The following is a 72,089-nucleotide window of genomic DNA, read 5'->3' as shown; positions in this document are numbered from 1 at the left end:
CTGCCCGATTTTGCTCGTTTTGCACGATGGTACAATGCTTATTTCAGCTCTATTTTTGTATAAAATCCAATTTTCTCTTTTATCACATGTTTTTATGTTTGTAATAAATACATATCTACTTACTTTCATTGGTTTCCCAGACTTATAATACCATAGAAAATGTTAGAGGCTCAGACCACCTACAGAGAACACGGTGCCAGGTGTGACCAAGGCATACCTGTTTAAGGCAATTATGGACCCCGGGGAACAATTTCTTTGTGACTGACCATTGTTTCTGACCAAAAGCGAAAGTTTTAGTAAAAAAAATTTGGGTCCAAAAATGGTCGGGATTGGGGGGTACCATTGGTGAAAAAGTGGTCGGGACGGGGCGGGTTAAAATCAAAAACATCTGAATCACTCTCCCAATTTCAAATTGCTAGAAATCATGCAAAAGCTGTATTAAATCTATCTAAATCAAACTTTCTTCAAAAGCAAGCATCAAAACTACTTAACAACCCTAATGACAATAGAATATTCTGGTCAACTCATTCTTTCAAATAATAACTTTAACAAGTCATCTTCCATTCCCCCACTAAAATCTTCAGATGGCAATATTACAAATCATCCACGTGGGAAAGCAGATATCTTTGCTAGTACCTTTCCCAGAAATTCTACCATAGATGATACCAGCCAGAATGTCTCAGTACTGGAACTTGACTCTCCCGAAATTGCCCCACTTAAAATACAGACAAGATACGTAAAATCCATCCTAGACAATTTACCTACCAACAAAGTTCCAAGCCCAGATGGAATTCCGCCAATTGTTTTGAAAAAGTGTTCCCCTGAACTTGCCTCTGTCCTAGCTAAATTATTGAGACTATGCATACGTATTTCTTTATTCCCAAATTCATGGAAAGAAGCCAATATCCACCCAGTTCCGAAGAAAGGGAGTTCGTCTGACCCCTCCAATTACAGACCAATAGCTGTCACATCTTCTCTTGGTAATGTATTTGAAATTTTAATTAATAAGCATATTGTTAAACATCTTGAATCCAACAACTTAATTAGTGATAGACAATACGGTTTTCGCCACGAAAGATCCACCATTGACATACTCAATCTCTTAACTCATACCATCCATCAATCAATTGATCTTTTTGGTGAAACTCATGCTGTAGCTCTTGATATCTCTAAAGCTTTCGACAGAGTATGGCACCGTTCCCTGCTGTTCAAACTCCCTTGCTATGGACTAACGTCTTTTGTCCCTTTGATTTCTTCTTATCTTAATGACAGGAAAATAAGAGTAAAAGTAGATGATGTATATTCGAATTTCCACTCAATTAACGCCGGTGTGCCGCAGGGATCAGTTCTGGCGCCAACCCTATTTCTGGTTCATATTAGTGATCTCTTATCTGTCACTCACAATCCCATTCACTCATATGCAGATGACTCAACACTACATAGTTCATTCACACTCAGACATCCATTTACAAAGTCTAATATCTCTACCTCTCAACTCAGTACAGCCATCTCCATAAATCAAGATCTATCTACAATCAGTGAATGGGGACAAAACAACCTTGTCTCTTTTAATGCTAGTAAAACTAAATATATACAGTTTACTAATAGACAGATATTGCCAGATTCGTACATTACCTTCAGTGCTACTAATATTCCCATCTCCAAAAGTATTGAAATTCTTGGTGTCTCACTTAACAGTGCCCTCAGCTGGACCTCTCATGTCAGATCACTTGCTAAAACCGCCTCAAAGAAACTTGGATTATTGTATAGAGTCCGTAACTTCTTCGCCGATGAGCAGTTGGCTATAATTTATAAGAGTCATGTGCGCTCTCAGCTTGAATATTGCTCACCCTTGTGGAATGGTTGTGGAGAGGTTGCATTAAGACAACTAGACAAAATTCAGAATAAAGCTGTTAGAATCATTAACAACCCTGCCATTACATATAAACTACCTCCCCTGCAAGTAAGAAGGAATGTTGCCTCCCTTGCATTATTTTACAGATATTTTTTTGGCAAATGCTCAGACGAAGTTGCGTTCATGGTGCCACCTCTCCATGCCTTCCCTCGTGCTATGCGGGCATCTGGTAGCGCTCATGCCTGGAATGTCACTCAACCATATTGCAGAACTTCTGCCTATCAGAAATCTTTCATTCCCCGAACTGCATCTCTCTGGAACTCGCTTCCCCAGAGTTGTTTTCCTCCAAATTTCAACCCACAACTATTCAAGTCTAACTGTTACAGATATTTTAAGAACAGAGGACACCAGTAATCTGGTGTATGGATAATTTTTTTTTACCCATTTGCTTTTCCTTCCTCCGTTCTGTTATTTATTTAAAAAAAAAAAAAAAAAAAAAAATTACATGCTAAAATCGCTTAAAAAACTTGAGTCAGTGTACAGACTCTAGTTCCTTCCCTGAACAGCACTTAGCTGTAAGTTACAAGAGTCATGTTGGCTAACCCTTGTGGAGAGGATGTGAAGAGGTTGCAATTAAAGAACTGAACATTATATAGAAGAAAGCCATAGGACTAATTACTAACCCAACAATTACAAATGAACCACCTCCCTCGCAATTGAGACAGAATGTTGCCTCCCTTGTATTATTTTAGATGCTCTGATGGCAAATGCTCAGACGAAGTTGCATCCATTGTATGACCACTTCACGCCTTCCCCTGTGCTTCACGGGCACGTGGTAGCGCACATGACTACCGTCACACCTTCATATTGCCTACTGGAACTCCTTTATTTCCCGAACCGTTTCTCTTTGGAATTCGCATCTCCAGATTAGTTTCCCCTCAAACTTCAGTCCACTGCAGTTCAAGTCAAACTATTACAAACGTTTTGTGCATAGAGGACGGCCATAGTCTGTTGCTGTGTATGGATTTTTTCTTTCATGTTTGATTTGTTTGTCCTTCTTGTGTTCGTCTTCTGTAAAAAATAAAAAAAAATCTCCACCATATCACCACATACGGCACTACGGAGAAAAATGCAAAGTTTGCCACGATGTCAAACACCATAACTCTGGTGCCAATAAAAAATAACGGAATTAATAGAGCAATATAATATAATTCTCAAGGTGCAGCAGACACAGATAATAAGGAATTACTGGAAATTATGTTGTTTGCAGCAAACAAACAAACTACAGTGTTCGCTTTGCTGAACAAGTGACAACTTCAAAGGCTAAAGTTTTTTTTTTTTTACATGAAGAAGAATAGTGGCGTTAAATAAAAAAGATTATGGTCTAAAATTACGGGCAGCTTAGAGAAAAGCAAATAAAATGTCATTTTCATTACTGTCTAGATCCCTAAGCTTAAGTTTTTAAATGGAATTTTCTTGTTGAGGGATAAGTGTTTTGTGTAAGGAAAATACATAGTAAAACACACCAGCAACAGTTTATTTATAAACAGAAAATCACTTGTTCATCAGTTCCAGTGATGTTATTACAAGAGTACACCATTACAAGTATCAGCTATGTAATGAGTTCAGGATATTTGTGCAGTAGTCCAATCATGTTATGACGCATCAAAAGTACTCGAAAAAAAAAAATTCACCCATAAAAATTGTACATTTTGATACTGATTTGTAGATTGTCTACCGAGTTTTTCAGATAGCAACATATACAATGTACAATAATTGCAGTGGTCATGTTAGCCCATGTTTGGCAGCTTCTGGTAAGAGAATGGCTGGATTATGAGAATAAGACGGATATAAAAGACAAAAGATTTCGAAAGCATTGACATGGAAACCTCAGCTTTGACCAGGGTGGCACTTGAGTTCCATTCTTATATCGCGACTTTACTGTTCATGCCAAAAAAGTGTTACATAAAATGTGATGCCACGTGAATTACTTTCATAATAACAATTCTTGACACATTTCAGTAACTCACCACATCTTAAAACACCCACCACCCTCGGTACATTAGTTGTACATGGCATGTAATAAAATTTCTTATACATCAACTATGTAGTAGTTTCAATCCCTTCCTTCAAGGGACAGGGAGGGAAACGAGGGATGTTTCCATGAGCAGACAGAGGAGTTGCCCAGTTACATCAGTGTTGCCGTATGAATGTGTCCCTCTGCAACACCACGCCAGCAGTATATAGCAAGTAGTGATCATTACTATTAGATATATACATGCACTGTGTGTTAATTGTAATTGTGCTTAGTAGTAGTAGTTGTTGTTGCCACAGGTTCAACTGAAATGTGAACCCAGTGAACTGCAAGCGAAAGTTGGCCTTTTCCGGCAGTCCACCATCCACCTTCCGGGGGACAGGGAGGTTGTTGTGTTGTTGTTTAGATTTACCTTCCTTGGGAGGACCGGGCCAAAGGGCCTGCCAGAGCAAATCTTGACAATTAAGGGAGCTCAATGAGAGCTGCTGGTTGGTGGAGAGGATTCTTCCACCTATGAAGTTAGACGGGGAGGGATTTTGAGGATGTTTGTAAAGACAGCCAACACACCTGCCGGGCTATATAGGTACCACCGCAAGAAGGCGTCCTTCTCCAGCACCTATTTGTGCTTAACGCTGTGAAAAGATGCATATGTTGCCACAGCAAAAAAGAAATTAACAATAACACAAGGAAAAGAAAGCTGTCTGCTCTGAAAAACAATAATATATATAGGGTGGTATATATTGTCACGGGGTTTTTATAATATCACTGTGTTTTTAAAATAAATGCTTAAATATTATTTGATTGATAATAATATTCAATAATATTGAAGAGCAGAGACAATGATTGTCTTACTACATCAAGCAACAATTACTTTATGCTGACTTGCTACGATTCTCTAAGAACGAGAATTTATAACTTTCTCAACAGTACACAGCAGAGACTAATTACTCACAATTGCTGAATTACTGTACTGTTAGCCTCTGGAGAAAGTTACTTCACCCCTGACAATAAATAACTAATCCTAATAATAATAATCAGGTCCTTGCTGATGCTTTAACTCCTAAGGCACAACGGATTTTAAGTTAATACAACAAGACTGGTCTAAGTACCAGTTATGAATAGTAAACGTTTATGCAAGCTAGGAGCTATATGGAAAATAAGCTTAATTTGGAGAAATGAAACAAGATTTTACTTTACATTGAGCTCAAGAAAAAGAACTGTTAAATTTATTGATTACAAAAAAATAAATTTTACGTTACATTTCAAATCAAATCAATGAGACGCACTCACTCACTCACACAAAAGCTAAATACTTACGCCTAGGAAAAAAAACACCTAAATTAAACTCTTATGACTAGGGAAATACAAGAAGGAAATACTATAGTCGATGAATGCTGCGTATCACCCAAGCTGAACTAAGGATGGAAGTACTGAAGAACTGTAAAGTGGAGTTTGGGTACTAGCTGACCTCTCACACTGCTGGCACAGGACCTCTCTCCGTCGCAGCAACAACTGGACTGAATTCAAATAATGTATAGGCAGGACGCACAAGCCACCAGAAGAAGGCGTGGCTAACGGTTGAGGGAAGCAGAGGCGAACAATAAAGAACAATAGTATCGCTCAGTACAGCACTTAGTGAAGTGCATTAAATCGGTCACTTTTGAAAACAGTGACGAATGTTTTGGAAAGTATACCCCGAAATGGAGGGAGAAACGGTTAGCTGAGCGATGCACAGTGAGTTTTCCACTAATAGTTCGTGGCTTCTCACAAAAGGGAAATGTCGCGAATTGATTCGTGACATATATATTACACAAGCCAGTTCTTATGCATTACAAGGAAGGCTCAGTCAGAGTTACCAGAGTCTGCCTTGCATTGTTTTCTGCTTCACTTAACCCTTTTGTACTTTATACTGGATATTAGTTTACAATCGTTGATTCCTTGCTCGATTACTAATTTCACAAAGCAGCCAGTATGGTGCTGGAGAGGGACGCCTTCACATGGTGGCACCAATAAAACTTGGCAGCTCCACTTCCCAGTTATACTCGTACGAATGTCTCATACGACCTCTCTGTTCCCGGGAAGGGGGTTGGTGGACTGCAATCGGATAACTTCAGCCTGCAATCCACTGGGTTCACATTTCAGAAGACTGTGGGCTACAACAACTACTGCTACTATAAAACAACCGAAATGTCTTTGCATCTCACAAAAGCAGACTGAACACTCCCTGCAACACTCAAGATTGGAGAGCACAATGAACTGACCACCTTATAGCAAGAATGTGTAGAGCACAGATGTTGATAAGTTAACCTTTGAACCACTATCTGTGATGCTGGAGAGGAGCACCTTCGTGTGGTGGCACCGATAAAACTGGAAGGCTCAACTGCTAGGTTACACAAACGTCACTCAACTACTTCCATATCCCCTGAAAGGAGGAGAGTGTACTGTGGGATAAGGACAACTTCAGCCTGCAGTCCACTGGGTTCATATTGCAGATGAACCTGGGGCTACAACAACAACTCTGACTAAAGCTTAGCTGTTTTGGTTCGTCACCGGATACTTTATTCTTTTCGCCATAGCCTGGCCTAGATATTTCTTTTTGTAGTTAACTTCACGTCTCTGAATGGCAAAATTAAACATTACTACCGCTTTACGTCCTTCCCATAGTACCGTACTTCCTCGTGATTAGCATTATATTTTAGTGTTATTACTCCGTTGTTACAACTCAACATTCAAGATGGACATGCGAATTTTAGGCCAAGGTAAGGTGAAAAGAGTATAGATGCTATTCCAGGATGTACCGTCTTGGACAGTATACTCGATCCACTTTTTAAATCATTTATGAATCTCTTACATTGTTAGCTGAAAAGTCTGTCCGAATATGTCATCACATCAGTGAGTGTCAAATATAACTCCCCAGTGTCCCAAATTTATCCTAGTAGTAGTAGTTGCAACCCCACGTCCATCTGAGTATGAACCCAGTTAACTGCAGACTGAGAAGTTGCCCCTCTCCAGCAGTCTACCATCCTCCTTTCGGGAGTAATAGGGAGGGAGCTGAGGGACGTTTATATAGCTGGGTAGCTCCACCACATGAAGGCGTCCTTCTCCAGCACCTCTGTATGTGTCGTAATGCAGTGGATCGAAATTTATGTCCGCAACTGATCTGAAACCGGTATCAGTGTTATCACTATAGTGCGTTTGCTCTAATCTAACAAATATCCCTAACCCCTTTTACTTCATTTTCTGGGGCAAGTGTAGTCAGACTGAAAGGTGAGTTTGACTTGTAACCTTCTCAGTAAGACTCATCGAATTTCATGCAGCCACGACCTAGAATTCAATCTGTGAGCTTGGTTAATTTTCAGGAAAAAATACAACCAAAACCTTTTCAGTCTGATGCCATTCTTGTTTTACTCATTCCACCACCAGACGCTTTTATTCAGCTTAGAGGAGACATCTTCCAGTGAAGGGTTTAATAAAAGTAATAACTAACACATCCAGTAGCAAAGATTTATCCTCAGAAGAGTAATACAGACTGACGATAGCAAGACCGAAATGATGATGATGATTTTATTATTATTATTATTGTTATTATTATTATTATTATTAATCCATCATCCAATCCTACATTACCCCATGAGGAACGTAGGAGCCCGGGATTAGAAAAGTTGGTCCTGATATTTAAGATGGGAGTGACCAGCTTCACTCATCCCTGAGCGGAATTACGAGGGCAATAAACCCCAACCATCCCTTGGACATAAACCTATACAGGCTCAATCCGATTGGAGCGCCTTAATTATATACCCACCAAACTACCAGGCACCGTACTTTGGTCACATAGTTACCACCCAGCGTAGTACATGGTTTCCTCGTGGACAGGAAGTCATTTGACTTGTCACTCACTGTAAAGTCACCTGCAGGCAGAAAGGAAGAGGATAGTGAAGGAAAGAAAGAATAGGACGGAAGGAAGAGAGGAAAGGGCAGACACCCAAAGCTGCACTACATCGAATGAGTGGATGGTGAGCGCCACCACCTAGCACCTCTACCATTATGATTATAATTCTTATTCCTATTCTTATTCTTGTTATTATTATTCTTATTATTATCATCAACTGCCTTTAGGTAGTTTGATATTGCCAGATTCGTATATTTCCTTCAATGCTACTAATATTCCCATCTCCAAAAATATTGAAATTCTCGGTGTTTCAGTTAACAATGCCCGCAGCTGGACCTCTCATGTCAGATCACTTGCTAAAACCGCCTCAAAGAAACTTGGATTATTGTACAGAGTCCGTAACTTCTTCACTGACGAGCAGTTAGCTATAATTTATAAGAGTCATGTTCTCACTCATATTGAATATTGCTCACCCTTTTAGAATGGATGTGGAGAGGTTGCACTAAAACAGCTAGACAAAATTCAGAACGATGCTGTCTGAATTATTAATAACAATGCTATTATAAATAAACTACCTCGCCTACAAGTAAGAAGAAATATTGCCTCCCTTGATATTATCTTACAGGTATTTTTATGGCAAATGCTCAGACGAAGTTGCATCCATTGTGGCACCTCTCCATGCCTTCCCTCGTGCTACACGAGCATATGGTTGCGCTCATGACTGGAATTTCACAAAGCCATATTGCAGAACTTCTGCCTATCAGAGTTCTTGTATTCCTCGAATTGCATCTCACTGGAACTCGCTTCCCCAGAGTTCTTTCCCCCAAAACATCAACCAATAGCTGTTCAAGTCCAACTGTTACAGGTATTTTATCACTGGAGGACGCCAGTAATCTGGTGTATGGATTATTATTTTTTTTTTAATTCATTGGTTCTTCCTTCCTCTATTCTGTAATTTAAAAAAAAAGGTGAGGTGATATAGTTTTTGATGGTGTGTGTGTGTGTGTGTGTGTGTGTGTGTGTGTGTGTGTGTTATTGTTATTGTTAATGTTATTCTTATTCTTATTCTTAGTATTCTCATTATTCTTATTCTTAGTATTCTCATTATTCTTATTCTTATTATTATCAACAGCCTTTTGCAAGGTGAGGTAATATAGTTTGTGTGTGTGTGTGTGTGTGTGTGTGTGTGTGTGTGTGTGTGTGTGTGTGTGTGTCTGTGTGTGTCTGTGTGTCTGTGTATGTGTGTGTCTGTGTTATAATAATAATGATGATAATGATAATAATAATAATAATAATAAAAAATAATAATAATTATAATTATAATTATAATAATTATTATTATTAATATCACAGCCTTTAGCGAGCTAGGGTGGTATAGTTTTTATCGGTGTGTGTGTGTGTGTGTGTGTGTGTGTGTGTGTGTGTGTGTGTGTTGATATAATATCTCGAAAAGTAGAAGACAAATTTTCACTAAACCTTCAAGAAACAACAAATATGTGAATGTGCAGAAGCCTATTGCTTTTTGTGAGGATTTGATCAAAGACGACCGAATGCTAACCATCATATATTTAGTAATATGGATTACTTTTTGTGAAATACAGTACCTGAATTCCGTAGAGTTTTGTGAATTCTCTTCAGATTTTGTTTGCAGTCACTTAGCATTCGGCTCATGAATGCTTTGCCTAAATATTATTATTACTGTTATTACTACTACTACTACTATTATTATTATTATTATTATTATTGTTACTGCCTGCCTAGCGAGCCGATTATGCAATTACATACATCTGTGTGTGTGTGTGTGTGTGTGTGTGTGTGTGTGTGTGTGTGTGTGTGTATTCCCAAATATGTCAAAATCAAGTGGGTAAATTGTATCCATACAGTGGCCAATTATCCTGGAATAAATTGCTTGATTGACTCATTTCATGCTAAAACATAATTTTTGGTGAATATTTTTGTCCAGAATTGCCTAATCAGCATCCCTTCAGACTAACACTGAGAAGTGCGTCATAGTGCTTCCTTGGTTCCTCCTCAGACAAACACCATTTTGACTCATTTTGAGTCATCGTGCATGAAGGAGTTAAGAGCATAGTGAAGTGAAAGTACAGTACCTATCACCTTAACTTTCCAGTGCCGCACTTGACCTCAAGTCATGTGGAATGCTTGTCAACTTTATAGTTGTATTCCTTTATGTATCCTTTAGCATACAAATACATTATCTATACTGTGGCTTTACACTGGGTGATGAGCCAAATGGTTTCCTGTGAGCCAGGAGACCATTTGCATTGCTGAGTGGTAACCATATAACCAAACCATACGTGCCCCCTACGTGTCAACAAATGGATTGGTTGTGGGTTAGTGCCCCTCCCCGTAAAACAAGTAGCTCTAAATCAAATGGCCACCCCATACAGGATTATGGCATCTGGCAATAGATAGATTGATAGATAGATAGATAAATTAATAGTTTTTGCAAAGCTGTGATGATTTGCTTTCGATTGCCAGAGGATTTTGCAAGAAAAAATACCATTTAACTTTTTCATTTAGCTTGCCACTATTCACCATTGCCTGTCATACCCTCAATGAAAAGAGCAGCTATTAACCCCTACACCGCGGGCATGTTTACCAATGTTTTGCGTGTCCCGCGGGGTTATTCGGGCTCCGACAGACTGTCAAAAAATATTTGCCAAAAATCAGTTATTGGTCCTAGAGTAATAAAATTACATATGCTTATGGCACATGCCTTCAGCTTTCTCCTGGAATGTTTGTTGAGCCTTCGTCGGTTACCACCTTACACTTCCCAACAACCCGTAATATGATTACCACAGCCAGATATAAACACTATTCTATAATTTTCAAGTAGTTTGGGATCCATACTCCAAAAAAAAAAAAAACTGCAAAAGCAATGGAAATTACGAGCCCATCTGATCGTCGCACTTGCGCTAGTTTGCTCTTGGTACTCTGTCATTTATTATTCATAAAACCCGTCACACTTTATATTTCTATTACTATATCACACTTATATATATCTGGAGTCTTTCTCCATAAGTTTCCTTCAGTCTTATTGGTTTATTGTCACTGAAGTCATTAAATTTTTCATTCAGTAAAATACGTAGAGAGCCACGGATTCACTTTCACTGTTATAACATAAATTATTTGTACTCATATTCTTATATTACTAATTACTTACATTACTATTTACATTTTCTATTCTATTTTCAATATTTACCCTTCCATTTTACTTACACTATGTTATTCACTGTCACTTTCAGTAAGATAAAACTATAATACACTGTTCAATCGTATGTACTGAACATCCATTGCTTTCACCTGCTATTTACACATTGTTTACACATTATTTACACATTATTTCCAAATCGTTCTGCTTCCACACTTGCACTGTTAGAACTGCTTCTGGCTGTGGTAATCGAAAAAGCAGGTAACACAGAGGGGAACCTGGCACTCAGTGCACTGCCAAGAGGTGCGTTTGTGCTCAGGTGTGCGGCGGGTGGTATGCACACATACCTGACACCTGCGAATCGCAGCCTTCCTTTTCCCTGTGGCAGGCATAAGCTCAAGTCTGTGCCGATCCATATACGCCCTCTGCTCAAGTCTGTTGGGAAGTGTTACTGGATGGCGCCTTGGAGATGCTGCTGTCACCCTACCATATCTTTCCAGCAGCTGCTGGACACAAGTCCTGGCGAACAATCTCAGGGAGAAGGACTTGGGTGGCTTGACCTTCATCTTGTACAGGATGAAGGCGTTCAGCATCATCATATCTATCAGATGCAGAAAAACTTTCCTGTACCACCTGGTATTCTTCCTGAGGCAGTCGATCTCACCAATCATCATGTTGGACTTGTCCACCAGCCGCATGTTGATATTATAGTCCAACACAGCATCAGGTTTCATCACAGGTTCACCTGTCCTACGGTCAACCTTCCCACTGTCTCTCATCTCCCCCTTATGTACGGTGGTGAGCATGTGCACGACCCTCTTCTCATGCCACCGTATTGCCAGCATCTTCTCAGACTTGCATAGGTGCACGTCTCCTCGCTGCGAGGTTCCCGCCTCTGGGAATTTGGGAAAGTGGGCACGATTACTTTTCACAGTGCCGCAGGAGCCAATGCTGTGCTCAGAAAGGTATTTGGCAAGTTTCGGTGCTGTATAGTAGTTGTCTGTATACAGCACATGATTCCCACCAAAATACTTTTCTAGGAGCACTTTCACTACACAGCCTGAGAAGCCAAAGGGGTTTTTTTTTATCCAGTTCGACAGGCTGGCTGAATATATGACGAAGTCAAGGATGTACCCCATCTTACAGTCGCACAGTACAAAGAACTTAATTCCAAAGCGATGGCATTTGCTTGGAATGTACTGAACAAACCGAAGACGTCCTCTGAACAAAACCAAGGATTCGTCAATGACAACCTTCTGAAAGGGGTGGAAGAATGACATAAACTTATCCTTCATTCTGCTCAGAATCTCCCGGATCTTCCAGAGTGGGTCGGTTTGGGAAGGTACATCGTTGTTGGCAAAGTGCAGGTTTCCCATGATGTTCCGGAAGCGATCTCTGGCCATGTACTTATTGAAGGTCGGTGAGGGTAATAAGGGGTCCATGGACCAGTATTCTTCCAACTCATGCTTCTTGGAGTGTGGCATGAGAAGCATGAGGGCAAAGAACACATACAGCTCCTGCACTCAAGCATGGACCACTGTTGCATCTTGGCTGCACCTGTACAACTTTCAGCACGTTGTGATTCATACCTGTTGGTCCCATCACAATGTGCGGCATGACTTCGTCATCTAGGAAGACCAAAAGGTAGTCGACACACTCAGCATTTTCGTCCATAGTGAAGGCAGGCTGAACTCCTGAGGAGCTCTCATCAAAAACTAAATTTTCTGGCACAAAATCTGACCCTTCCGTCCACGCGAAGGCGTCCAGGATTCCCTGTCGTGGCGGTGTAGGGCGAGTGGTGGTGGTGGTGGTGGAGGTTGGCTGTGGGGCAGATTTATCTCAGTCAAGGTCACTCACACTGACCCTAGGTTGCCATACAGCACTAGCAGCCCTTACCCTACTAGCTACACTACTTTCCACTCTCCTTGATTTACCTCTACCTCTATGGCCTGCCTTCACTGTTGATGCTGATGGTTACCCCGATGACGAAGACTCCGGAGATAACTCAGCCGACGATGATGAAGAAATGAGTGAAGTGGGGCTTGGGGAACTGGGAGGTGAATGCACTCGTGACTCATGGCGGGCTGGGTCACGTGGGGGCATTGTTCTGGGGCTAACACGCCGCCTTTTCACTCCCTTCCCAAATTCCTGTCCTTGCTGCACTAAAGGCTCCTTTCCCTTGGAGCTAGACACTAATTCAGACACTGTAGCACTCGTTGTTACTGTTTCTGGCACGATAACCTCACCTGGCTCATCACAAGATTCACCCGAATCGTCAAAGTCACTGTCCATCATAATCATGGACAATTCTGCCAGTTCACGTGCCACTGCAGAGTCACTAAGGCCTTTCCTGCTTGCCTCACTACTTTTCTTAGGAGTAGAGGTCACAGGGCCCTTTGCAATGGGCACAGAAGCGGCAGGAATGGCGGGGCGCGAGTGCGACATCGTTTCTCTACAGCGGAGGACAAGGAACTAAATCTATCTATCTATCTATATACCTAGGCTGCTTCCCCCAAGGAAAGGGAGGTAGCCGAGACAGGACGACACACTCGCCATTTACTCATCCATTTAAACACATTCATTCGCATCTTAGCCCCAAAGGGGAGAACGGACAGATCCTCACCGCACCACACCACACAAGGGTCAACTCCGCAATGAAATCAGTGACATCCGCAGCAGGGCCCGACAGCAGAACTGGTTTACCCCTGCCACATCATAACAGACCCATCCCCTTACCCGCACCTGACCTGACTAGCTGATCAGACCAAATGCGGAAGAATATCCCCTCAGGGCTGCGACATCATTTATTCATTCACAATTTCTCTCCATTTATTTCTGTCACACACAGCCACTCTTCCTTGCTCAACATACATCCCTCTCGCATCCAGCGCTCTCTTCACACTGTCCATCCATCCTATTCGTGGTCTTCCTCTCAGCCTTACACCTCTCACATCAGATCTAGTTATCTTTTTCACCAATCGCTCATTATCCATTCTCTCCATATGCCCAAACCATCGCAACACCCTCTGCTCAACTCTACCAGCCATCTCCCGAACAACTCCAGTTCTCCTTCGCACTTCATCATTTCGCACTCGATCCATACGCGTCACTCCACGCATACTCCTCAGACACCTCATCTCCATTACATTCAAGCTTTTCCTCTCTGTTACACCCATATTCCATGTTTCAGCCCCATATAATGCAGTCGGTACACAACACCCTCATACAGCCTTCTCTTTACATCCATTCTAAGCGAACGACATCTAAATACTTTTTTCATTCCTCCCAGCACCTTTCCTACTTCATTTATTCTAAACTTCACTTCTGCATCTATTCTTCCATCCACAGCAACATGTGACCCGAGATATTTAAAACACTCTACCTCCTCAAGCAACTCGCCATTCAAAACTATATTCATCCCCCTACCATCTACCAACCTCGTACACTTCATCACTTTACTCTTATTCTCATTTACTTTCAATTTCCTCCTTTAACACACCCTTCCAAACTCCTCTACCAACTGTCTCAATCTCTCCTCTGAATCAGCCACCAGTGCGGTATCATCTGCAAACAGCAGCTGCTTCAGATTCCACTCTCCACCATCAACATTCACCAGACTCAGACCTCCACCTAAAACTCTTGCATTCACCTCCCTTACAACACCATCCATGTAAATATTAAACAACCAAGGCGACGTCACACATCCCTGTCGCAACCCCACTCTCACGGGAAACCAATCACTCACAGCATTTCCCACTCTTACACATGCTCTACTATTTACATAAAAACTTTTCACCCCTTTTAGTAACCTACCATCAAGTCCATACAAACTTAAAACAGTCCACAAAGCCTCCCTATCAATTCTATCATATGCTTTCTCTAAATCCATAAACGCCCAAAACACATCCTTACCTTTCGCTAAATACTTTTCACATACTTTTCTCACAGCAAACATCTGATCCAAGCATCCCCTTCCTCTCCTAAAGCCACACTGCTCCTCACCAATCACTCCCTCTGTACCCTCTCTAACTCTCATAATTAACACTCTACCATACACCTTACCTACAACACTTAACAGACTTATTCCCCTAAAGCTAGTACATTCATACTTATCACCCTTGCCTTTATACAACGGGACCACACAAGCACTTGCCCAGTCAACTGGCACCATACCTTTCACAAAGCACACATTCAACAATCTTACTAACCAGTCAACAATAGTCACTCCACCACCCTTCAGGCATTCCACAGCACACCCATCCATACCTGCAGCTTTCCCTGCTTTCATCTCCTTTACTGCCTTCTCCACTTCCTCCTTTGTGATCAAAGAATCATTCAACTCTCCCAACACATTTATTGCTTGCACCCTTCCATCCGCCACAATCTCAGCTACCCTTTCCTCCTCTACATTTAACAATCTTTCAAAATACTCTGCCCATCTCTTCCTTACTGGATCCATCTCCGTCAGTTAACATCCTTCCATCCTCTGCTTTTACTCGCTCTTCCTTCCCAGACTCTCCCTTTCGCCCCCTTTTCACCTCCTTCCAAAACATTTTCTTATTCTGTTGAAAATTCTCTGTCAGCTGCCTACCCCACCTCTCATCTGCTGCCACTTTAGCATCACACACAACCCGAATCGTCAAAGTCACTGTCCATCATAATCATGGACATTTCTGCCAGTTCACGTGCCACTGCAGAGTCACTAAGGCCTTTCCTGCTTGCCTCACTACTTTCTTAGGAGTAGAGGTCACAGGGCCCTTTGCAATGGGCACAGAAGCGGCAGGAATGGCGGGGCGCGAGAGCGACATCGTTTCTCTACAGCGGAGGACAAGGAACTAAATGCTGCAGCTTATCTGAGAAGGGAAGGTTTGACAATGACACTTTAGGCTGACTGCTGCCAACTTACATGCTAATTTTTTATAGGTAGAAAATCTCGGCAATACAAAAAGAAATAGGTAGTTCCAGGTGAATGTAAATGTCAATTAGGATTCTCCCTTCCTTTCTGATATATATTTTTATTACAGACATTGATTACAAGGCATAATTAAAAGGGGAAATTACCGTGGTAATGTAGCGAATGAATGCACTTGAGGTTTTGTCAGGTGATAATTAACCAGTTTCTGGTGTATAGCACTATCACTTACCTGTTTTTTTTCTTTTTGGTATATATTATTTTGTATAAGTATAGGGCATAGGGCTTATTTCAATGGATGAAATCTGTGGAAAAATCCGGGGGAAATTTGCGTAGCGCAGCGCGGCGTGGGAGGTGAGAGGACAGAGTAATGGAGGGCAGGTAGGGAGGGGAGTCATGAAGGGGGTAAAATCGCTAAATTGTCAACAATGGATGGGAGTACAGATGAGATTTGGAGTGCTGACTAGTGTTGGACATTGGCAGTACTGATAGATGATACAAGCCACCACTTGAGAGCACGGGATAATTCAAAATAACACAGAATCACAAAAGTGACGCCCCGCGGTATGATCCATTGTGGCCGAGCGTCACAAAAGTGATGCCCCGCGGTTAAGGGGTTAAAAGGGAACGTAACAGAAATTCCTCAATGACCTCTTATAATCAATGACTTTCACCACATAACACCCTTGACTTCAGGCTTCTGAATGCCAATGTGATATTTAACTTTGTAGAAGTTAACAGCAAAGTCCTTTTTCAATGTTGGTGAAGCTGCACTGGTATGCCTCCGATTGCCAGGGGATTACTGACCAAGATTTTAGTGATGGCAGGTGATACGCATTCATGGGCAACTGCTTTGGCTTTTATTGTTGCTGTTGTTGTTATCATCATCATTACCATCCTCATCATTATTATCGTCTGCTTAGTGAGGTGATAATGTAATTGCCTGCATCTGTGTGTGTGTGTGTGTGTGTGTGTGTGTGTGTGTGTGTGTGTGTGTGTGTGTGTGTGTGTGTGTGTGTGTGTGTGTGTGTGTGTGTGTGTGTGTGTGTGATCTTTAAATATCTCAAAATCAAGGGGGTAAACTGTATTCAAACTTTGTGGGCAGTATCCCAGGATATGTGGTTGTTTGTTAATCATTTTGGTGAAGCTATGATGATATGCCTCCAACTGCAGAGAATCTTGAAAGAAAAAAATACCCTCTCACTACTTCCATTTAACTTGCCATTAGTCACCATTTTCTATCTTACCCACAATTATGGATAGTAAGGTAACTATTAGTAATTTTTCAAAGGCCTGTTATACTCAAAAGACCTTCGCCAGTGTAACACCCTGTTTTCAGGCTTATGAATGCTAGCTTGATGTTGAACTTAAGAGTAAATGGCGAAATCCTAAGATTTCTTTTTCGATTTTGGTGAAGCTGCAATGATTTGCCTCCGACAGCCAGACAGTTACGATCAAGTTGTTTAGTGATGGCAGCTGGGTGATGCACTTCCATGGGCAAATAATTTGGCTTTAATTTCTTATTATTATTATCATTATTATTATAGTCTTAGTAGTATTATTTATATGATCATTGTTACCTTTATTATTGTTATTATTATTATTATTATTATTATTATTATTATTATTATTATCATCATCAATCCTGTGAAGCAGAATTGTATCGTTTTCGGCAATGCATCCAATACTATAGCGATATTCTCAGGCTTTGTGTGTGTGTGTGTGTGTGTGTGTGTGTGTGTGTGTGTGTGTGTGTGTGTGTGTGAACTCCTTGGCTATTTCTTGCATCTGAATGAAACTTTCCAGGTGAGTTTGTTGGGTTCCTGGAAAGGTCATGCACTATATATAAAATTACACCCATGAATTTTAAGAGGTTTATCCCCACTAGCCAAATTTGTAATTCTCAGAAATAATGAATGGAAGACAGACATGGCTCTGATATCGTAGTTCATCCTGTACAATGGACTCTTATCCATAATGCAATATTTGGGGAGCAAGACCTCCCTCCCCCCCCCCCAGTGATTCTTGGAGAGTTATCCCCCTCTACTCAAAACTAGATTATCAGATAAAAGGGAAAATGTGCAGATGAAAAAAAAAAAAAAAATCTTATGTGTGTCTGTCGAGTCCCTGGAAAGGTCTTCCACAATATAAAATTTTCTAACCACGATTTTAGGGGGGTAAACCCCACCAGTTGAATAAAAAATTCACAAAATAGTCAAATAAAAATTCAGAGAAATAATGGAAGGAGGCCAGAGATGGCTTTGGTATCATAGGATAAGTTGTACAAAGGACTCTTACCCGAAATGTGATATTTGGGGAGCGTGACTCCCCTTATCATTCCTGACGGATAAGCCCCGCCCCCCAAAATAAAAACGATCAGATATAAGGGAAAGTGTGCAGATGGATTTCAACAAAACATCTCTGGTTAGTTTGCCTGGTTACTTAATAATGAGCTCCATTACATAAAAACTTCCACTACTATTTTTTTGGGGTCAGCCCCTCTCCAAAACATATAAAGGTTACAAAAGGAAGGTTACAAAGGAAGCTAGATATGACTTTCATATATTGGTACACATTACACAGTGAATTCTCATCCGCGATGGAATATTCGGGAAGTGTAATCCCACCTTCAATGACCCTCAAGGGTCAGCCCCTTTCCCAAAACAAAAATGATCAGAAATGGGAGAAATACTTGAATGAAGCTTTCTAGGTGAGTTCGTTCAGTTACTGGGAAGGTTGTCCACTACATACATTTTTCTAGTCTGAACTTTCAAGGGGTTCAGGCTCTCCTCACCTGATTAAAATTTCTAAGAAACAGTGAAAGAGGGGCAGATATGGCTTTGACTTCTTAGTATATGTTGTACAAAGGACTCCCTCTAGTAATGCGATAATTTGAGAGCGTGAATCCTCATTGATTTTCAGAGGAATCAGCCCCCTCCCGAAAATAAAAGCGCTCAGAAATAGAAGAAAATGAGCATATGGATTTAAACGAAATCGCCATACATATCACAGGACTGGGTATGCAGTTTCCATGTTTTCACTGAATGCACAGGAAAAAATGCAAATCTGTTTTATTATCAATCCTATGAAGCAGGATGGTATCATTTTTAGCACACAGTGTATACCACAGCACTATACTCAGGCTGCCTGTGTGTGTGTGTGTGTGTGTGTGTGTGTGTGTGTGTGTGTGTGTGTGTGTGTGTGTGTGTGTGTGTGTGTGTGTGTGTGTGTGTGTGTGTGTGTGTGTGTGTGTGTGTGTGTGTGTGCTTTAACTCCACCTGATTTAAATGAAATTCCCAGGTGACTTCGTTGGGTTCCTGGAAAGGTGTTCCACTATATACAATTTTACGATCATGAATTTTACGCGGGTCAGCCCCCCCCCCTAGCCAAATTAAATATTCTGGAAAACAATGAAAGGAAGGCAGATATGGCACTGATATCATAATATGTGTTGTACTTTTATCCATAATGCAATATTTCGGGAGCGTACCCCCCCCCCCGGCGACTCTTGAGGGATCAGCCCCCTCCCCTTCCTCCAAGAAAAATGACCAGAAATAACGGAAATTGAGTAGATGGATATCAGTGAAACTTCTCAAGTGAGTTCGTTGGGTTTCCAGAAAGGTTTTCCACACTATATAGTTTTCCAACCGTGATTGTTTGGGGGGTCAGCCCCCATAACCAAATAAAAAATTCCCAGAATAATGAAAGGAAGGTAGATATGGCATTGATATCGTGGTTTTATGTTACACAATGGACTCTTAGTAATACGATATTCGGAGAGCGTGACCCACTAATTATTCTTGGGGAGTAAGCCTTCTCCCAAAGATAAAATGATCAGAAATAGGGGAAGTAAGCAGATGGATTTCAACGAAACATCTCAGGTAGGCTCGATTGGTTACTTGATAATGTCCTCCTAATCCAGTCCCTGCTGTAGAGATCCATACACATCTTCCTAGGAAGAGACTTTGACTGGTGATTTGAGTAAAGGATACCGCCAGCTTCAAAAATGTACTGTGTGGAATTGCTAGAATCATAAGTGAGAAAATGGCAGTTTTCAAAATGGCCAACACTGGGTTCTTTCAGGACTATAAAGGCTCACAATTTCTAATAGATATATAGCACCTGGAAGACTATTATGGGGTCCTCAGGCACGGCCGACAAGATGGTACCTATAGGAAATCAATATGACCTTGCATAGTACCCGAAATCTAATATGGTTGCCATCCGGACCCTCTGCAAACAAGAAAGTCGTGTATCGTTTGGAACATCGTGACTGGACGATTTTTATGTTAAATATGAGGTTTTCAGGACTGCCGACACTATAGTACCTTTATTGATTCAATATCACAACATTTGATACTCAAAATTTGGGCCTTCAGCCCAAACCCGTAGCTAACAAGAAAGTTGTCACATTTTCGATATAGCTGGAATATAGCAGTACTCTCTGGATATTACGATTTCTGATTTTTTGTAAATATCTGCTTGAACTCAGTTTTCGAAGGAAGTCATTACCTACGTTCCTTCCATGGAATCATGATGGTCTCAGATCTTCTCAACTCCTTGGCATGGGAAGCATTCTGGGAGTGGTTGGTGCAGAATGATCGCATTATCAATGACGAATTCATAGGACGTGCACACGAAGTACAGAGAGCTCTATATGCAAAGGAAAGACCCTTTGGGAGGTTCACAGAACTATATGACCAGTCATCGAATCTCCATGAAGAATTTGAGTGTTTTCTGGAAGAATGCTGCGCAAAATCTGAGTTGTGCCAGTATTTGCAAGTGTTTCAACAGATGGCTGGTACTATCAGCATGTGGTTGGATCAGATCGAGAAGGACATTTCCTCCTATGCATGGCTTCCATGGAAGCTTCTCTGCCAATCTTCTGAGAGAGCGACTGTATCAAATACTTTCGCTATGGCATGTTCTACCTTAAATCTACGAAAGCCTTAGAAGCAACTCATCTGGATGTATTGCAGCAGTTCATGTGTGCTCAGTTTATCGTGAAGGATCGAGTTGATGGCTACTTCATCTCTGTTGCACCGGATATGAAGCTAGAACAATCCATTCTGAGGGCACCAAAAAGTGCTGGTGGCATTGTTGGCCAAACAAGAAGTATGAGGGTCGTGGTTGCATGACAACTCATTTTCCATGAAATTCTCCTCATCTCAAACAACTTCAGGGATATTATGAATGATGCGTTGATGAATCATAGTGAATTGGTGAGGGTTCATTGTGAACTTACTGGACGCAAAGCTCATCAGCTGAATGAAAATGTTTCAAAGCTCCCAGACTGTGCGAGACCAGGTAACCCTTATATCATCAAGGCTCATGCCATTAAACTGCACAGTCTAATCACTAAGCAACTAGCGTTGGATGAACTGGCTGTTCGGCTGCTCCAAGTCCAGGTGAATAGGGATTAACTGGTACGAGAATTCCGGAGAGAGAGGTTTGTTGACAAGACCAATAAATTCTCTACCACTATATAGAAGAGGAAATGACCTCAGCTTGACAGCACACCATCCACTGATGTGAGTACAACTTCTGCTGTGAAGTAAAAAATGATAGCAGAGGCTCAGTGCAACATCGAAATTGTGAATGAGCTAGGCATGGAACTTGAATCTACTATGCCCATGATATCCTGCCTGTTTCATCTCTATTTGAAGGCGATCTTCCTTCCAAGCCTGACAAATGTGTGTTCATCACAGACTTGGACAAGAGCTTCACAGGCGGTGAGTTCAGCTTTCCTGCTGGAGATGCATCCATTATAATGGACTTCACGTCGAAAAGACGTTCCTTTCCAAACTTGGGTTCATTTGGAATATTAGAAAGTGCAATCAGTTGTGAGCTACCAGCAGGCCACTCTATTTGTTCCAGGTCCAGCCTCCATATCGTGCCTGAGAGCTACTTAGAGTCATCTGTTAAGGGTGGAGAAAGGCTACGTCATATTGGTAGAGATGAATCCCGTAACCTCACTGAGTTCACTGGGGGGGTGTCAATACCCCAACAAATGAACAAGTTCTGGACCTCCTCAGTCAATAAAACTATGCTACAGCATCTCGTTTATGCTCTCGTCTCGAATCCTGAGCTGGTAAAGTTGGATGTTGTGCTTGGTGGATGCATCACAGATGATGGTCTTGTATCAGCAGTGTTACAACACTCTGGAAGGCCATCCACCCAACCACCTTCTGAAACTGCAGATCCTATTGGCGTTCTGACTTGTGATTTGGAGGAAGCTGATGATCACATAGTAATGCGCTGTGCATGGGAGGTGGATCGGGGAAGTAGCCGGCTGCTAGTAGTCTCCAGTGACACAGACACAGTAGCATGTCTACTTCATTATATTCAACATTTTCAAAAACGAGGCTTCCAAGAATTGTGGGTAGAGTTCGGTGTCATATTACCACTACACACTTTGGCAGATAAGCTTGGAGAAGGACTATCTGAAGTCATCGTGAAGGCACATGTATTGACTGGAGATGATGCAGTGAGTAAGATAGGTACCAAACATGCGTCTCTGTCATGTGATCCAGAGCATTACTTGGCTGATTTTGCAGCGTCTGACACTCACACTGACGAGAGCTTGATGAAATCTGTGAAGTATCTCATTATAGTGTGGGCTGAGAACTTAATGAAAGCTGAGGAGTATCTCATTCGGGTGTGGGCTGAGATCTTGATGAAAGCTGAGGAGTATCTCATTCGGGTGTGGGCTGGTGCAAAGAGCAAACTTGAATCACGAACATTCGACCAGCTCTGCGACCTATGGCACAAAAGTCGTTGGAAGCCTTGCCACCAACTTCAAGCGCAACTCGTGACATCAGGAAAGCATTTAAATCTGTCCTTAAAGTTTTATGTCTTCTTGGTGTAATCCATCCTGACACAGACCCAACCAAATATGGATAGGTGAAAGACAACGACACACTACTACCTGAAAAATGCCTGACTCCATTACCCCAGCGAATGCTAGTAGTTTGTAAGTGCATGGGCAAGTGTGGCTGGATGCGATGTCTGTGCAAAAAGGCGGGTGTAAAATGTGTAATTTTTTGTCATAAACAAGAATCAGTTTGTCAAAATAAGTGAATATGCCATCTTTCAGTCATGATTAAGTCTTACATTCGTGAAATGAGCTTCACATGGTATTGATATCTGTATGACTGGGAAATGTCTTTGAATAAATACTTTTTTATACTTATGTTATTGTTACTTATTTGTGGCCATCTTGAATTTTGGGTACAATTGTGTCGGCAGTGCCTGAAAACGTCATAATTAACATAAAAATTGTCCAGTCACGATGTCTATTTCAAAAGATACGTGACTTTCTTGTTCGGGGAGGGTCCAGATGGCGGCCATCTTTGATTTCGGGTACTACACAAGGTCATATTGATTTTCTATTGGCGCCATCGTGTCGGCCGTGCCTGAAAACCCCATAACAGTCTTCCAGGTACTTATATTTCTATTAGATATTGTAAGCCTTTATAGTCCTGAAAGACCCCGGTGGTGGCCATTTTGAAAACTGTCATTTTCTCATTTATGTTATGATTCTAGCAATTCCAGTTAGTACTGTTTTGAAGCTGGCAGTATCCAGTCAAAGTCTCTGCCCAAGAAGTTGTGTATGGGTCTCTACAGCAGGGACAGGATTACTATATAAAATTTTTCACCATATTTTTTGGGGGGTCAGCTTCCCTCCAAAACATTTCATCATCATCATCAGCCATTACAAATCCACTGCTGAATAAAGGCCTTCCCCAACCTTCTCCACAAATTGCTTGACTGCGCTACTTTCTGCCACGTTTTCCCTGCAAATTTCTCTATCCCATCTCTTCACCTCCTGTCTGGCCTTTTTCTGCTACGCTTATAATCTCTTGGTGTCCATTCAGTCAGCCTCTTGCTCCATCGGTTATCCCTTGTTCTTGCTACATGGCTTGCCCACCCCCATTTCTTTTCTTTTATAACTCCTATAATGTCTTTGACTTTAGTCTGCTCTCTCACCCAAGTTGATCTTTTCCTGTTTCAACACTGGCCTTTCCATTGCTACCTGAGAATGGATTAGTTTATTTCCATTGCTTTTGTTAGTTTCGAGGTCTCACAACCGTATGTCATACCTGGAATTATACATCCGTTATATACTTTTCGTTTCATAAATATTGGCAAGGTACACTCATGAGTATTAATCTCTGACCAGGGAAGCGTGGCGGGCAGTGTTATGACCACACACGAGCCACGCATTCGAACACAGCCTCCGCGTCCCCGTAAGGTCGCCGCCGATACGGTCCCCGTACGATGGTCAGTGTTTTGCTATGTACTAACATTTCACCCACCATCGTACGGTGACCGTAAGGCTAAGGGCGGGGAAAAACTAGCAGTGTTTGGGGGAATTTTTCCCCGCTCAGCTGATGGTCGCATTGGCCAATCACAACGCAGGATGCTTCTCTGGCTGGACACTTCAGCCAATCATCGTGTTTGGTGACACTGACTCTCAGCTGACAAGAACTCAAAAACAATACAGAGGACAGGCTCGGATGAAATATATGAAGTGTTTGTCAGTTTGGAAAGTGCAGTGAGCAGAAAGTGTAATTCACACTATTACCAGCATAACTACTGCTGCATGTTGTGCAGCAGTACTGTACATTACTATTATACAATAATGTACAAGTATATTACCTTCAGTATACTGTACAGACTTAATTGCTGTTATATTTAACATTTCAGCTGTACAGCACTATGATAACATTAATGTGTGTTGTGCAAAACTAAACTGACACTGCTGTACATTGTACAGTACTGTACCTGATATTTTATGTCAAACAAAGCACTCTAGAAAAAGCACCCTGGGAAAAAATCTCCAGCAGATAAAACTGTATTTTTTTTTTCGCTTAACAGTAACCTATCCTGACCTAACAACCTAAAGTAAGCTGACCTAAGGTAACTGAACAGCCTAAGCTAAGCCAACCAGCCTAATCTAACCAAACCTTAACCAAACAACTTGACCTTACCCAACCTAACCATACCATACCTAACCATACCTAACTAAATAACCTAACCTAACAAAACTAAGCTGAACAAACATAAGAGCCACATAAACAAGCTAACCTAAGCCAGCAAAAAAAAAAAATAATTTTAACCTGACCTAACAAGCTAAGTTTATCTAACCTTAACCTTGGTCAGAGATTCACATATATACTGTTCTCAGTCATTCCTCACTTTTGCCAGAAAATACTAAATAGTTCCTTTCTGACTCCCAAGAGGGGATTCCATCCCTCCTTGGAAGTTTTGAATAAATATATACTCGAGTTAATCTTATATTTTTATGGCATGGAATTTAGTGGTTTTAGGGAAATTTTTGGTATATTCTGGAAATATTAAGATTTAGTACTTTTATGTGGGCATAACAATTACTGTATATGAGGATCCAAATTTTGTCCTTACTCTTAGAAGGCACAAATCAAAAGCCAAAAACCATCAAATCTAACCAACATAACGTCATAACATGCTTTTATGACCGTTTTGGCTTTTTTTTTTTTTTTTATATAATTAATTGCCCCCTTGAAATGTCACAATTCCCCTGGCCCTCTTCAGCCAACTATCATATGCTAACTCAACATAACCCTAAACTTAAATTAGCCCAGCCTAATAAATTAAGCCAATTAACTCACCCCATTCCCGTAATAAACTATCCTAACTTAAATAACCTAAATTTAAAATAATCAAGTCTAAGCTATAAGTAACCAAAGCTTAACCTAATTCTTAAACTAACCTAATCTTACCTAACACTCACCTAACCTTATATTAGCCTAACCTAAGTTTAACAAAGCTAGCCTTACCATTACTCAGTCCAAAAATAAACAAACCTTACCTAACAAAAATAAAAACTAACCTAACCTTACCTAATTCTTAAACTAACCTAACCCAGTACTAACCTAACCTTAAATGAGCCCAAATTAAACTAACCTTACAATGATCCAATCCACACATAAAAAAACCTAACCTAACCAAAACTAACCTAATCACACATAACCTAACCTTGATTTTAAATTAACCTAACCTAACCTAACCTATCTTGAAACTACATTAGAAAGGGGATTTTGTTCTAAGGGCTTGACCTATTAAACATTGCTGTACAATACTATAGACTACATTAAAGCACACTATAATTTTCTACCAACCTAAAGCATACGTTAATACTTAAAACACTAATTTATAGTACTACACAACACTGATGAGCATATAATACAGTAGAACACTAATACTGAAACCACTAATTTACACTAATGTACAGTTCAGCGCACTGTATATTGTTGTACAGCACCTCTATAAACTACTCATTACAGTGAAATACTTCGTTTACACGAGAGAATGATAAAATCAGTTTATTTTCTGGTGGCTGAAAGATACGGGAGACGTTAAGGGTGGTCGGGCCCACCCTTAGCGGCGATCGTAACTCCGGCTCCCGTAAGGTCTCCGAAAGTGTTTAGTGCATGCCAACATCCGACGCCGCTCCCTTTTTCCCCGCCCGTAGCCAGCTACGGGACCGTAACTGCGTTAGTGCATCCGCACGTGATCTGAAGCGTACTACTCATATAATTAATATGACCATATTCTTATGATTTCTCCTCCATAATATAATAATCTGTGTTTATTGACAGGGGCCGACATTTCTTCAATCAGTCTGCAATTTAGCAATTTCCAAGAAGTAAAAAAACATGTGCCACTATATGTGGGTACTGGCATCATATATACCGTAATAATTATTTATGAATTAGCGGCATTAACTGGCACACATTTTGACCAGAAGGGGCATGCAGCTAACACGTCGCGTAGGAACAGGGCAACCATTCCCACTGGATGGCAACGGCATAGATATAAATTAGACTAGATGCCACATAGTCCATTCTTCAGTACAGCGGCTATGCGTCTTTGCGGCCGCCATGTTGGAGTTGCCAAGCATGGAATAGTGGAGCTTTTTTTTTTTAGAGCGAATTCGGACTATGAAAATGAATGTTGTTGTGGTGGTGGTGGTGTTGGTGGTTATTGTTGTGGTGGTGGTGATGGTAGTTATTGTAGTGGTAGTGGTGGTTGTTGCTGTGGTGGTGATGGTGGTGGTGATGGTGGTTTTTGTTGTTGTTGTGTTGGTGGTGATGGTGTTTTTTGTTGTTGTTGTGGTGGTGGTGGTTATTGTGGTGATGGTGGTGGTTGTCGTGTTAATTGTGGTTGTTGTGTTAGTGGTGGTTGTTGTTGTTGTGGTTGTTGTTGTGGTGGTGGTGGTTGTTGTGATGGTGGTTATAATGGTGGCTGGTGTGGTTGTGATTGTGGTGGTGGTTGTGGTGGTGGTTGTTGTGGTGGTCATTGTTATGATGGTTGTTATAGTTGTTGCTGTTGTTGTTGTTGTGGTGGTGGTGGTTCTGGTGATGGTTGTAGTGGTGGTTATGGTTGTTGTGGTGATGTTTTTTGTGGTTGTTGTCGCTGTTGCTGTTTGTGGTTGCAATGGTGGTTGTTGTTGTGGTGGTGGTGGTGGTTGTTGTAGTGGTGGTTATTGTTGTGGTGATTGATGTGGTGATTGATGTTGTGGATGTTGCTGTGGTGGTTATTGTGGTTGTTGTTGTTGTGGTGGTGGTTATTGTTCTGGTGATTCTTGTGGTTGTTGTTGTTGTGGTTGTTGTTGTGATGGTTGTTATTGTGGTTGTTTTTGTGATGGTGGCTGTTGTTGTGGTGGTGGTTATTGTTGTAGTGATTGTTGTTGTGGTTGTTGCTGTGGTGATTATTGTTGTGGTTGTGATGGTGCTTGTTTTGGTGGTGGGTGTTGTAGTGATGTTGGTTGTTGTGATGGTGGTGGTTGTTTTTGTGGTTGTTGTTGTGGTGGTGGTTATTGTTGTGGTGGTTATTGTTGTGGTGGTGGTTATTGTTGTGGTGGTTGTTGTGATGGTGGTGGTGGTGGTGACTGTTGTTGTTGTGGTGGTGGTTTTTGTTGTGGTGGTGGTTGTTGTAGTGATGGTGGTTGTTGTGGTGGTGGTTTTTTTTTTTTGGTTGTTGTGGTGGTGGTTATTGTTGTGATGGTGTTGGTTGATTGAAGGTGGTTGTGGTGATGGTGATGGTTATTATTGTGATGGTGATGGTTGTTGCTGTGATGATGGTAGTTGTTTTTGTGATGGTGGTGGTTGTTGTTTTGGTGGTGATTGTTGTTTTGGTTGTGATTGTTGTTATGGTGGTGGATGTGGACGTTGTTGATGTTGTGGTGGTGGTGGTGGTTGTGGTGGTAGATGTGGTGCTGGTGGTTCTGGTTGTTGTTGTTGTTGTGGTGGTGGTGGTGGCTGTGGTGGTGGTTGTTGTGGTGGTGGTGGTTGTGGTGGTGGTTGTTATGGTGGTGGCTGTTGTTGTCCACCATCTTCCTTTCAGAGGATAGAGAAGCAGTTGAGGGACGTTTGCATAACCAGACAGTTAAGCCGCTCATGCTATCGGTGTCACCATGGATATATTCCGACGCATACTACACCCAAAAGCAGCACAGTGCTGTTGCATTTCTAGGTAAATAGTGGGCAGCTTTGATCATCGTCAGGAACACGACATCGTCTGCCTCAACCGTTCCAAGATGGTGGCCGCGCAGACGCATCTAAAGTAATGTCATATGGCATCTAGGCTTATGTGTATCTACTGTATGGGCAACGGGGCCAGTTATCTCTAGAGAAAAACATTCAGTTCAAAGTAGTAGCAATAGTAAATTTTTGTCAGTTATAATTATAAGTATTTTAAAGCATTCTTACTTAGAATATGTGGTGTGAATGCCGGCTGCTGTGGCAGTCGTGGATATTTCTCTGCTATCACCTACCAACAGCTCGATTAAAGGCTCGCCTCAAGAAATAGGTCAGTGAAATAATAAACAGATTAATAAAACACAGTATGAAATTCAAATATCACGCACTCATCATAGACTATAAATAACATCTATGACCAAATTGGGCTGTTTCTTACCATGCATATATTACTTGAGAAAGTAATATAATATGTGAAACAAAAGTGCTTCAGTGATGCTTAGAAAATTTTTCATTGAAACACTAAACCTTTCTGAAACGATGGTGGAGTGTGTCTGACTGTGTAGCCTACGCCTGGCCACGACTTTGGCTAACTCTCTGGTCAGAGATTAGTGATCACTAGTGTACTCTTCATAAAGTCTCCATATTTACCAAAAGCTTTCCATCCAATTGTAATACATCTTTTTATTTCGTTATCATGATCTTTCGTTAATTTTAGTATTTGCCTCAACTAATTGCGCTCCTCGACTTCTTCAATAACTTCTTCATTTATTCTGTTGACACTCTTTGGTGTATTAAACAGTATTTTAGTTTCACTCAGGTTCATCTTTAGCCCTGTTTTGAGTCTTTCTCTGTTCAGGTCATTCAACATTTCTTGCAATGTCTCTGCTGTTTCTAAAATAAGGACAATGTCATCTGCAAATCTTAAATAGTTTGGCTTTCCTTCATCTATGTTTACTCCTTTGTTTTCCCAGTCTAGCTTTCTGAAAATACTTTCTAGGCATGCTGTAAATAATTTTGGTGAAGTTATATCTCCGTGACGCACACCCTTCTCAAACTTTATTTTTTCCGTGTCTTTATGTAATTTAACTGTAGCACTTCCCTTTTTATATATGTTTTCAAGTAGTTTACAATGTTCTCATTTATTCCTTATTCTCACAATGACTATATGATTGATATGTTTTCCACTGAGTCCAAAGCCTTTTCATAATCAACAAAACCTAAGCACAGTGGGTTATTATATTCTGTAGTTTTCTCAATTAGCTGATTCATTGCGTGTAGATGATCAGTAGTCGAATACCCGCTTCGGAATCCTGCCTGTTCACGATGTTGATTTCTTCCAAATTTGTTGTTATTCTGTTCGTAAGGACTTTAGTGGAGTTTGTCAATGACTGATAATAAGCTAATTGGTCGATATTTACTAAGATCTTTTGAATCGCCTTTTTGTAAAGTAACTATTTCATTTGACCAGGTTTTGGGAATTTTCTTTTTTATACATTGGATGGTAGGTGGTGGCGCTCATCGTCCACTCATTCGATGTAGTGCCGCTTTGGGTATCTGCCCTTTCCTCTCTTCCATCCTCCCTCTTCTGTCTTCATTCTATCCTCTTCCTTCTGCCTACAGGTGCCTTTACACTCCCTCTTCTTTTTTTCTTCGTTCTTTCCTCTTCCTTCTGGCTATGGGTGACTCTACACTGAGTGACAAGCCAAATGGTTTCCTGTACACCAGGAAATCATTTACTACGCTTGGTGGTAACCATATAACCAAAATTATGACGCCTGGTGGATTAGTGGGTAATTAAGGCGCTCCAATCGGATTGAGCAAGGGGTGGTTGGGGTTCATTGCTCAAGTAATACCACTCAGGGATGAGTGAGGCTGGTCACTCTCATCATAAATGTCCGGACCAACTTGCCTAGTCCCGGGCTCCTACGCTTCTCATGGGGCAACATAGGACTGGGTGATGGATTGATGGATGATGTAGAGGAGTAGACTGTAGCACCAGTCGAGCAGGGCAGTACTCCCGAGGTGGATGGAAAGCTGATGACAGGGAGTGCTGGAGCTCCCGTTTCATCAGCCCTCAGGAATAGTTCCTGACCATCCCCCTTTGCTGAACTTTTTCAGTGTCTCAGTTACACAGAGAGTAGGCCAGCATGCTCTCCAGTACAAATTTCTCTAACTATCTTCACCAAACTACATGCACAGTACACACTACACTTCCTATTCAAAATTTAACTAAAATGGCGTCTCTTCACCAAGCCTCGGAGTCCCCAGGGGGGGGGACCATAAATGCCCCCACCATCTGCCCCTCTCCCGGTGACGACTCAAGGTGCCTGGAACCACTGTCTGACTCTCTTCTTCTTCATTTCTGCAACATTCGCGGCCTTTCCTCTAACTTTCGCTCTGTTGAGCACCACCTCTCCTCCTCTAAACCTCACCTTCTTTTTCTAACGGAGACTCAGCTGTCTGAGGCAACTGACAGCAAACCCTTTTCTGTATCCTCCTACTTTCTCTATACTCATTTCAAAGCCAAAGGTGGCTGTTGTGTATATATACGCAACGACTTATCTTGCTTTCGTGTTCCTGAACTTGATTCTTCTGAATTCTGCACACTCTGGCTTCGGCTTTCCTGTCATTCTCTGACTAAATATATCTGTGCTGTTTACTTATCCCCTAATTCTACTGACTATCAAAAATTCTTCGACTATCTTACTTCTACGATGGAACACATTCTATCCATTTCTCCTTTCTCTGAAATCTCCATTCTTGGAGATTTCAATGTTCACCACCACCTTTGGCTCTCCTCTCCTTTCACGGATCCACCTGGTGAACAAGCCTACATCTTTTCTATCCTTAATGACCTAGAGCAGCTTGTACAGCACCCTACCCGTATCCCTGACCGCCTTGGAGAGAGCTCCAACATACTTGACCTCTTTCTTACAACTAATCCTTCTGCTTACTCTGTTAATCTTTTCTCTCCGTTGGGCTCCTCCGATCACAACCTTATTACCTTAACCTGTCCTATCACTCCGGTACGGCCTGTGGACCCTCCAGGGAAACGTCGTCTGTGGCATTTTGGAGCTGCAGACTGGGAGGCCCTCAGACAGTACTTCTTTGATTTTCCTTCCATGGCCGTGAGCCATCTGAGTGTGCCTTGCGCATTACGGAGGTTATTCTCTCGGGCATGGAAGCATACATTCCTTTCTCATATCCTTTGACTAACGCAAGAAAGCCTTGGTTTAATCACGCTTGTTCTAATGCTGTCCACAACAAGGAGAGGGCCTACAAAAGGTACCGGAGCCAACCCACCCCTGAATCACATCATCTTTACGTTTCTGCCCGGAATCGTGCTAAGTCTGTTCTTCGCTCTACTAAAAATAATTTCATCCATACTAAATGCTCTCGACTCTCCAACTCGAATTCTTCCCGCTCCTTCTGGCATCTTGCCAAAAATCTTTCTAACAACTTTACCTCATCATCCTTCCCTCCTCTTTTCTACTCTGATGGTTCTGTAGCTATTTCTTCTACTGATAAAGCAGATCTCTTCGCACAGACTTTCTCCTCCAATTCTACCTTAGACGATTCCGGTGCTGTTCCTCCATCACTTCCCCCCTCTGACTTCCTCATGGCTGACATTAAAATTTCTTCAGTTGATGTATTTTCTGTCATCACTGGCCTCAGTACTAACAAGGCATATGGGCCTGATGGGGTCCCTCCTGTTGTTCTCAAGAACTGTGCTTCTGTGCTTACACCCTGCCTAGGCAAACTCTTTCGTCTTTGTCTGTCAACTTGTACCTTTCCTTCTTGCTGGAAGTTTGCTCTCATTCAGCCAGTCCCAAAGAAGGGTGACCACTCCCAACCCTCCAACTATCGTCCAATTGCTTTAACGTCCTGTATTTCAAAAGTTTTCGAGTCAATTCTTAATAGAAAAATTTTAAGGCATCCTTCCTATCACAACCTTCTTTCCGATCGTCAGTATGGGTTCCGTCAGGGACGCTCCACTGGCGATCTTCTCACCTACCTTTCAGACTCCTAGTCATCCTCATTTCGGGACTTTGGCGAAAGCTTTGCCATTGCACTTGACATCTCAAAGGCTTTCGATCGAGTCTGGCATAAATCTTTAATTTCCAAACTGCCCTCCTACGGTTTCTATCCTTCTATCTGTGCCTTCATCGCTAGCTTCCTTTCTGGTCATTCTATAGCCGCTGTTGTAGACGGCCATCGTTCTTCTCCTAGATCTATCAACAGTGGTGTTCCTCAGGGCTCTGTCCTATCACCAACTCTCTTCCTTTTATACATCAATGATCTTCTAAGCTGTACATCTAACCCTATCCACTCATACGCTGATGACTCCACCCTTCACCTTTCCATTCGGTTCCCGCAACGCCCATCTCAACAGTTACTTCAACAAACAAGGGATGAGGCTATGGCACACCAAATGTCTGACTTGGCTCGTATCTCTGACTGGGGTAAAAATAATATGGTTGTCTTTAATGCATCTAAGACTCAGTTCTTACACCTATCAACCCGACAAAATCTTCCACAGATATACCCACTAATGTTTAATAATATTCAGCTTAATCCTGCATCATCCTTGAACATGCTTGGGGTTTCATTTACTCGGGACTTATCTTGGAAAGATCATATTACATCTCTTGTAAAATCAGCTTCCAAGAGATTGGGTGTGCTAAGCCGACTGCGCTCTTTCTTTACCCCTGCGCAATTGTTGACTCTATACAGGGGTTTTATCCGCCCCTGTGTGGAGTACAACTCTCATGTGTGGGGAGGCTCCCCACATACAGCTCTTCTCAATAGGGTGGAGTCATAGGCTTTTCGTCTCATTAACTCTCCTTCTCTTACCGACTCCCTTCAACCTCTGTCTCTTCGTCGCACTGTTGCATCTTTATCTCTTTTCTATCGCTACTTAAATGGTCACTGCTCCTCTGAACTGTCTGCTTGCATTCCTCCACCTCTACGACGGGCGCGTAGCACCCGTCTGGCAGCAAACTCTCATCCTTTTTCTGTCCAACTCTCTAATGCAAGAGTTAACCGTTACTCCCAGTCTTTCATTTATGCAACAGGTCAGCTCTGGAACTGTCTCCCTCTGTCTGTATTTCCTGCTGCCTATGATCTCCAGTCTTTCAAACGCAGTGTGTCCAGGCATCTCAAAATGAACGGATCTTGAATTTGGCTCTATATTGTATTTTGTTTTTCTCTTGGAGGGAACTGTTACTGCGGGCTCATGGCCTTTGGTTCCTTCTTCCTCACATAAAAAAAAAAAAAAAACTAAGTGGGCGAACCTGTTCTGTACTTCTACTCCTGCATCCAACAGTAAATCTGCTACTATTCTATCTTCTCCCGGAGCCTTCCCTCTATTCATATTTTTAAGAGAAATGGATACATCGTCTGGTGTTACCTTAACCCGTCACGTCCCGAGGTTTTCCGCACCTATGACATCCCCCAGTCCCGAGCCTTTTTGGAAATTTTTTTTTTTTGCTAAAACTTCCGCTTAGGTCGAGAAACGAAGGAAAATCACAAAGAAAGTGGTTCCTGTGGTCTATAAGTGGTCCGTACAGGTGCGGTTCCCCCCGGCAGGTATCGTATTCTGTAATGGGCTGGATATGCTTTTACGTTTTCTATGGTAAGGAATAATGGGAGAAACAACACACAACACCTCTATATTTATTGAATTTGAACTAATAAACAATAACAGTAACAATGTAATGGATTTCAGACACATATATATGAAAAATAATCATTGTACCATCGCGCGAGCATAGCGAGTTTGGTCCGAGTCGTAACATGCTATATGCTAAGTGTCTGGTATGAGTCAACCTATCATTTTTTCTACTTGTATACTTCTGTTTCAATGACATTTTACCAATTACAACTGTTTGTAAGTGTTTTCAGATGTTTTCATTCATTATGATGACATGCAGCATAAGTATAGCGCACATCAGCTTAGTAAGCGCACTCGCTATGACTCATATTTCAACATACCAAATTGTTTTATCACTTTCCAATTATTTTTCCCTTTACATACTGTAGAACCTTTCCTCCACCACTGTAAAGGTTTTCAATTATTTTCATTCATTACGAGGGCATTTAGCGATATGCTAGCGCATATTCACGTAGCAACCACGATCTCAAACACTCGTGTTTCATCATCTACTTTATTTATTCACTCCAATTATAATTTCCCGCTTACATTACACACGTTTACACCCCTAGAATGCACTGTACATACTTACTGCCATTATTTATTCAAGTGAGCGCGAGAATATCGCCTGAAAATACCCTCGCAAGGAATGTTTCGACAAACATAATACTCACACACTTATATACTAATTCACTCACACACTTATATACTAATTATTCACTTTATCACTTGCTGACTTTTATTTTGACTAATACGTGCCTTATTCATTCAACTGAGCGTCAGGAAATCTTATCTTTATACACACGCTATGAATATTTGACTTAGAATATATATCATCACATACAATAATTTGAACTTATATTATACCCGTAAGAATGTCACATAAAAATAATGATATAATTACGGGCCGTATTTATTGCACTGAGCGACAGAATATCGCATCATACAACCCTCTCTATGTAAGTTTCAACTTAGGGCAGATTTATATACTTACACACAATGTTTTCACTTATGTTCTACCCGTAGGCACTTTATACTAATATTTGGAGATCCACATGACTGATAATTTCACTGAGCGTCTGTCTGTCGCATTTACCTCATAATTTCAGCGTCCTTTCGCATTCACACCATGCTAAAATTGCATCAACGTGTGATATTCACTAAAACATGGGTGAATACAGAGACCCACGTCACACTGCACGCACTCATAGCGGGTGTCCTTCCTCTGTGTCGTGAGTCTCACCTGGGAATTACTGCACACGTGACACCTGCGTTGGGGCCTAGGTCTGTTGGGCTGGGGAGGGATAGGAGTGGGGAAATAGCGGCCGGATATTCTCTGGGGAGTTTGGGCAATAGGGGCAGTGCGGATGCGATGTTGGGGCCTTTCAACAGCATACTTTGCAAAGATTTCTCTTGTGAGCTCCCTCACAAACCCTTCAAATGTTTCCTGAACTCCTGTGGTCATGGCGTGAAGGTGGTGGCAGTTCAGAGCAGTGATATCTAGTAAGTGAAAGAACAGTTTTTTATACCACTTCATCGTTGTCCTGGCACACTCTACCGTCGATATCATGGAGTCTGACTGGTCCACGAGGCGCATGTTTATATTGTAATCCATAACACACTCAGGTTTCCAAACACGACGCCTGCTCTCGCTACGGTAATCTACAGAATCAGTACGGTGCATCAAGGGGCGGTGAACCTTGGACAAGAGGCTTACTTCTCTGTTGTGGTTCCACATTGTTGCAAGGATGTTGTTGGCTTTGAAGAAGACAACCTCACTCCTTGCAAGTTTCCGCCCTACCTTGGCCATGTGACGCCGGTTCACCTTTACGGTTCCACAGACTCCCGTTTCATGTGTGTGAAGATAACGAGCGAGAAGAGGGCTAGTGTACCAGTTGTCGAGGTAGAGAACGTGACCGCGATGAAGGTAGTCTTGTATCATCGTCTTTACCACTGCTCCCGACAGTCCAATACTTCGATTTTCTATTATGTCTGTCTATGCACCGGTGTACAAGACTATGTCTTGCACGTATCCAGTCCTACAGTCACACATAACAAAGATCTTGAACCCAAAACGGTGCCTTTTGCTGGGTATATACTGTCTGAATGAAATATTGCCTCTCCACAACACGAGACTCTCGTCTATGACGAGATCTCTATAGGGATAGAATGAGGAACGAAAGGTTTGCCTGAGGTGATCAAAGACCAACCGAATTCGCCTCATTTTGTCAGTGATGTTTGCATTTGCAGGGTCATGAGCATCATAAAAATGGAGGCGACTTAGAATTTGTTGAAACCGATTACGGCTCATCACTTGACCAAATATGGGGGTAAACATAACAGGGTCCCTAGTCCAGTAAGCAGGAATTCTATTCTTTCTTATAATACCCATCAAAAGGACCAGGGCAAAAAATAAGAACATTTCTGGAAGGGAGACAGGGTAATCATAGATCATAGAATGCCTACTCCTTGTTCCCAATCTTTCACTTTCTAGGCGCTGGGCGCTTGCAAACAGGTTTGTTTGGTAAACGATCTGATCCACGAATGCCTCACTGAAAAACAGGTGGAAAAAATATAACCTGGTGGAATTACTGTGAATACCTTGTGCAATGCAGCCAGATCGCCCTTGCTCAGTGAAGGGGTGAATGAGGGGAGAAAAATCACTCCCATCCTCCCAATCCCAAGACACAAATCCCTCGTCCCCATCAGCCCCATCACCGCCTTCGTCTGGGTGGGGAGGAGATCCTGGTAGGGGAGGTGGGGGAGAAGGAGTACGGAGGGCTTCCCCACTGTCACTCCTCTTCCCTCTGCCTTTACCCTTTCCCTTTCCCTTACCCTTACGGCCTTGAGGAACATTAGGGGGCTGTGGGGATGAAATAGTAGAATATTGGGGAGCAGAAGACGTGCTGGGGAGTGGTTCCTCCCCACCTTCCCCCTCCATTACCACACCACGTGCTCTCTCACGCAACCTAGCTCGACCACGTGTTAGGGGATATTGGGGAGCATAAGACGTGCTTTGGAGTGGTTCCTCCCCACCTTCCCCCTCCCTCACAACCCCACGTGATAAGGAACGCACCCGCACTGGCCCACGTGATCCACTATGCCGCCTCACACTACGTAGGGAGAGCAATGACTCACTCACGTCACTCTCACTTTCCTAATCCCTGGACTTTCCCTTTCACTCCCCACTCCCTCCACTTGACTTCCTAGCTCCCCAAACAGAATGCTAGGCCCATACCTGCTCATACGACGTGGTGTGCACTCTGGGCCACGATGTGTAATGACCTGCCGTCCATACCACGTGGCAGCACGTCCCACGGCTCCGTCCTCGTCCTCATCCTCGTCCTCGACCTCGAATTCTCCTTCCAAATCACGCTGGGGATAGGGATAGGATATACCACGTGCCTTCTTTGCCTCCTGCCCCTCTCTAGCAGCACGGTAAGTCACGTACTGCCGCTTCCTGGGTGACGGAACTTCCTCGTCACTGCTGGTGGTTTCTTCCTTCTCTGGCTGCACATAATCTTTGTCCATCTCCTCGTCGTCCAGTGGGGAATCACTGTCGCCGGTAAAGGTGTCCAGGGCGACTTGAATCTCGCTGTCTGAGAGACCTCTCTTAGCCATGTCTGAGCAGGACCGTGGCTACCAGGTGAGTGGACGAGTGGCGGGCTAGTGCGGGTCGTGCGGGGTCGCCGAGTGTCCCCGCCTGGTGGCAGGTAGGGGAAGGTCAGGCGAGGGTACGTACCGCAAATCAAGCGCGAAATTTGAAAATTGTCGAAATTATGCACATTGCAATTGCACGAAGTACTGGTACGTCGCCGGGACTGGCAAATGCAAATCGTTGCAACGTACCCATACGTCGACGGGATGGGGCGGGTTAAGTATTTCACTTGTGTCAACTGACAAGTTATCTATATATACTACTGCCTTTGATGCATACAGTTTTTTGTAAAATTCTTCAACTTTCTTCACTACCTTATCCCTGCATTTAATGACTTCATTGTTCTTGTCTTTCAGTGATATAATTTGTTGCTTTCCTAGTCCCATTTTACTTTGGACCTGTTTCAGACTTTATCCTTTTTCGTTGGCTTCTTTGATCTGATCCATGTTTCTCTTTGTTTTCCTTGTCTCTTGTTGATAAGCTAAGTTAATTCCGCTTGTTCTATTTCATCTTTCTTTGTTTTTATTCTTTTTTTTTTTAATTATATGTTCTCGAGTGTCTTTTCCGAATACTTCTTGGTTTTGGTTGTACTGGGCTTCCCACTTGCCTCCGCTGATTCTCTTAGGACTTTTGCTTGTCTGTCGTTCAACACATCAATGTCACATTCACTGTTACTTACAGCCTGCAATCTGTCCGTTATCTCCAACTGAAAGGTTGCTTTGTTTGCTCCGAAGTGGTTACATGTAGAGGTGTATGAAATGTAGGAAGACTACTGGGTCTTGGGAGCAGACTGTGAAGCCTACGCCCAGAGTCAAGCACATAAAAAAAAAAAAAAGGAAAGTTGTTGAATGTCGTGAAGAGTATGTATGAGGGCGCTAAGGCTGCAGTGCGTTTGGACAGTGAACTGAGTTATTTTTCTATTTGAAGGATGACTTGAGTCAGGGATGCGTCATGTCTCCATGGTTGTTCAATCTGTATATGAATGGGGTTATAAAAGAGATACAGTGTACGGCAGTGGATGTTGGAATGGCCCTAATGAGAGAGGGCAGTGTTTGGAAACTCCCAGTACTGTTGTTTGCAGATGATACTGTGTCGTTATAATGAAGACGAAGGGAAACTGGTGACTGAATTTGGGAGAGTGTGTAAGAAACGGACTCTAAAGGTGAATATAGGGAAGAGTAAAGTTATGGTCTTTCAGAGATGTGAAGTAGTGAATGTACAGTGAGGTTGGATGAGGAGGAAATGGAAAATGTGAGTGCGTTTAAGTACTTGGGTAGTGTGATGAGTCAGGCCTATGTCCCACTGTCAGGAACTTTCCCAGGACATGACACAATCTTCATGTCTTCGTGTGTCGCCGCATGTCATCATGAATAACGTGGCGTTACTTAGCGATCATGTAGCGCTGACGTGGAGAACTTGGTCATTGTTCGCAGTTCTTGGAGTGCTAGGACAATTTTTGGAATGTTCTAAAATTGTCGGCATGGGCGCTGACAAGGAGAAGAACGTGACATGTCGCGATGGTAACGTCATTTGGCTTAGCTGTGACTTAGCGTGTCTTAGCGTTTATTAGCTTGTTGGTTGTCGTAGCTTGTCGTTAGGTGTGACTTGATGTGTCGTAGCAATAACTTGGAGATCGGATCCCGAAGACCCACTACAACACACGAAGTTATACCTATGACAGACAAAGTTATACCTGGGACACGCTATGGCAATTAACACACGGCCATCGTCGGGTATCGTCATAATTATGTCCTGATAATCTTAGCGATGACTTAGCAGTAACTTATCAGTTCCGTAGAGTGTCGTTCCTTGTCGTACCGTGTCGTGGCTACGGCTTGGCATGATGCGGAGTCAAAGTGACCGTTATTTTTTAACTGAGGGATGATCGTTGTGTGTCGTCAGGATAACGTGACACTTCCGTTGGGTGTCGTGGGATGTCGTAGCAATGTTTTTGTGTGTCTTAACACTAGCATGACTGTGTCGTGAAATGGCCGTTTAGGCCTACCGTTTGAGGTATGATCGTGACATTTCACCAAGATCATACCTCGAGGGTAAGATCGTGGTAATCGGGGCCGTTCTCGATGATGAACTTGAATATGGGACACGGGCCTTAGGACTGAAGTTTAGAGGGTGAAGTGCTGGAAAGGATACAGCATGGAAGAAAAATTGTTGGTTCTTTGAAGGCAGTGATAAGAAACTAGGAAGTGAGTATGGAAGTAAAAAAGTCGCTGCATGACAGTACTGTGATATCAACTCTAACGTATGGAAGTAAGCTTGGACCTTGTTGGAGGGACATCAATCAAAAGTGAGCACATTGGAAGTAAGTTCTCTGAAAGGAGGATGTGGAGTCACATGGAGAGACAGACTGACAAATAAAGAAGTGAAGGAACTTTGTGGTGTGGCTGTGCATGTGATAGAAAGAATCAGGAGAAATACACTGAGGAAGTTTGGTCACATGGAGAGGATGAAGAGCGAGAGACTGACGAGGAGAGTGTATGTGAGTGAGATGGAGGGGAAGAGAGGGAGGGGAAGGCCAAGGATGAGATGGAGGGGTGGAGTGGAGAGGTATATGAGAGTGGGGTGTGTGAGCTGGGAGCAGGGTAGTGAAATGGCGGAGGACAGAGCGACGTGGAGGCGATTTGTTTGTGGCCACCCCTTACGAGATTAATGCGTCTGGCAATAGATATATAGAAAATTTTTCAATCTTTCCTTTCAAGGGTTTCAGCCCCTGCTCACCTAATTAACTTTTTTCAGAAATAGTGAAAGGGGGCCAGAAATAGCTCTGATATCTTAGGACATATTGCACAATGGGCTATCATCCGTAATGAGACATTCTGTGTGCGTGAATCCCTAGTGATTCTTGGAGGGGACAGCTCCCTCCCAAAAACAGGAACGCTCAGAAATAGAAGAAAATGAGCATGTGGATTTCACTGAAATTATCACACATATCACAGGATAAGTTATGCAGTTTCGATGTTTTCTCTTAATGGACAAGAAACTGCACATCGACGTTTGGGGAGTGTGAACCCCCACTCTAGTCAATGATTCTCGTGGGTCAGGACCCTCCCCAAAATTAATCGATCAGAAATGGGGGAAATACTTCACTGACGCATCCCGGGTGATTTCGTTTGGTTACTGGGAACGTTTTCCACTATATTAAATATTCCAACCCTAACTTTCAAGGGGGTCAGCCCCTCTAACTAATTAAAAATTCTCAGGAATCACAAAAGGAAGGCAGATATGGCTTTGATTTCTTAGTACATGTTGTACATTGGACTCTCATCAGCAATGTGATAATTTGAGAGCGTGAACCCCTACTGATTTTTGGAGGGCTCAGTCAGCCCCCTTCCCAAAAATAGATACACTCAGAAAGAGAGGAAAGTGAGCACATGGATTTCAGTGAAATCAGCATACATATCGCAGGACTGGATATGCAGTTTCCATGTTTTCTCTGAATACACCGGAAGAAACTGCACACCTCCATTACAATAATAATAATAATAATAATAATAAAAATTATTATTATTATTATTATTATTATTATTATTATATTATGAGTAGTAGTAGTAGTAGTAGTAGTAGTAGTAGTAGTAGTAGCATTAGTAGTAGTAGTAGTAGTAGTAGTAGCAGTAGTAGTAGTAGTAGTAGTAGTAGTAGTAGTAGTAGTAGCATTAGTAGTAGTAGTAGTAGTAGCAGTAGTAGCATTAGTAGTAGTAGTAGTAGCAGTAGCAGCAATAGTAGTAGTAATAGTCGTAGCTGCAACCCTTGGCTCATCTAAAACATACAGCCAGTGAACTACAAGCTGAAGATGCCCCCAGACTTCAGTCTACCATCCTCCTTTCAGGGGACAGGGACTGAAGAGATTAAGGAAACTCACTGATATTCATGAATGTACAACTCTCAAGATCTTAAAATACGGAAGAAGCGTTGTGATAAATAGGTCATCCTGTGATGGTGGTGAAAAATGTACTCTTGGTAAATAGTTATTCTAAAAATACAAAAATTGGTACAATAAACGACATTATATACAGTAGTCTCAGGTACTGACGTAACTAATTCATTTGTGTTCGAACACTTGCTCATTTCCATTACCATTCAATTCTAGTGACACCATTCATTTTTTCAAGGGTTGCGCAGCCATGAGCAAAACTTCACCGAAAATCCCTGGCTAGTATTGTTTCCCACCTTTATTTTTTTCTCTCATTCCTCCCCAGACGACACAGAGTACTCGTATTCTTCCTTGCTTCTCAGACTCCTTTGCTGTGTACTTCATATTCCCGTCACATAAATATTGTTCACGTAACACCTTCCATATTTCTCATTTTTTCCCAAACGACAGAGAGTAACCTTCGATCTCAAACTCATTTTGATGTGTGCTTAATATTACTGTGTCATAAATATGGTTCATGTAACACCTTCCATTGCCTCAGCAGGGTAGGAGTAGTGATGGAGCATCAAGTTAGTATGCATGGTCTTTGTTACTGACCCACTGTGGACATTTGACACCACTCACAGTATAAAGTTGTAGACAGCAGCCAGAATACCAGAGAGAGAGAGAGAGAGAGAGAGAGAGAGAGAGAGAGACGCATTTTATTTTCTTTCTACTTCCTACCTCCAGACGATTCAGCTTGGGGGAGCTCTCTTGTAGTGCAGTGGTAGTAGTAGTTGTAGTTGTAGTAGCAGTAGTAGTAGTAGTAGCAGCAGCAGCAGTAGTAGTAGTAGTAGTAGTAGTAATAGTAGTAGTAGTAGTAGTTGTTGTTGTTGTTGTTGTTGTTGTTGCAACCCCGGCTCATCAGAAACATGAACCTGGTGGACTGCAGGCTCAAGTTGCCCTCTTGCGGCCCAACCACGCGTCTTTCGGGAGATAGGGAAGTAGATGAGGAACGTTTGTATAACCTCGCAGTTTAGCTGCCCGGTCATATCGGTGCCACCACATGAAGGCGTCCCCCTCCAGCACCTGTAGTGAAGGGGTAAATGAGAACTACATCTAACTCCAGCAGTTCCAAAAGCCTTTCCAAAGCTCAATAAAATCGTGTGACGGTAATAAAAATACAAGTTAAGCGCACCCGAAGAGTGCACCTCCTCCAACGCCTTTACCAGACAACTCAGACTACCACCAAAATATAATCAACTCTCCTTTGGCCAGTGACCCACAATTCCACAAATTTTCATTGAAATCCATCAATAATTTTTTGAGATATCTTATGGACAAACACACAAATAAACAGAAAAACAGGTGTGAATACATAACTTCCTCTAACTTTGTTGTTGGAGGTAATGAGAAGTCTTTCATGTACTGAATGCGTCAAGTATACAGGGTGGCCCATATAAAACGCTCGTCTTACACTGCACTGGGTTATTTCTTGTGTGTTGCGGGGACGGCCCACCCAGCGTTATCATTGTCTGTCATGTACCATTTAATAATTTCCTAAACCCACTGCCACACCCACGAACACCAGCAGACTAAGCCGTCCCCGCAACACATTGGTTACTGCCAGATGAGTATTTTCGTGGAATGCTATTCAGGAACCACCATGTATAGAAATGAGTGGCTAGGGAAGCACATCTGATGAACAGTGATGTGTGTGTGGATGAGAGGGTGTACAATGAGCACATCTGATGGACAGTGATGTGTGTGTGGATGAGAGGGTGTACAATGAGCACATCTGATGAACAGTGATGTGTCTGTGGATGAGAGGGTGTATAATGAGCACATCTGATGAACAGTGATGTGTGTGGATGTGAGGGTGTATAATGAGCACATCTGATGAACAGTGATGTGTGTGTGGATGAGAGGGTGTACAATGTGCACATCTGATGGACAGCGATGGGTGTGGATGTGAGGGTGTATAATGTGCACATCTGATGGACAGCGATGGGTGTGGATGTAAGGGTGTATAATGTGCACATCTGATGGACAGCGATGGGTGTGGATGTAAGGGTGTATAATGTGCACATCTGATGGACAGCGATGGGTGTGGAAGTAAAGGTGTATAATGAGATGTTATTATGCTGGCCGCAGGTAGCCTACTGAAGTGTCTCTGTTACTACGAGAGCTTATCATCATCAACATCATCATCATCGTCATCCTGAGTCCTTGTTCCGTATTAGGAATCCCCCGACAGAGGATATCCATGACAGAATCTCCTCCTAACTACTTCTCTCTCTCTCTCTCTCTCTCTCTCTCTCTCTCTCTCTCTCTCTCTCTCTCCAGTATACTACTCTACTCTCTTATCCATAAGGTCTTCCTCTCCAAGTATTATCTTTAGTCTCACTTTCAACATTCTTTGGCACCCTGTACAAGTGTAATCTTTATAATACCATTTCAATGTATTCCATTTCATCCATTCATTAATTTCAATTCCCACTGTTGTCATCCCTTCTTCCATTCCAAAATACTCACAATTTTCTGTATTACACCAGTCATCCTCTTCACACCTGCTGCTGTTCAAAAAAGGGTATTCTCTACAGCTTATAACACAGGAAGTTCTCTTGTCAGTGACTGGCCAGGCTTCACTCTGTTACGAGATTGTGTGCTATGGTTTAACCCTTCCACGGTGCTGTAGAGGGACGCCTTCACCTACATAACTTGGCCGCTCAACCACCTGGTTATTCAAACGTCCCTCACTTCCCTCCCTATCCCCCATAAGGAGGATGGTGGACTGCAGGAGGAGGACTGCATCAGCCTGCAGTCCACTAGGTTCGCATTTTAGATGATTCTGGGACAACAACAACAACAACGACATCTACTACTACTACTACTACTACTACTACTAATAATAATAATAATAATAATAATAATAATAATAATAACCATTTTACACAATCTCGTAGACTAAATAAAATCATATGTCGGTAGCAAACATAAGCCATGCTAATGAAAGACTTAACATGAGTTGAAATAGTGAAGGTGATGGTGTTTCACAGAAAGAGGTCGTTACTGAGTACGGACGGAAACGTACGGAGGTCTTTTCCCGTTTCCCATAATTGTGAAAAGCACCCACCAGCAAGAATACAACAACGCTATTGGTGGCCACATTTGAAAGCCTGAGACGTGTGGCACATTTTGAGAAAAGTCTCTTGAGTAACACCTGCCGTATTACTTTGGCACAGGCTTTCCAGCGATGGCATTGGTCCGCAGTATATTTAATAGTCTCTTGGCAGCACAGTTTGGGGGCTTGGTTTGGCGTTTATTTTATTCTGTTGTTATTATTATTATTATTAAATTTTTATTTTTATTATTATTATTATTATTATTATTATTATTATTATTATATATTTATTGTTACCATTATTATTATTATTATTATTATTATTTAATATTTATTCTCACCATTATTATAATTATTATTATTATTATTATTATTATTATTATTACTATTATTATTATTATTATTATTATTATTATTATTATTATTTCAATGGCAACATGATGGCAAATTTTGAAGAGAGTCACTTAACTGACCCCTATTACCTTTCCACGAGTTTTCCACCGATGTTCGTTGGTTTGCTGTTGCTTTAATAGTTTCCCAGATACCACAACTTTGGCGCTGTGTTCTGCTATAATTTATTCACCTTAACTTAGCCCATGTTGTTGTCCCTTTCCAGCTTATTTCTTGTAGCTCAATGGCGGAATTGGCGATAATACGGATCAATATCCTTTCCATAGTGACTAGCACCATATTCCAGCATTAGTCTCTTGTTGCATCACCATATTCAACATGGAGAGATGGCAGTTTTATTCCTGCTTTAGAGTGAACAGAGTATAGCTAGTACATAGATGAAACTCTCCCCACCTGGTTCCTATCCAGTAACTACCTCTCTTATTCTTACTTGTCCTAAAATTACCATCTCTCCATATGTAGTGCTGATTTGTTACGACAGAATAACAGTGGAATATGATGCTAGTCACGAAAAAGTGCTATGGAAAATGAGGAGCCGCAATATTACGTTTTTGTGCCTCTATGCTCTGTAAATAATTTGCAAAGGGACAAAAATAAGATGAAAAAATATATATTTAATATAGCGTTTTTATAGTACATGAACGGAGGAGGAAATCTGCATCACATACAGAAAAAAATCCATACACCAGGCTACAGGTGTCCTCCATTCATAAAAAAGTAGTAACAGTTGGACTTTAACTGCCATGGGTTGATGTTTGTGGGAAGTTAATCTGGGGATGCGAGTTCCAGGGAGAAGTGATTCTGGCAATGAAGCAATTCTGATAGGGAGAAATTCTGCGATATGGAAGCGTAATGGTCAAGTCACGTGCGCTACCGCTACCAGATACCAGTGTAATTCGGGGGAAGGCGTGGAGAGGTGGCACAATGGATGCAATTTCATTTGAGCATTCATTCGACCAATAATACAAGACATCTTGTACTAAGCATGTGTGTGAAGCTCAGTAAAGTCTTGATACATTATCTGTTACTGAGAAAACCCCCTCCTATTGTCAACCACTAAATTAATCCACTAAATACTGTCATCTGAAAACAGAAAGAACACACCATTAGAATAATGAAGAGATGAAGCTGAATGATGTTTGTGTTTTTGTTACCTGTCGCTAAAAAAGCCCCCTCCAAGGCTGCCAATCACTGAACCGAGAGCGAAGATGGACTGGAACAATGGCCGTAGGTCTGCTCTTTGGCATATCAGGTTCCACTGAGAAAAGCAGAAAAATTTGAAGGATTAATGTCTGTCAACAACACAAGGGTCACTGCACAGCCATATTCTAGCACGCCCTCATCCATCTCAAACTCTTAAAACTGCTCTTTGATGAACCACAGAAATGGGACATACGTTTTCTAAAAATAATGGAATAATTCTGGATACTACGGCACCTGTAGACCTATCAATTGATGCCTATATATTTCAACATATCCTCATCAAAAGTAATAGGTTTCTGCACATCCACATAGTTGCTGTTTCCTGGAAGTTTGGTGAAAATTTGTCCACAACTTTTCTAGATACTTTGGCAACAGATACATAAGCACACACAGACAAAAACTATATTGCCTCGCCTTCCTAAAGGCACGCTATAATGATGACGATGATGATGTCGACGACAACGATGATAATGATGATGTTACCTTCCCTTATCCTTAGGTGGCGATAAAGGTCATAATGATGATTATTATGATGATACCTTCCCTTACCCTTATATGGTGAAAAAGGTGGGAGAAAAGGGTTATAATGATGATGGTGGTGGTGGTGGTGGTCATAATGATGATGGTGATGACATTGGTGGTGGTGGTGGTGGTGGTGGTCATAATGATGATGGTGATGACATTAATAATACGAGTACCTCTGAGGTTGCTGTGGATTGGAAGATGGATGTGTCGTAGTGAACGTTAGGGCATGATGGTAGTTCTGTCATATTGCCAGTGCCGACCATTACTGACTCTCCCTGACTCATCACACCATCCAGGCATCTGCTGTCATACCTGTGGGTGCACATAAATCCATCAATACCTGTACTCTGACCACTTTAATTGCGTTGCAAACCTTAACCTGGCCTAGAATTTCGTCCTTTTGCACTTTCTATAGCCCAGTGAAAGGAAAAGACAGTGATACGGCTCAATCTTCCCTCCACAGCATTTCTTCATGATTAGCATCATACTCTACTGTTACTCTACTGCTGCAAATCAGCATTCAAGACGAAGACATGTCAGTTTTAGGCCAAGATTGAGTACAAAGAGTTTTGAACAACTGTCATTTTTCCATCTTAATTTCCCAGCTACAAAAAGTGATTAACACTAGAATATGGTGGTAGTCATGAAAGTGTGTTATGGAAACGATGCTAGGCCGTAGTTCGGTCTTATTTAGTCACTGAACTACGAGAAATAGCTACGAAAGGAAGAAAACCTACACCAAGTTAAAGTGAACTATAATATACACTCAGGGTCAAAACTTTGCCTATTACTGTATTCACTTCACACCCGCCAGACTATCGGTTCTAACCGTTGCCACTCCCCACAACATCCACACATCTGCTGTCGTGCCTGTTGGGATAAGGCGTGAATTGACTCCAGAATCGACTCCTGTGATTCTGATGAGCTTACCAGAGAATCTGTTTAAGTCTTAAGCGTGGGAACCGATTCCTCCATAGTGAATCTGCAATCACTAGAGTGTGTGGAGTGGGTGAAAGTTAACAGACACCACCACTGGCGAGTCAGGGGCTTGCTTGATTCAGTGAGAGAATCGAATTCAGCGTTGAGATGTGGGAAGTTAGTCGTGGCTGAACCGTTGCCAAAGGCCTGACAAACTGGCGCCACTGTTACTGCCACCTGGAGGTGGGTGACCTCTGTCTCGCGCAAAGCCTGGGCAAAAATCGATTCCAGACTCGTAAGTACTGTGATCAGCGAAGTATGTGTAAGTTGTGAAGATATTTAGATTAACCGAGAATCAAAGCCTATAATCTCTCTCTCTCTCTCTCTCTCTCTCTCTCTCTCTCTCCACAACTTAGTGAAACCTTTTATTTTTAAAGAAATATGAAAGCTGTTTAATTCCGATTTATTTATTATTACTGTATTGAAGTAATACCTCAATTATCCGACATAGTAAAGCCAAAGGCATATCTGGATAGGGGCAAAGTTCGGATACATAGCAATATCCAATACTATACCCATACCCTACCCTTACCCAACCATATACCTATACCCAACCTATATGTACAGTACAGTACCCCTTCTAATGTTGGCAGTGTTCTATGGTCTTGCAGCTGTTTTTAAACATCAAAACACACATCGGAATATGCAATATAATCCTAAACACCAACTAGAGGTCCCCCCATGGAGGAAGTCACACCAGCCACAAGCTGATACACACGTAGCGCAGATCGGAATTTGGCGTTGACTTTGACCTACTTTCACTAATTTCGAATTCGTAGTAGATTTTCATCCCTATTACACACCTGTAAAATTTTGTGATGATATCTTGAGCATCTACGAGCTATGGAGATAACAGACACACCGATCTTGACCTACTTTCACCAAGTTTGTACTCATAGGGAATTTTGATCCCTGCTACACACCTGTAAAATTTTGTGATGATATCTTGAGCGGTTGCGAAGTTATCATGGTAACAGACACACAGACCTTGACTTACTTTCATCAGTTTGGAACCCGTGATTGATTTCTTTTCCATACTACACAACTGTAAAATTTTTTGTTGGTATCTTGAGTGGTTGCAAAGTTATCATGCTCACAGACATACAGACACACACACAGGCAGACAAATTGAAAATAATACCAACTTCGCTATCGCGGTTACTAATAAAACAATGCAGAAACAACAACAAAAACACAAAAACCCTTGCTATGTGCACAATACCCTCCTAATTTTGGCAGTGTTCTGCAGTTTTTTGGCTATTTTTAGACATAAAAACACACTCTGGAATAAGCAGTATAATCCCAAACACTAATAAAACAATGTGTAAATAATAATTATTTAAAAAAAAATCCACACTACTTACCACCCAGTGAACAGCAGACAGGCGTCATTACCCTCAAGGCTCCAGAAGGTGTACAGGTATCCCATGTGGTTTAGTGGCTAACATTTTAACCTAGCAAAGATCAAACAACTCCTCCTCCTCCTCCTCCATCAGCTAAAGCCGGGTGATGAGCGGGGACATGCGACGAGATGATGGAGCCCTACCCACCTCAGCAGACTCTAAAGACAGCTGCAAGCTCACTTCTAATGGCGACTCAACGGCTGTCATTATGCTCTTTTGTGGGTCTAAGCGTGAAGACTGGGGTTGACAGGGTGATGGTTGTGGTGGTGGTGGTGGTGGGGAGAAGGGGCTGGCACTCGTAGGGGTGGCGGATTTGAAGAAGAAGTCTATCTTTGTCTGACTATGGATGCAGTGATTCTGTTGGAGGATGATAGCATCCATGACTGCCCACAGATCCATTGCCAGCTTGAGTGGCACCAACTCCCTGTCGCAATGAGGATGCTTGGCATAGTCGAGCACCTGCTCAATGCCAGCCCATAGTGCACCAAGATGAGGGAGTGATGGACTGGCAGGGTGGCCAGATTCAGGGTCCTCATTGCTTTCTTCTGTTGGCCCCGGAAAGACAGCAGCAGTGTTCTTCTCATCAGACAACATCTGACAACCTGGATCACAGCAACCATCGTCCAACCAATCCCTCACCTTGTTGACATCCACATCCTCTCCTGTGTTTTGTAACCGAAGATGTAAATCATTCACATCAAATCATTCAAAGTCGGGTAAGGCCTCACATCCCTGATGGAGACGAGACCAACCACACTCCAGGGTTTTGATGGAAACTTTCAAGCACTATCCCAGTTGAACACCGCAGACTTGATGTTGTAACACTGCAGATTCTCCAAGGTCCAATCCCTACAAGTGTTGACCCCATCCTCATCCACAAGCACCACCATCACCTTGTTATGGAACCTTCGATGGTAGAGACCTTTGGCTATACCATCTTGGTCCATTGGTTGAATGAAAGCAGTCATATTAGGTGGTAAAAGATGCACCTAATATGGCCTTCATCAGCAACCAAATCTTTCTCTGATGGATGTGCAGGGGCACTGTCAAGGATCAGGAGAGCCTTCACCTGGTCGTGAGGGATGCCAAGTTCCTCTGTTTGATAATGGATAACTTCCTTGACAAAGTGTCTGTGGAACCAGTCTTTGTAGATCTTTGACGTAAACCAGGCCTTCAAAGAATGGTACCACACAACAAGCAGGCTATCCCTTGACCCACGGAGACAGTGCGGCTGTTTTGTGTCTCCAGCAATAATGGGTTTGAGGCGGTGCATTGCGTTAGCATTGGCACAGAGTGACACTGAGACACGATGTTTAGACAACTACTGATCAGGCACAGTCTTCTCTGTCTCTTCTACCAGGGTGTTGGTGGGCTGTCTGAGCAATTGACAGCAGACCCTTTTCTGTATCCTCCTACTTTCTCTATATGCACGTCAAAGCCAAAGGTGGCTGTTGTGTATATATATGCAACAACTTATCTTTGTCTCGTTTTCCTGAACTCAATTCTTCTGAATTCTCTACACTCTGGCTTCGGCTTTCCTGTCATTCTCTGACTAAATATATCTGAGCTGTATACTTATCTCCAAATTCTACTGACTATCAAAAATTCTTTGACTATCTTACTTCCAAGATGGAACACATTCTATCCATTTCTCCTTTCTCTGAAATCTCCATTCTAGGAGATTTAAATGTTCACCACCACCTTTGGCTCTCCTATCTTTTTACTGATCCACCTGGTGAACAAGCCTACACCTTTTCTATCCTTAATGACCTAGAGCAACTTGTACAGCACCCTACCCGTATCCCTATCCTCCTTGGAAAGAGCTCTAACATACTTGACCTCTTCCTTAAAACTAATCCTTCTGCTTACACTGTTAATCTTTTCTTTCCATTGGGCTCCTCCGATCACAACCTTATCACCTTAACCTGTCCTATCACTCAGGTATGGCCTGTGGACCCTCCAATGAAACATCGTCTATGGCACTTTGGAGCTGTGGATTGGGATGCCCTCAGGCAGTACTTCTTTGATTTTCCATGGAATGATTATTGCTTCCATGGCCAGGAGCCATCTGAGTGTGCCTTGCGCATTACGGAGGTTATTCTCTCGGGCATGGAAGCATACATTCCTTTCTCATTTCCTTTGACTAATGCAAAAAAGCCTTGGTTTAATCACGGTTGTTTAAATGCTGTCCGCAACAAGGAAAGGGCCTATAAAAGGTACCGGAGCCAACCCACCCCTGAATCACATCTTTTATACATTTCTCCCCAGAATCATGCTAAGTCTGTTCTTTGCTCTGCTAAAAAGAATTTCATCCGTACTAAATTCTCTCAACTCTCCAACACGAATTCTTCCCACTCCTTCTGGCACCTTGCCAAAAACCTTTCTAACAACTTTACCTCATCATCCTTCCCTCCTCTTTTCTACTCTGATGGCTCTTTAGCTATTTCTTCTACTGATAAAGCAGACTTCTTCACTCAGACTTTCTCTTCCAATTCCACCTCAGACGATTCCGGTGCTGTTTCTCCATCACTTCCCTCCTCTGACTTCCTCATGGCTGACATTAAAATTTCTTCAGCTGATGTATTTTCTGCCATCACTGGCCTCAATAATAATAAGGCATATGGGCCTGATGGAGTCCCTCCTGTTATCCTCAAGAACTGTGTTTATTTGCTTGCACACTGCCTAGGTAAACTCTTTCTCCTTCGTCTTTCAACTTGTACCTTTCCTTCTTGCTGGAAGTTTGCTCTCATTCAGCCAGTTCCAAAGAAGGGTGACCACTCCCAACCCTTTAACTATCGTCTAATTGCTTTAACATCCTGTATCTCAAAATTTTTTGAGTCAATTCTTAACCCTTTCACGCGGATAAGTTTTTAAGTTTTCCAAGCTCTGACACACAGGCTTTTTTCCCCTCCCCCCCCGGCCGCCGCGCACTCCAAAAATTTGTATTTTCGGCTTATTTTCACCACTCAAACTTATTTATTTTGCCACAAAACCCATATATTCCTATTCGCCGATGTTTATTCTACACGATAAGCAAAAAAAAAAAAAAAACAGTATACATACGTTAGGCCGCTCAGAATAAACATTTGGGATCATAGATTTCACCTCCCAACATCACAGGTCGAATGTTTACTAATCAATCTGTACATGTTATACAATCAATCGAAAGAGAATTTTATTAGGTTTCGAATGGGTCAGGTCCCAGTTTGATATGATGTATGGTCTTCAAGGAATAAGCGAGAAAGTAAAACCCATTTTCGACAGAAAACAACTTTGTTATTCGGGAAGGGCTTGAGAAGAACTTTCAGAGGCACGCTTATGTTTTTATTTCATCATCCTGTGCACAATTTTATCCTCTTTCTTCTCATCAAAGAACGGTGATCCTAGGCCTCATAGTTTTCGAGAAAAATGTAAAAAACTACGGCGTATTTTGCTGCACACTGACCCGCCATCAGCTGCCCTCACTTATCCTAGTTTCCTGTAGCGCGCTAACACTTTTATGCTTGTTAGCTTCGCTTTCTTTGGTTTTATACCAACAACTGTTTCATATAATTACCTCTGTTTTGTTTTTAATCCCCTCAGAAACCACACATGAACAATAAACCTGTTGCTACCAACTGAAACTTAAGCTGTACTTATTTTCCTGTCATTTGTGTTGAGGTAAAAAACAATATTTATGTATATGTAGATATACTGACTGTGTGTGTGTGTGTGTGTGTGTGTGTGTGTGTGTGTGTGTGTGCATGTGCTCCACTAGTGAAGGTATCGCTCAGTATGGTACCGGTTGAAACAATCACCCATGCAAAGCGGCACATCACATACAGGACAGATGTTCCTTGTGTCTTTCCTCCTCCACAACTTGAAGCACAAGGCACAACTGAGCCTCTTCTTGTCAGGGATCTTCACCCAGTGGTGGCCCAGAGTGCAATCCAACCTCAAGTCATCGTCAATGACCCGGCGACTCTTGCTTGGATACCTTCGTGGTCTGTGATCCTGTCGTGCGAGAGTTGCAGGCCCAGGCATGGGTTCTCCCGACGGACCAGCAACTGGAGGTGGCGGTGTTTCTGGCACCCCTGATGGGCCTTTTGCAGGTGGTGCTGGTGGTGATGGTGGTACCTGTGATGGCCCTGCTTCTGGTGGTGCTGGTGTGCAGTCTCCCACAGGCTGTGCTGGTGCTGGTGGTGGCTGGGCCAATCCTGGCACTGGTGGTTGTGCCTGCTGGGTGCCAGTTGATGCTGGTGCTGGCCGCCAGGTAGGCAGATCTGGGGCGTGGTGGAGTGTGTATCTAGATGTGGGCCAGCCCTCTTTGTGGAAATGCAGAAGATTGTAGATGATCTGCTCCACAAATTCCAAGAGAGTTACTTGCATGCATCTGTACTTTTTATACAAGACAAACGCATTGAACAGTGCCATTTGGATGAAGTAGATTGTGATCTTCTTTGTCCACTTGACAGTTCAGCATTGCATGGACTAGTACTGGACCATTTGATCAAAATGATCCACCCAACCCATATACCTGTTGTACTCCTCCACAACGATGGGCTTGTGACCGACCTTCTCCACATATGTTGTCTGCCCATTATTAACCCGCACCTTTCCTCGAACCCTCTTCGGAATGGTGTCTACAGTGTGGAAGGTGGACACCATGTTCTCAATGGGCTTGTTCCTCCACAGTAGGACTAGCACATTGTCCTCGTGCTTGTATGCCATGCACTCCCCTGTAGACCTTCAGGTTCCAGATGTAGCCCGAGAATGACTCTGCCAGCATGTACATCTTGATGGCGTACTTATTGGGCTTCTGGGGGTTGTAGATGTGGAAGGACAGCCGGCCCTTCCACCCCAGAGAGCCCTCATCCAGGCTGAGCTGCTCCTCGGGTAGATATGCTGACTGCAACCGCTGAAGGAGGTACTCCATGATCGTGCGAATGTGGATGAGCCAATCTTGGTTGTCCTGGGGAATGGCAAGCGTGTTGAAGGAGTGGAAGTGCTTCAGGATGGCACTGAAGTGCCTTCCACTCATCGCCCACCAGACCTTAGGGTAGTCGTGCAGCTCAGAGCTCCTCCAGTAGTGCTTGATGGTCAGCATGTGCATGACCCCCATGAAAAGGTATAGCCCCAGGAACTTGGCCATCTCCTCTTCATTGCAGGAGAACCAGACATCCAGCTGAATCCCCAGGAATGTGGCATACTGGTTGGTCTCCACGGTGAGGTATGACAACAACTCCTGCATGAAGAAGAGCTGGAAAAACTGCAGGGGAGTTGCTGAAATATCCACCTTTATCCCCAGGGAGCCAGTGAATGGCCCGTAGTTTGGTGTGAACAGGCCACTGCTCCACCCAGGATCCTCTTCAGCAGTGGTGGCTGCAGTGGCAGTGGATGGGCCAGTTGACACCCTTTGGCCTGCCCTCCGACCCCTTGGACGTCCCCTGTGTCCAGGCAGTGGACCATGATGCCCTCGTCTAGGAGGGGATGCCTCGGACGAGGACGAGGACGAGACGGAGGGTTCTGGGGACACCAGTCTCCTCGGCCTGGCCAGTGAGGATGTCACCATAGCATCCTGCACGGCAGAAGTGGGTGGAGGGGTCATCACAACAAATGATGGCCCGGCTTCCGGTGACACTGGCTCGCCAAGGGGGGCAGAGGGGCCTGGAGATTGGGAGCCGACGAAGAGAGCGGTGGGACCGGCAGGTCCTAGAGGTGGGAAGGGTTGTCCAGTGAAGCCAGCCGATGATGGTGGTGTGGTCTCCCTCGGAGGAAGGTGGCAGGGCAGCTTCACTTGCTGACTGGATGGTGTCAGCTCAACCTCCTCCACCCCAGAACTGTCGCTCTCAATGTCGCTCTTCGACTCTACCTCCTCCAGGATCTGATGCCACTCATATGGTGCCAACCTGCATCTCATTTCTGCAAGACTGCTGTCGTTGCAAGCCAACTGGAGAATAAATTGCTGTCTGAGGGATTGTGGACCCTGTGGCAGTCTAGTGCTATGGCAGGAGTGTGAGCTGAAATAAAGGAGTCAAGATACGTTATTCACAGCCAGCCAAGAACTTGGCTCAACACGGGCACAACGCAAGGGTTCATGATATACGTGTATGTCCTTGGAAAACATCGTCTCTTACACCTGACTTAGCACACAGGTAGGGGCCAGTAGCACGTGGTTATCCCTTTCATTTTCTTTGGACATTACACATAACCAAATCTATCATTTTTATGAGCTACATAGTACATTTCACCACTAACATGTAAATGGAAGTGTTCCGTAGGCCATTTCCTGTGCGCTAAGGTGTAGCAGACGGTGTTTCCCTTACGAGAACACGCTGCAGTAAGTCAGTCTTTCACTGTCTTTACACATAAAACATAGGCAAATTTATCAGTACATGGGAAACACAGTAGATTTCACCAAGAAAATATATATATATATATATATATATATTAGATTTCACCAAGAAAAATATATATATATATATATATATATATATATATATATATATATATATATATATATATATATATATATTAGATTTCACCAAGAAAATATATATATATATATATATATATATATATATATATATATATATATATGCACGTGTTCCAAACCTCGCATTGCATTTCGCTACCTGTGTGCTAGCTCAGGTGTATGACACACACTCTTCCTTACGAGCACGTGGCTCACTATTTCACTGTCTTTTCACATAAAACATAGCCAAAAATATCAGTACATGGGAAACACAGTAGAATTCACCAAGAAAAAAAAAAACATATATATGTAAATGCACGTGTTCTTGACCTCATGTTGCATTTTCCTACCTTTGTGCTAGCTCAAGTGTACAGCACACACTCTTACTTACGAGCACGTGGCTCACTATTTCACTGTCTTTTCACATAAAACATAGCCAAATATATCAGTACGGGAAACACAGTAGATTTCACCAGTAAAAAAAAAAAAAGCGTATGTAGATGCACATGTTCCAAACCTCGCATTGCATTTCGCTACCTTTGTGCAAGCTCAGGTGTACAACACACACTCTTCCTTATGAGCATATGGCTCACTTTTTCACTGTCTTTTCACATAAAACATAACCATATCTATCATTATATGAGATAAACAGTATATTACACCACAACAAGTACAAGTACGTGGCCCGTACCTGTCTGCTAAGGTGTAGCAGATGATGTTTCCCTTACCAGAAGACGTTGCAGTGTTTATGATTTTATTTCACAATACACATAATGAAATCCATATTTAATGAGACATACATGATATTTCACCACAACAGTACCTGTTCATCCGCAGTACCTAAGGTATCATAGACGATATTTTCCAACGAGCATGTGGTGCAGTGTTTACGTTCATCCACACAAGCATACGATAAACATATCAATAAAAATCATGCCTTATTTCACATAGAAAGCATATTAAATAAATATAACAATATGATAAAATCAAATGTCCCTATAAACCTCCTGTATTTCATTCCCCTCTGACAACGGCATCCCATGGCCAGGCGTACGTGACGCCTGCCCTAGCCAATACTTGATCACGTACACTCGCTGCACTATACTCCTCTCTATTGCACAATAACACTATCCACCATATATCTGCATAAAACAAGGACTTCATCAACACTTTGGCAAATATTCCCTTCAAGACAAGGCTGAGTCATCAGGCGGTTTGCTGCCTCCCTCAGATAAATCTTTCACCACGTCCTTCCTCACTGGCTATGGCTTACTATATTTACCCGATTCACTGTCACTATTATTCAATGGTTGAATACTCACATTGGGTGCAGGGTAGAGGGAGTGTAGTTATTGAGAACCGCCAATAAACAGGGTAGTCCTACCACAAAGGCCAACGGCAGAATAACGGCCACAAATGATTCACAAAAGCCTAATTCCCTATTGCAAACACCAAATCTAATCACAATAGTGCCCAAAAAGTAAACACAAGCACTATTGGTATAGTGGAATATAACGAGCATCCCGAGACGGGGTAGATAGAGTAAGATTTAAATGCCCAGCTGTGCGCTACCTTCTCCCTCAACAGCTGATGCGTTACTAATCAACCTGGCCTGGCTGCCACGCATCTTAGCCCCGAGGTTGCCAAGTCATTACTTTTGACAAGATGCATGGGAACTATGACACGTCAAAAAATGACATTGATCAACTGAAAACTTTTTCTTTGACATAAGTTTTTATGCTTTTATGACGACAAACGCATCTTCGGGTACAGGCACAGACACTTCCAAATGACGACAAGAGCGTCATCACTGGCGAAGGGGTTAATAGAAAAATTTTAAAGCATCTTTCCTATCACAATCATCTTTCTGATCGTCAGTATGGGTTCTGTCATGGACACTTCACTGGGAATCTTCTCACCTACCTTTCACACTCCTGGTCATCCTCCTTTCTGGACTTAGACAAAAGCTTTGCCATTGCGCTTGACATCTCTAAAGCTTTCGATCAAGTCTGGAATAAATGTTTAATTTCCAAACTGCCCTTGTATGGTTTCTATCCTTCTATCTGTGCCTTCTTCTCTAGCTTCCATTTTGGTCGTTCTATAGCCACTGTTGTAGACGGCCATTGTTCTTCTCGATCTATCAACAGTGGTGTTCCTCAGGACTCTGTCCTATCACCAACTCTCTTCCATTTATTCATCAGTAACCTTCTAAGCTGTACATCTAACCCTATCCACTCATACGCTGATGAATCCACCCTTCACCTTTCCATTTAGTTCCCGCAACGTTCATCTCAGCATTTACTTCAACAAAAAAGGGATGAGGCTATGGTGCACCTAATGTCTGTCTTGGCTTGTATCTCTGACTGGGGTAAAAATAATCTGGTTGTTCTTACTGCATCAAAGACCCAGTTTTTACACCTATCAACCCGACAAAATCTTCCACAGGTATACCTACTAATGTTTAATAATATTCAGCTTAATCCAACATCATCCTTGAACATGCTTGGGGTTTCATTTACTGAGGACTTATCTTGGAAATATCATGTTACATCTCTTGTAAAGTCCGCCTCCAAGAGATTAGGTGTGCTAAGCCGACTCCATTCCTTCTTTACCCCTGCACAAATGTTGATTATATACAGGGGTTTTATCCGCCCCTGTGTGGAGTACAACTCTCATGTATGGGGAGGCTCCCCACATACAGCTCTTCTCAATAGGGTGGAGTCAAAGGCTTTTTGTTTCATTAACTCTCCTCCTCTTACTGACTCCCTTCAACCTCTGTCTCTTTGCTGCACTATTACTTCTTTATCTCTTTTCTGTCGCTAATTTGATGGTCGCTGCTCCTCTGAACTGTCTCCATGCATTCCTCCACCTCTATGACAGGCACGTAGCACCTGTCTAGCAGCAAACTCTCATCCCTTTTCTGTCCAACTCTCTAATGAAAGAGTTAACCGTTACTCCCAGTCCTTCATTTATGCAACAGGTCAACTCTGGAACTGTCTCCCTCTGTAATTCCTGTTTCCTATGACCTCCAGTCTTTCAAATGCAGTGTGTCCAGGCACCTCGAAATGATCTGATCTTGAATTTGGCTCTCTCTTGTTTTTTGCTTTTCTCTTGGAAAGAACAATAATAGTGGACCCACGGCCTTTGGTTCCTTCTTCCTCACATAAAAAAAAGGAGCAGTAGAACAGGCCAGTTTTGTCAGCACTGTACACTTGACCAGGAGCAAAGCCATCCTTCTCTGTCAGGCACGGCACTTTGTGGTGAAACAGTTCAACATCCTCTGCTGCCATGTCCAAAGCCTCTTCATGTGCCTTATGGTTAATAAGTCCATGCCGAAGTTCGAACCAGAAACGCCAACTCCCAGATGCCTTGAAGTCATGCACGTTGTGTAACTGTGCAAACTTCTCAGCTGCTGCTTTCAACTCAGTCCTATGTACAAACAAGCCGGCACCCCATTCCTGGCAGAACCAAACCATAATCGACTGGTCAATGCTGGTGTGGCGAGGCTGGGACACCACTTTTTGAGTGGTATTGCCCTAGTCCTGTCCTTACTGAGTCAACTTCTCCCATGATTTCTTGATATCAAACGAGGTTGAACTGGCCAAGCCATTTTCACATAGAATGCGTGAAGTTGGCCAGCCTGTGTCAACCTTGCCCAATACCTCACGCTTCTTCTCCAGAGTCAAAACCCTTCTCTTACGTTTCTTGGGTGGTGGTGGTGGGGCCATCATCACACATGAGGCATGCAGAAAGTAGGGCACCACAACAAATGCAAGAGTGGAAGCTGCCATTGTTTTTCTTCAGCGAAGCACATCCACATATGGAGAGAGAAAGGCAGGAACTGAGGTGCATTATTGCTGGGGAGTGTGCGGCATTGATATGTCTCTACCCACACTAGGCTATGAACAAACAAGCAAAATGTGGAACACTTACTATTCATCTGTCTGACTACTTCATCTTTAACTGACTACTCTCACTATTAGACTCACTAACTCTGTCACTGATTTGCTGATTCTTCACTGACAAAAAACTGATCTCTCAAACATAACTCAACCTGTCTGTCACTCGTGGTTAATTGATAAAAACACAACAGCCTCAATTCTCCCTCTTTAGGTGATAACTTCCACTGTAAAGGTACTCCCCAATTTTAAGACTACATCACGTAATTTCTGTTCGGTCATACAGGCCGTCAACATAAAAGGCAGATACTTAAACAATTAACTCTTAACCTGGGAAGCGTGAGTAGGTACTAAGTGGGGGGGGAGGGAAGGGGACGAGAAACAGGAAAAATATAGCCAGAAAAAAGATGCATGTACAATATGTCAGGATGACCTTTGATTGTCATCCGCTGTTTGTATCTTATTTCTACTCCAACTTCGAGGTACGGTTTTCTTTTGTAACAACTATGTTTCTCTCTCTCTCTCTCTCTCTCTCTGGAACAGGAGGAGAAGGAAGATATAGATCCCAAGAACCCTGCTACCGAATGATGAACCACAGCTCAGTTTCTCGTAATCCAAAGATAAAGACGTTTCCGAGTTAGGCCAATAATCTGCCCCTAAATTTTCTCTGTTATACTTCCAATTTAGAGTGACTTCAAGTGCCCGTTACGTCCTCACTTTACTGCTTCCTCTTTACACCCTGCAGTTTTTAGTAGGCAGCATAGTAGTAGTAGTAGTAGTAGTAGTAGTAGTAGTTGTTGTTGTTGTTGTTGTTGTTGTTGTTGTTTTGACCTCATGTTTATAATGGTCTTAGTAGTAGTAGAAATTGTTGTTGCTGTTGTTGTTGTTTTGGTCCCAGGTTCATTTGAACATGAACCAGGTGGACTACATAAATAAACTTGCTCCTGCAGTTAAACATCAGTTCCGACGAGAGGGAGGAAGCTGAGGGACGTTCTTATCAGTGCAACCATGTGAAGGTGTTCCTCACTAGCACCAGTGAACCATACAGAGAACTTATAAAGAACTAGAGGGGCACTCAATGGAGTGCATCTCTCCGACAAGGGCAACATAATTTACAAACCAAGTTGTATGCTGCCTTCATGGATTTAGAGAAAGCATATGACAAGGTGGATAGACAACTATTTTGGAAAGTGTTAAGAACATAAGGAATATGTGGAAAGTTGTTGAATGCTGTGAAGAGTATGTATGAGGGTGCTAAGACCGCAGTGCCTGTGGACAGTGAACTAAGTTAATATTTCTATTTGAAGGATGAATCGAAACAGGGATGTATCATGTCTTCATAGCTGTTCAATTTGTATATGGATGGGGTTATAAAAGAGATACAAGATAGGGCAGTAGATGTTGGAGTGGTCCTAATGAGAGAGGGCAGTATTTGGAAAATTCCCTATACTGTTGTTTGCAGATGATACTGTATTGTTATGTGAAGATGAAGGGGGGCTGCAAGGCTTGGTGAATGAGTTTGGGAGAGTGTGTAAGAAATGGAATCTAAAGATGAACGTAGGGAAGAGTAAAGTCATGGTCTTCGAGAGAAATGAAGTCACTGGATGTATAGTAAGGATGAATGAGGAGGAAATGGAAAATGTGAGTTCAATTAACCCGCCACATCCCATTGACGTATATATACGTCTGAACGTTTTGGCACTGAGTCCCATTGACATATATAAATGCGCCGCAATTACAAGGACTGTCATTTGCACATTTTTCAAATTTCGCGCATGATTTTTGGTACGTATACACAGGACACCTTCCTCTACAAGATGCCAGGCAGGGACAATGCCTTACCCTGCATGACCTCACCCCTCCGCACACCATTGTCTTGGCAATTCACCTGTTACCAGTGACCTGGCCAGTAAAGACATGTCATGCCACGGTATGAAATTCAGGACCAGAGTGATTTCCCAATCGATGACAATGTGGAGGACAAAGTTTGCCTAGTATTAGAGGAACAAAAAGTCAGAAATGATGATCAGGTAATGTTGCCAATAAAGGTCAGATATGTTGATGTGTCTGGTGGGTGAAACAATGCTTATATTGCCTATATTACTGTGTGAAAACCAATATACTGTACTATCATACTACATATAAATTCATACCAAATAAATAAATAAATACCGTTTATGAGGGGCATGGAATAGTTACCCTCCCATAGAACTCGTTTTCTTTGGAGGCAGCATGATAGAAAACCCAGTAAGGGAAGGGGTAATGTTACCTGTATTCAATATTTTAAACCTCAGGTGTGTGATTTCTCTATGAATTTTCGATTTTTCTCACTGAAAGCGGAGGTTTCAGCCAAGAAAGAAATTTTCCGAAATTGGTCGGAATTGAGGGGAGTCAGTGGTGGAAAATTGGTCAGGATGGGCAGGTTAAGTACTTGGGTAGTGTGAAGAGCAGGGATTGAATTTTAGAGGATGAAGTGCTTGAGAGGGTACAACAAGGAAGAAAGGTTGCTAGTTCTTTGAAAGCAGTGATAAGAAACAAGGAAGTGAGCATGGAAGTAAAAAAGTCGCTGCATGACAGTATTGTGATACCAACTCTAACATATGGAAGCGAAGCTTTGGACCTTGTTAGAGGGATACAAGTCAAGAGTGAGAGCAGTGGAAATAAGTTATTTGAGAGGAGCATGTGGAGTCACATGGAGAGAGACTCTGACAAATGAGAAAATGAAGGAAAATTGTGGTGTGGATGAGGATGTGATAGAAGGCGTTAGGAAAAATACAGTGAGGTGGTTTGGCCATATGGAGAGGATGGAGAACGAAAGACCGACGAGGAGAGTGTATATGAGTGAGGTGGAGGGGGGTGAGGGAGGGGGAGGCCAAGGATGAGATGGAGGGATGGAGTAGAAAGACATATGAGAGAGGGGAAATGAGCTGGTAGCAAGGCAGTGAAATGGCAGGGAACAGGGTGGCATGGAGGCAATTTGTTTGTGGCCACCCCTTATGGGATTAAGGTGTCTGGCAATAGATAGATAGATAGATAGACTTCATAATGGGTTAGGGTTTCTCATCATTAATCAGGGTTTTGCAAAAAGTGTTTTCCGGATCCTGAATCTGTAATACGATCCAGATCGGTCCCAAAAGTTAATCGATTGTTCCCTGGGACACAGCATATCTACCCACCAAGTTTGGTCCAAATCTCTCTTTTAGTTTTTTAGCAATCCTGCTAACAGACAAAGCAAACAGGGGTGAGAACATACTCTCCTTGTCGGACAGAACTAGCAGGGATACCCAGCATAGTCTGGGTAAAACCCAATCATCGTGCATAGCGGCATTGTCTGTGACCCTGGATAGCCACTCCCCCTGTTAAAAGAGACCTACGGGAGTCTCATTTTACCCATTAACACCCACACACCAGGCAATATTTAATGCAGTCATCACCTCACTATGGAAAACTTCTCAGAAACCACTGAAAATTGCTTGTTTTCAAACCTTAATATCTTGGAAAGTATAGCACTTAGGGAAACGAATTGATGACCATTGTACTCAACAACTCTTCTTCTTGCAAATGAAAGTATCGCCAGGTCAATAGGTCCTTTCATTGGTGAGTGACGATGTGAGAAAGATTAATTTTTGGAGCAAGAGAGGAGGTGTTCGTGCATCTGTCCACGGTGCTGACTGTGGCTTTGCTTTCATCATGATAACTTACTCCATTACTAGATAAACTAGACACTGTTGCATCCAAGGCATGCCTTATGGCAGTATCACTGAGCCCTTTTCCAGTATCCTTCAAAAGAGGCTTGGCAAGGGTGGATGATGCAATTGGCTACAGGTGGCATGGATGGAATTAAACAAAGAGGAACAGGAAGAAAGCGTTGTACACTTGGCAAAGGCAAGGGACAGACTGACTCTCGCCTGTGTGGTATAGAGGGACTCCCTTCTTACCCTTTGGTGGCGAGATGAGTTGGCGGCCAGTTCAAACAGTGGCGGGAAGACACTTGCGTGTATAGCCGCTACCAGGCTCCCCAGTGGAAGCCAGATTGTGATGTGTATAGACGTTACCCGGCTAAGGAGGATTAAACTCATGTTCATCCTTGGACCCGTTTCCCCAGAGATATATTCCTCATCTACCTGTTCCTCACATGGACCTATTTTCCCATTACCCACCCACACATCAACCCTCCTCACCCACCCTACTCACCCAGTGACTCACCTGCCCTATCCAAAAGAGGGAGTAGTCCATACAAAGAGGGGAGAAGGGTTGAAAGACGATGAAAAAAAAGCAAAATAAAAGAGAGAAGTGGACGAGTAATTGGGTCAATATGATTTGGAGCAGAAGGGGGAGGTGGAAGTGTGTACAAGATATTCACAGAAGAAATCTGTGAAGCATGTGAGGTGGTGTGTGGGGTGAAGAGAAGACGAAAGGGGGTTCAAGGAACAGGATGGTGGAATGAAGAGGTGAGACAAGCTGTGGGGTAAAATAAGAAAGTATACACGTATAATGAGTGGATAAGCAGAGGTATGGAGGAAACTGAGAGATGGAATAGAGAGTTATATGTAGAGAAGAATAGAGAAGTGAAAGGATTAATAATAGCGAGTAAGAAGAGAGTGGATGAGCAGGTTGGAAGGAATTTCAGTGTAAAGTGGAGGGAATGTGAGCAAGTGCTCTGGAAGGAGGTAAAGAGTTAAACAGGATGATAAAGAAGGTAGCAGGGGAGTGAAAGATAAAAATGATAGATTCCTAGTGGAGATGGGAGAAAAGTGGGCAGATGGAGAGAATAATTAAATTACTTGTTAAACATACAAAATGAAATTAATGTGAGTGTAAGTGGATGGGGAATGTCAGGGAGAAGGTGGGAGATGAGGAGAAAAGAAGAGACCACTAGGATTGAAATAGTGGAAGCAGTGAAGAAAGTCAAAATAGGGAAAGCCTCAGGATTTGATGGAGTGTGTGGTGAAATGCTTAAGGTTGAGGGAGAGATAACAGTGGAGTGGATATGGAAGATGTGCAGATCGGCCCTTGAGGAAGGTGGAGTCCCAAAGGATTGGAAGTAAGTTACTGTACTAAGGAAAAGGGGAAGAAGAAGAAACTTTTCCACTAAAGACCTTAGGATGAATATCTGACTTACACAACCTCCTCCTTTCCTAAAACCTCCCTGTTTTCCTTCAACTAATTCCACCGTTATTTCTCTAACTCTGTCAATAAGTATACTACCACATACATTGAGAAAACAAATGCCCTTATGATTACCTAAAACTTCTTTTTCCCCTTTTCCTTTGTACAGGGGAATGATTATACCTGACTTCTAATCCTCCAGGACTCTACCTTCCACCTTTGCCAATCTGCACATCTTCCATATCCATTCTACTAATATTTCTCTCCCATGCTTCAGCATTTCACCACACACTCCATCAATTCCTGGGGCTTTCCCCATTTTGACTTTCTTCATTGCTTCCACAGCTTCCATCCTACTGATCTTTTCCTCCATTCTCATCTTCTTTCTTCTCCCAGCCATTCCCCAGTCACTTATACTCAGATACTTTCATTCTCTATGATAAATAAATCCTTAAAGTGTTCCCTCCATCTGCCAGCTTTATCTCACATCTCCACTAACAAACTACCCTTCTTATCTATCACTTCCCTGCTGCCTTCTTTATCATCCTGTCCCATTTCTTTACCTCCTTCCAGAACATTTTCTTACACTTTACACTGAAATTCCTTCCAAATTCCTCATCCACTCTATTCTTACTCTCTCTTACTAATCTTTTCACCTCTCTCTTCATCTTACATATAACTCTTTATTCCATCAATCAGTTTCCTCCATGCCGCTGCTTCTCATTCACTCACTATACTCGTATGCTTTCTTCTTTTGCGACACAGCTGCTCAGCTCTTCATTCCACGATGCTGTTGCTTGCAACCCTTTTTGTCTTCCCTTCACCCCACACACCACCTCACATGCTGTATGCTGCACAGATTTCTATCTATCTATTGCCAGACGCCTCAATCCCGTTTGGGGTGGCCACAAACAAATCGCCTCCAAGTCGCCCTGTCCCCCGCCATTTCACTGCCCTGCTCCCAACTCACACCCCCCTCTCTCATGTACCTCTCCACCCCATCCCTCCATCTCATCCTCGGCCTCCCCCTCCCTCTTCCCCCCTCCACCTCACTCACATACACTCTCTTCGTCAGTCTTTCGCCCTCCATCCTCTCCACATGGCACAGATTTCTTCTGTGAATATCTTGCACATACATTATCTTCCATCTCCCCCATCTGCCCCAAATCATTTTACCCAATGTCTCCTCCACTTCTCTTATATTCTGCCCCCCCCCCTCCTTTTTTTCATCTTCTTCCATCATTTCTATCCTCCCTGTATGGACTACCCCTCTCTCCGATTCATCCATCCCATTATATATATATATATATATATATATATATATATATATATATATATATATATATATATATATATATATATATATATATATATATATATATATATATATATATATATATATATATATATATATATATATATATATATATATATATACTTGTGCTAGGAAGAGGGAACCAAAGGCCATTAGCTCGCAATAACTGTTCCCTCCAAGAGAAAATCAAATACAAGAGAGAGCCAAATTCACGATCCGATCATTTCGAGATGCCTGGACACACTACATTTGAAAGACTGGAGATCGTACGGAGCAGGAAATACAGACAGAGGGAGACAGTTCCAGAGATGACCTGTTGCATCAATGAAAGACTGGGGGTAACGGTTAACTCTTGCATTAGAGAGTTGGACAGAAAAGGGATGAGAGCTTGCAGTTAGACGGGTGCTACACGTCGTAGAGGTGGATGAATGCAAGCAGACACTTCAAAGGAGCAGTGACCATTGAAGTAGCAATAGAAGAGAGATACAGATTTAACAGTACGACGAAGAGACATAAGTTGAAGGGAGCCAGTAAGAGGAGGAGAGTTAATGAGACGGAAGGACTTTGACTCCACCCTATTGAGAAGAGCTGTATGTGGGAAACCTCCCCACACATGCGAGTTGTACTCCACACAGGGGCGGATAAAACCCTTGTTTAAAGTTAACAATTGTGCAGGGGTAAAGAAGGAATGGAGTCGGATTAGCACACCTAATCTCTTGCAGGCAGATTTTACAAGAGATGTAATATGATCTTTCCAAGATAGTTCTGAGTGAATGAAACCCCAAGCAAGTTCAAGGATGATGCAGGATTAAGCTGAATATTATTAAACATTAAGGGGACACCTTTGGTAGATTTTGTTGGGTTGATAGGTGTGAGAACTAAGTCTTTGATGCATTATAAACAAGAAAATTTTTACCCCAATCAGAGATACGAGCCAAGTCAGACATTTGGTGTGCCATAGTCTCATCCCTTGTTTGTTGAAGTAACTGTTGAGATGGTCGATGCGGGAACCAAATGGAAAAGTGAAGAGTAGAGTCATCAGCGTATGAGTGGATAGGATTAGATGTACAGAGTAGAAGGCCACTGACGAATAAAAGGAAGAGAATTGGAGATAGGACAGAGCCCTGACGAACACCAATGTTGATAGATCTAGGAGAAGAACGATGGCTGTCTACAACAACGGCTATAGAACGACCAGAAAGGAAGCTATAGATGAAGGCACAGATTGAAGGATAGAAACCATACGAGGGCAGTTTGGAAACATATATATATATATATATATATATATATATATATATATATATATATATATATATATATATATATATATATATATATATATATATTGTTACGGAACAGCGAAAGATAATGTACACTTTAAGTGAGAATACTAAAAATCACTACTGTCCCGTAAAGTTCCAGGTTCAAAACAAAAGAGTTAGATAAAATTACAAGTTAAAGTTTAATGCACAAACTAACAACAAAACATTCAGGACTCATAAGGATAATGTAATGGCAAAAAACAGGTTAAATATATGGTTAACTGCAATAGCCTCTATTAACATGAAATTAGCAAGAGTAAATTTACCTAAGTCAGCCCTGATAAAATGAAAATACACTGGGTAATGCTCAGTTAATGCAAGATAAATTATTACAGATATAAACTATTATGAATGATGGCTAACAAAAGGACCTTACATGAATTACAAAAAAAAAAAACCTCACGAGGCCTACAAATCAACAACCTATGCTATACAGTACAAGAAAACACTACAATAACACTTATACTCAAATCACACAGCTGCTAGATGGTTGAAGACTTCCTGAGAAACTCACAATAATAATAACTGTACAGGGGAAGACAGAGATGTGAGCAAAATGAGGAGTAGATCTAAGTGGCAATGATGCAGAGACTGAGCTCATTATATAGGGGCCAGCAGAGCTTGATACAACTTGTAAGAAGGACGAGCAAATGAAGCCATGGGGACAAAGAGCTGACAATCCCGCTCTGAACAACAGAAAGGACGACTTACTCTACTATAACGTTAGAAGGGGGGGACTGAGGCAGAACACGCTCGTGATCAAACATGCAGCATACTGTGCGTTAAAATTACACAAAGGATGATGAAATCATAGGCTATGTAACAATATATATATATATATATATATATATATATATATATATATATATATATATATATATATAATATATATATATATATATATATATATATATATATATGTATGTATATATTGTATATATATATATATATATATATATATATATATATAATATATATATATATATATATATATATATATATATATATATATGTATCAATATATATATATATATATATATATATATATATATATATATATATATATATATATATATATATATATATATATATATATATATATATATATATATATATATATATATATATATATATATATATATATATATATATATATATATATTGTATATATATATATATATTGTTACATAGCCTATGATTTCATCATCCTTTGTCTAATTTTAACGCACAGTTGCTGCATGTTTGATCACGAGCGTGTTCTGCCTCAGTCCCCCCCTTCTACCGTTATAGTAGAGTAAGTCGTTCTCTCTGTTGTCCAGAGCGGGATTGTCAACTCTATGTCCCCATGGCTTCATTTGCGCGTCCTTATTACAAGTTGTATCAAGCTCTCCTGGCTCCTATATAATGAGCTCAGTCTCTGCATCATTGCCACTTAGATCTGCTCCTCATTTTGTTCACATGTCCTCCCCTGTACAGATATTATTATTGTGAGTGCTCAAGAAGTCTCCAACCATCTAGCAGCTGTGTGTAATTTGAGTATTACTGTTATTGCATTTTTTTTCTTGTACTGTATAGCATAAGTTTAATTTGTAGGCCTTGTGAAGTTTTTGTGATTAATGTTGGGTTTTATGTCAGTCATTTTTGATAAGAGTTTGTATCTGTAATAATTTATCTGGCATTCACTGAGTATTATCTGGTATCTCATTTTATCAGGGCTGACTTAGATAAATTTATTCTTGCTAATTTCGTGTTAATAGAGGCTATTGCAGTTAACCATATATTTAACCTGTTTTTGCCATTACATTATCCTCATGAGTCCTGAATGTTTTGTTGTTAGTTTGAGCATTAAACTTTAACTTGTAATTTTACCTAACTCTTTTGTTTTGAACCTGGAACTTTACGGGACAGTAGTGATTTTTAGCATTCTCACTTAAAGTGTACGTTATCTTTCTCTGTTCCGTAACATAAATTTGGCGACCTCATATCAGGATATTCAGGATATTATCATAAGGATATTGTTTGATATTTTGTGACTGTGATATATTCATGATGGCTACTATTTCTACACTTGATGAAGCCAAAGATTTTTTGTCAAATGTGCAAACAGTGTGTGATATAGAAAACAGAACAAAGAATGAACTTAAGCTTGTTGCTCAACAATTGGGAATTGTTGTTCGCTCTCATCATTCTAAAGATCATATTGTTGACATGATTAATGAAAGCTTGTTTAATGTAACTCCTCCAAATGAGCAAACGCAGATTGAATTAGCTAAGTTACAGCTAGCCCTGCAGGAGGCCCGTGCTAAGGAGGCTGAGTTTCACGCACAAGTTGAACTTGCTAGGATTCAGGCAGACCATGAGTATCGCATGAAACAATGTGGAACTGGATCATCTAGCTCTGATGATTTTGATGTGGCTAAAAATGTTAAACTTGTCCCTCCTTTTAATGAATCTGATTTAACAAAGTATTTTCAGTTGTTTGAGAGGGTAGCTACAGGTTTTAATTGGCCTAAGGAGTATTGGCCAGTACTCCTTCAAACTGTTCTCACCGGTAAAGCTCAAGTAACTTATGCATCTTTGCCTCAGGATCAGTCTGATAATTATGATGTAGTAAAGAGCTTGATTCTTAAGGCCTATGAGCTTGTTCCTGATGCTTATAGAGTAAAATTTAGGACAACTTACAAGCAAGATAAGCAATCCCATGTTGAGTATGCAAGAATCAAAGAAGATTTGTTAGAGCAGTGGTTAAATTCTAAGAATGTGGATTCTGATTTTGGTAAATTTAAGCAGATGATTTTGCTGGAGGATTTCAAAAGGTGTATTAGTAAAGATGTAAGCCTATATCTTGATGAGAAAAGAATAGATAATTTGTCTGATGCTGCAGTTTTAGCTGATGAGTATGTTCTCACTCACAAGAGATATTCTAGAGAAAAAGGGAAAGCTGAGAGTAAGTACGTTGCCTCTACTCAGAGTACAGGTAACAGGAAAGAGAATAAAGATGATGTTTCTCAGGAAGTACATACCAGCTTCACCTCTAGATTTCAGAAAAGTAAATGTACTTATTGTAGTAAGCTTGGTCATACTACGGAGAGATGTTTCAGGAGACAGCGTGATGTGAACAAAAAGGAGTCTTTAAATATTCAGTCAATTGGTCTAGTGTCCACTCTTGAGAGTTCCCAGAATTCTTTAACTGAGTTAACTGAACCTGCTTTGAGGGGTAACTTAAATTCTCATGATGGAGCTCCTCTTTTGAGCAGTAACGTGGGTGACACTCTCAAGAGTTCATGTGCTAATTTCCTGTCTGATGGTTTTGTCAGTCCTCTGGACAGTAATGACAGGAAATCAGTTAAAATATATCGTGATACAGGTGCTTGCCAATCCCTTATGCTGACCAGTGTTCTAGGCTCTAATTTTAATTCCTCTGATGAAACTGTAATCTTACAAGGTGTAAGGAATAATTACTTCTCTGTCCCTCTGTGCAGAGTGAATTTAGAGTCTGGTTTTGTTAATGGTTCTGTTATGGTTGGGTTGGTTGAGACACTCCCAATGTCAGGTGTAACTTTCTTACTTGGAAATGATATTGGTGGAAGTCAAGTGTGTCCAGCTCCTCAGTTGTCTAGTGAGCCAGTGGCTGTGTCCCAGGATTGTGATGTCCCTGATGTGTTCCCTGCATGTGCTGTCACTAGGGCTAAGTCTAAAGTTACTGGTGATTTAGAGGATAATGATGATGATGATGTTATCCTAGCTGACACTTTTCTTGCTAATTTGGACCACTCACCAGATGAGGCAGTACCCCGTAGTGTTGATAATTTGTCTCGTCAAGAGTTGGTTGAGTTGCAGGTTGCTGACCCTGAGTTGAAAGGTCTAGCTAACTCTGCTTGCAGTGAGCAAGAGTCAGCCGGTGCTTCTACTTGTTATTATGTAAAGTCAGGAGTACTTATGAGGAAGTGGAGACCCCCAACAGCATCAGCCGACTGTGAATGGGAGGTTGTACATCAAGTTGTCATCCCTTGTGTTTGTAGGCAGGATATCATTAGAGTGGCTCATGATTCCAGTTTGGCAGGACACCTTGGAGTGAGGAAGACTGTGGCACGCATTTTGAAACACTTCTACTGGCCAGGTATCTTCAGGGATGTTTCCTGGTATTGTAAGTCTTGTCACACCTGTCAAGTTGTGGGGAAGTGTAATCAGACCGAAAAGGTTGCACCTCTAGTTCCCATTCCTCCTTTTGAGGCGCCTTTCACCCGTGTGTTGGTGGATATTGTGGGCCCTCTTCCTAAGACTTCTTCAGGATTTTCTTATGTGTTGACCATGATTGACATGGCTACTCGTTATCCTGAAGCCATTCCACTTAGAAACATCTCAGCAAAGAACGTGGTTAAGGAAATGCTGGGGTTCTTCACAAAGTTTGGTCTGCCTAAGGAGGTACAGTCAGACCGGGGAAGTAATTTCATGTCAAACGTTTTCAAGCAGTCTCTGAAAGAGTTGGGCATCACCCAGATCACGCCTTCAGCTTACCATCCCCAGACCCAAGGAGCGTTGGAGAGATATCATCAAACACTCAAATCGATGCTCAAGAAATACTGTTTGGAACATCAGAAAGACTGGGATAAAGGTCTTCCATTCGTTGTGTTTGCCGCAAGAGAATCTCCAAATGAATCACTGGGCTTCTCACCTTTTGAACTACTGTTTGGCCATGAAGTAAGAGGACCCCTTAAGTTACTCAAGGAATGCTGGCTGTCGGAGGAAGATGACGTCAACCTGCTGGAGTATG

At 42.0% G+C, this 72,089-nt stretch overlaps 1 protein-coding gene across 1 annotated transcript; it reads right to left on the bottom strand.

Moving 5' to 3' along the window:
* Nucleotides 1-38,245: 38,245 nt before the first annotated feature.
* Nucleotides 38,246-49,242, bottom strand: LOC145418551 (solute carrier family 22 member 16-like). The gene is made up of 4 exons (XM_080286920.1): nt 49,178-49,242; nt 47,009-47,147; nt 46,262-46,365; nt 38,246-38,342 (listed from the first exon to the last, which is right to left on the bottom strand). Exons 1-4 carry the CDS (start codon nt 49,240-49,242, stop codon nt 38,246-38,248), a joined length of 405 nt encoding a protein of 134 aa, XP_080143046.1.
* Nucleotides 49,243-72,089: the final 22,847 nt, after the last annotated feature.

The sequence above is a fragment of the Coenobita brevimanus genome, chromosome 115 (genome assembly GCF_032717465.1).
Source record: "Coenobita brevimanus isolate Jiangsu-jjx chromosome 115, ASM3271746v2, whole genome shotgun sequence".
Classification (NCBI taxonomy): domain Eukaryota; kingdom Metazoa; phylum Arthropoda; class Malacostraca; order Decapoda; family Coenobitidae; genus Coenobita; species Coenobita brevimanus.
This window is presented reverse-complemented; position numbering and strand designations above follow the sequence as displayed.

Bases quoted from the DNA above. Each gene is read 5' to 3' on its own strand.
- LOC145418551 (XM_080286920.1), bottom strand. From the start codon at position 49,242: ATGGGATACCTGTACACCTTCTGGAGCCTTGAGGGTAATGACGCCTGT. The intron at 47,148-49,177 runs GTAAGTAGTGTG...GTGCACCCACAG, and splicing joins TGTCTGCTGTTCACTGGGTG to GTATGACAGCAGATGCCTGG. The intron at 38,343-46,261 runs GTAACAAAAACA...GTTGAACGACAG, and splicing joins GGGGGCTTTTTTAGCGACAG to ACAAGCAAAAGTCCTAAGAG.